Source organism: Centruroides sculpturatus, unplaced genomic scaffold, assembly GCF_000671375.1.
Source record: "Centruroides sculpturatus isolate CEXI.00-Female unplaced genomic scaffold, Cexi_2.0 scaffold1036, whole genome shotgun sequence".
In the NCBI taxonomy this organism is placed as follows: domain Eukaryota; kingdom Metazoa; phylum Arthropoda; class Arachnida; order Scorpiones; family Buthidae; genus Centruroides; species Centruroides sculpturatus.
This window is the reverse complement of record NW_019385233.1, coordinates 156,744-219,928: the sequence shown is the minus strand read 5'-3', so window position 1 is coordinate 219,928 and position 63,185 is coordinate 156,744. Positions and strand designations below refer to the sequence as shown.

The 63,185-nt window shown below is 39.6% G+C and overlaps 4 protein-coding genes across 11 annotated transcripts in view; 2 read left to right on the top strand and 2 right to left on the bottom strand.

Moving 5' to 3' along the window:
• The first annotated feature begins 3,863 nt into the window (after nt 1–3,863).
• Nucleotides 3,864–4,632, top strand: LOC111636511. The gene is made up of 3 exons (XM_023381788.1): nt 3,864–4,009; nt 4,077–4,209; nt 4,367–4,632. Exons 1-3 carry the CDS (start codon nt 3,967–3,969, stop codon nt 4,506–4,508), a joined length of 318 nt encoding a protein of 105 aa, XP_023237556.1. The 5' UTR covers nt 3,864–3,966; the 3' UTR covers nt 4,509–4,632.
• Nucleotides 4,633–9,417: 4,785 nt separating this feature from the next.
• On the top strand, nt 9,418–49,921 carry LOC111636504 (mitogen-activated protein kinase kinase kinase 12-like). Of its 6 annotated transcripts, none has more exons than XM_023381774.1 (14): nt 9,422–10,052; nt 22,275–22,428; nt 22,666–22,928; nt 27,655–27,838; nt 31,925–32,116; nt 32,207–32,365; nt 34,338–34,496; nt 39,377–39,485; nt 43,152–43,378; nt 45,652–45,777; nt 47,851–48,163; nt 48,282–48,334; nt 49,048–49,213; nt 49,286–49,921. In XM_023381774.1, exons 1-14 carry the CDS (start codon nt 10,004–10,006, stop codon nt 49,307–49,309), a joined length of 2,178 nt encoding a protein of 725 aa, XP_023237542.1. In that variant the 5' UTR covers nt 9,422–10,003; the 3' UTR covers nt 49,310–49,921. The 6 variants fall into 6 exon arrangements, with proteins under 6 accessions (XP_023237543.1, XP_023237540.1, XP_023237542.1 ...); XM_023381773.1 differs by adding an exon at nt 13,177–13,233 and having other exon boundaries at nt 9,426–10,052; nt 49,048–49,921; XM_023381772.1 differs by having other exon boundaries at nt 9,421–10,052; nt 49,048–49,921.
• A 3,279-nt stretch (nt 49,922–53,200) lies between these two features.
• Nucleotides 53,201–57,789, bottom strand: LOC111636505 (solute carrier family 43 member 3-like). 2 transcript variants are annotated; one of them, XM_023381778.1, is made up of 12 exons: nt 57,379–57,789; nt 56,580–56,725; nt 56,463–56,509; nt 56,225–56,301; nt 56,023–56,115; nt 55,756–55,954; nt 54,728–54,772; nt 54,470–54,661; nt 54,295–54,399; nt 54,010–54,205; nt 53,828–53,948; nt 53,201–53,443 (listed from the first exon to the last, which is right to left on the bottom strand). In XM_023381778.1, exons 1-12 carry the CDS (start codon nt 57,622–57,624, stop codon nt 53,297–53,299), a joined length of 1,614 nt encoding a protein of 537 aa, XP_023237546.1. In that variant the 5' UTR covers nt 57,625–57,789; the 3' UTR covers nt 53,201–53,296. The 2 variants fall into 2 exon arrangements, with proteins under 2 accessions (XP_023237546.1, XP_023237547.1); XM_023381779.1 differs by having other exon boundaries at nt 56,580–56,716.
• Nucleotides 57,790–57,881: 92 nt separating this feature from the next.
• LOC111636506 (prostaglandin E synthase 2-like) overlaps nt 57,882–63,185 on the bottom strand; it is a 25,797-nt gene continuing 20,493 nt past the window's right edge. The window contains exons 3-6 of one of the 2 annotated variants that reach the window (XM_023381780.1): nt 61,487–61,686; nt 59,121–59,333; nt 58,227–58,341; nt 57,882–58,163 (exon numbers count right to left, since the gene is read on the bottom strand). In XM_023381780.1, coding sequence (XP_023237548.1) covers nt 58,032–58,163; nt 58,227–58,341; nt 59,121–59,333; nt 61,487–61,686 — 660 coding nt within the window. In that variant the 3' untranslated portion in view covers nt 57,882–58,031. The remainder of the gene's footprint in view (nt 58,164–58,226; nt 58,342–59,120; nt 59,334–61,486; nt 61,687–63,185) is intronic. The other variant, XM_023381782.1, reaches the window with a different exon arrangement.

The window sequence follows — 63,185 nt, the reverse complement described above, 5'->3', positions numbered from 1 at the left end:
GTCAAAATTTCAAAGGAATCGGTAGGAACAAACGAACATTACATTTTTATTTATATAAATAGATAGAAGATGATCCGCTTTAGTTTATTTTCACAGAAAAGCGTAATGCCTCGCAGAAAAGCAAACTTAGGGCGTCGTACTCGTAGCGCCATCTGTTGGACATAAAAGCCTTAACCTAGATTATATATTTTAATTTATATGAATGTTTAACGGAATAATATACAGCCTATGTCCACCCTGAGGTTCCATTCTAAATACTGGTGAAAGAATTTTTGAAATCGGATGAGTAGTTTCGGAGATTACCTGCTGCAAAGAAACTTACATACATAAATACAAACATTACCTCTTTATAATATTAGTATAGATATAAATGTCCCCATATTTCATTTTTTAGCCAAAACTACACATCGCACATGAATGGTGTTTGTATGTGGTAGTAGCCCCGAGTCTCCATTCGTGCACTATGGTGGTTGCGTCTCGATAGCTATAAGGGTGCGGAAGATATGGGGGCTTAAAATGGTTGACTTCGAAGATTTTCTATTTCGATTTTAAAAATTTTCAAACCGTTTTAAATTCGAATTCGAATTGGTTCGGTTATAGAACGATTGTAAACGTTCCAGAAAATTAATCAAATTGAAAATAGTTCGTTTGACTGACGTAAAAATTCTGTAATTAGTCTGGAAACGGGGGACCTAATTCTTGCATTCTGTGAAAACGGGTAAGATTGGCTATAATGTAATTATGTTAATCTTCACTATCGTTACTTTTTGCCCAGCAAAGCGGGTCCTTGCAGCTAGTTATATATATTCTTCTGTATTTAGATCATGTGAATGTTCGATATTTCACTATTTCTTCTCTTGGTTTCGTTCTTGTCACTTATTTACTTCTTGGGCGGCACTTCAATAAACATTTTCTTTAATTTTGAAAGTTAAAAATAAACTTTGAATTTCGGGAGTTAGCTATGGGCTTGGCCGTGGGGAGCGGATATGGAATACGTCCTTCTCCTATGGAATTTCGTGGCGTACTCCCCGAATAATACTCAAGAATCCCCTTTTTTTTTGATGTTTTTCTCCAGTCAGAAAATTGTATTATTCCCACGTGTTTAGGAAGAGTGGGGGTTTATAGAGGGGTAACTGGACTGTATGTGACTCAAAATTTGTGAAGATAAGGGAAAACGAAAAAGATGTAGAACTTCAGTTGAGAAGGATGTGAATTTTACCAGTTCTCTTCGTTTTTAACTTAAAATTCTTTCTATTAAAATCAGAAATATTATTTCTAACATTTATGGATTTGACATCAATTTCCAATTAATAAAAGGGGGGTGTTCAGAATCTCACGTATGTAAATAAAGAACAGGTGTAGTAGGCCGTTAATAAATCTTCATTCATATTCTACTTTTGATATTAGGTCTATATAAATTACCAAACTATGTAGAGTCAATGCGAGTGTCGTAAGAAATGTAATTTCTCGTGTCAAAAATACAAAACTACTTCGTTCCAATTACTATTTTTCGTTATACTAAATCGAATAAAATTGTATATCACACTTTACGTAGTGTTAAAGTTGATAAATTATTTAAAAAAACAGTTTGTCTTTATCTCAATTAAATTTCTACGACTATTTAAATGTATCGGAGGATAAGCTATGGTTTTCCTAATTATATTGTCATACATACGTAATAAAACAAAACAGTAAAATGCAAATTTATTTACTTATTTTACCCTTACCTATTTATTAAACAGATGTATAAGAACATTATGTACAAAACTTTCATTGGCAATATGTAGCAATATAAGTTTTTAACATTATAAAAGAGCTTCTCGTCTCGAAAATTGTCGAAACTAATATCTCAAATGCTATAGTAAAGATAACAGAGACTTATCACCATGCTACTGGAAACATTAAAATGATAGAAGATTGCATTCCGACGATAGAAAGGTCATTTTACGTTACCGGTAGCGGATGATAAGTCTCTGTTATTTCTACTAAAGTATTTGAGATATTAGTTTTAACAGTTTTAAACACACCTCTACTTAAAACCCGGATAAATTAAATCGAAAATATAACTATTTTCGATTTATCCACATCCTCATCTGTAATTTAAAATTATTATTATTTTTTATAATAAACCAAATATGCTTTTTCTTTTCTTTATACGTGATGTAAANAATTTCTCTCCTGTCATTACCTGTGTGTGTAACAATGATTTGTGTTATATAAACTTTTGTATTTGTATTGTGTAGCAACGCTTCATGTCATATAACCATTGTATTATTTTTTATAATAAACCAAATATGCTTTTTCTTTTCTTTATACGTGATGTAAAATTTAAAAATGTAATTACGAATAAGATTTTTTTGACAGAACAATAGGGAAAAGTTACAAAAATGCCTGAAAACGGGAAAATTATTTACTAGCCAAATAGATAGCCAAACCTCTTCTCCCCTAACAGCGATCCTAACGGCGACCCGAGACATTAACTCTACTGCAGAGGGCACGCGAGGACCAGTATACTTATCGACTCTGATTGGACTAAACGTATTTTATCATGACAATTACAGTTATTCTCTCATTCTAAAATGACTTGGAAATGTAAAATTATCAAACGTCGGTATAACGGATTCCGAATACGTTTTAACGGAAGATAGCGATCCATTTCGTTGATTACAGTAATTGCTTCGTTAATTTTATCAGGATCCGACGCAGCTTCCATTTCAATAATTTATTGGTTACTTCGTTCTTTTCGACCGGTTCGTTTGCCACAATTGTTGCCATCGTAATTTTAACTTCGCCCACCATTTTTCCCGGTTGTCCGAGGCCGAGACAACGCTAGCGTAAAAACGGGCGTAAAACCCCTCGCCGTAAAAGCTTGTAATCACGTGACCACCATATTTTACGCCCGAGCGGGTGGTAAAATCGGCGTAAAAGCCAGTTGAGCAGTGTTGAACTTTCCACGCGAATACGGCCGTGAAACGGTACCGTCCACCAATCGCCACGCGGTGCGAAAATGGCGGAAAACGAGCTTTTGTGTACGTTTCCTCGTGGCTACTCTAGAATAGATCCGGAAAGATTTATCGAAAACAACCGAAAGTATTCGTGTATCTACGACAAGAAGTATCCCGATTATAATAATGGATGCCTAAACACGCGATATAGACGGCCGAAGGAAAATCAATCAGTTTAGAGAAGTACAGTAGACCCCTATAACACGGGTTCGTATAATACGGATTCGTATAACACGGCGAAAAAATTGCGATTTTATTCGTATAAACACACTAAAAGAGACTCGCGTAATAGGGTAAAACGTCATCGCCGACTGTTTTTTTTTATTATTTCTTTTTTAACTCTTTCCGCCCTGTGAGCACTAAGAGGGTCTCTTTTTGCGAGCCCATTATGGGTTCGGCCAGCCCCACAATGCGGCTGCCGGGTGGTGAGGGACGGGGCCCGACATATCCGAACGGACCACCCCCGAAAAATTCCTGGGGATTTTTCGACCCGTCGGATTCGAGCCCGGGTCCCCAGAGCGGTGGGCTGCCACCTTGACCGCTCGGCCATCCGGCCTATCGCCGACTGGTTAGGACGAAATGAAAATATTCTGTTTCTGTCGTATGTGACGAGATAAGGGTGCCGTAGGTGACGATATCGATAAAGATAAGATAGTCGACCGCCACTTCCGAAACGCCCACCGTGGTGGATTTCCCGACGGCGAAAGCCATGACCCGACGCTATATTTTCCGACTAGCGTGGAATGGAAAAAGGACCGAATTGGGCGGCGGACAAACACAAAAAGGTCGGTCGTCGGATGGAGCGCCAACGGTTTACCGTTGGCGCTCCATCCGACGACCGACGAAGACGAAGACTAAAAGAGATAGGGGGCGTTATCTGGTGCCTTTATCGGATCCGGAGCGATAAGCTTATATAAAGTGGAGATTTCGCAGGTTTCTTCCTCTGCCCTTTCTCGTCGAGATGAAATATATCGCTTCGCTAGCCGTCTTCTTCGTCCTCTGCGGTGAGTCGAACGGAAGACGGAGGGTGGCTTTCCGAAGGCGCACTAACAAACTCTCTTTTCTTTGCAGGCCTGGTTTCTTCCGCCTGCAAGAAAGACCAGTACGACGTCTTCTCGCGGGAGTGTCAAGCTTTAGTCGTGGAAAAAGTCGGATCTCTGGCCCACATCTCCGACCCCCAGGAGTTGAGGGAGCCCATCTGCCAGTGAGTATGCCCAACTCTAGTCACCTTCCGTAGCCAGGGGTTGAAATTTCGCTCTCCGAAACTATCGGAAAGACGGACAAGCGACCCGCTTAGAAATAGAATTTCTTCGGAGGCGGATCGGCGTTTGCGTAGACTAATCGATTTTTCTACGGTTTAGGGCCGTGAATATGCTGGAGCTGTGTCATCTAGTCAGCGCTCGAGTCACGTCGTGTCACGAAGGTCCGGTGATACGAGAACTGGAAGAGTCCGTTCGTGTGACCAAGGAATGGCTGAGAGAAAACAGATACGTCGAATGCTGATCGCTCCGCATTTTCTTCTCCGACCCCGATTTCCGTCGGCTGGAAAATGCTCGTAATTAAGCCCCCTCTGAAGTTTATCCGTCGATTTGTAAATCAGTAAATAAATGTATGTTTTCTATCGAAAGCTCTTTTCTCGTCTGTAGATTAGTTAATAGGCGGCAGTCGATTTATTCCGCTTTCGTCTACGGAAAACGCTTCGGACAGACTTCAATTCCGTTTCCCCGTATTTACCGCCAACGCTTGACGCAGAAATACGATAGCGGATGATTTCTCGTTTGGGGTTGTAAACCGCAATTTGATTGTCGGATGGCGCCGGCAGCTCGAGTTCGCGATATCGTACGAAAATGCAACTGTAGAATACCGTCAAACTTTTTAAATGTCATTCTACCGTTTTATAGAACCACGCTCTTCCGGAAGTCGGGTACGACACACAAAATCGCTTCCAGTCAAACGCTGGAGTTCGAGTTCGAAAGATTAAAGAGCGTCCGTTATCGAGACGAAAATATTTTTGCTTAACAGCTAGGCCAATTACTGCATATTGACAATCAACGACGATAAGCGAAATGCGATTCGTTTATCTTCGTCCCGTCGACAAGTTTACTTCTCCATTCGATAAACTCGTGACAAAAATGGCGGAAAGACGATTACCAGCGGAGAAAAGTGGGGAACGGTCTTCCGCTATAGGCCTGTACGGGAATGTAAAGAGGGTTTCTGTACGTGTCGGAGAATCTTATCGACGAAAAGATTGCCATTAAGGTGAGATGAAACCCAGTTTGGCCGTTTAATTAAGGAATTACGGAGAGAAGAGGAGGCCAGCGAGGAGAAAAGGCTGGACGAAAAACGAAAATTCGAGAAGTCTTATATGTCAGACGAAGATGACCGTGCACGAGATTTAGAGAAAATGGGAAAAATGACGGAATTAGCGGAGGAAAGCGCGGTAAGATGGGCGAAAGCCCGTACCAGTGACGTAACTAGGCAGGTGCAACAGGTGCACCCGCTGGGGATCCACTTGGAAGGGGAGCGCAAAATGCATGTATTGTTTTATTATTTTCCCAAAACTAATTAAGTAAGGGTCTAATTGTAAATTCTTGCGCAGGGCACAGGAATGGCTAGTAACGGCACTGGCCCGTACAGTACTGTACATTGCAAGAAATTGCACACCCGATGCGGAGAGCGTGGCTTAACGGCCCAGATCGGGTCCCGAATATTGTCTTCTGCGGAACGGTATAAATGTGAGGATTTTTCAGCTTCGCAGTAGTTTCTTTTTTCCTGCGTGTACTGTACAGTACGTATAGAATACTCTTCGGGATACGTAAACAAGTTTAAGTGTTACAATTATATTATTATTATCGACTCTGCCGAGTGAACCTGGTTTCCCTAATACATTCGCGCCTCTATGTTCTTGTATTCGCCCCGTTGAGTGAAAATCGGGATAAAGCTATTTGTCACGTGACTTATGCAGCGCGGCTATTGAATCGCGCGACTTCCGGTTTACCGAATTTCGGAAATGGTCACCCGATCTGTAGACGTGTTCGGCTACTTAATTCACAGATATCTCGGAAGTGATTCAGAACATTTGTTTAAACTATAAACCTTAACAGCCGATTGCAGAGACAGAGTTTACGTTAAACGACGTTTATCAACAGAACGGCCTATAGACGTTGGCTGGCCGAACCGTGGTTTAAAATGCGTTGCAAAGACGACGATCGTCTATTTCTGACCCTTCTCTAAACGAACTTTGGCAAAACATTGGCTCTTACTTACTTCGCTATTACTCCCCCGTTTTAGGAGTCGTTCGGCCAATCGGGTTATCCGTTTGTGACGTTAGAAATGGTGGCCAGCTATATTCCGAAAGCTTCCAGAAATAAAATCTTAAGGCCGTCAAAACCATTCTTCGGCAATTAATGACAATCCTTTTCCGTTTCGATATTTAATTTCGTCGCCGATACGGTTTAAAATAGGAACAAATCCATATTTAGAAAATTTATACCGAAATTCGTCTTATTACTGTCGCCCTTCGTAACTATCGAAATGAATAACTTTAAATATTTTATTATCTATATTACATTTTTTAATATCTATAAACAGATTTCTGTAATTATTAAAATTGTCTCGTTTGTTTAACAGTACGATGACTCCGAAATGCATTAACGTTTTATAACCGACACGATACTCGAATTGTAAATAAATGCATCTGATTTAAATTAATTGAAGTCTTCACCCATTTGAATATCGAAATTGGAACATTTAAAACAAATTTAAAGTATTTAATTTTGTTGTTTTTGCTCCGAGCAATTAATTAATGAATAATTTTGTCGATTCGTACCGTTTACAACATTTATTAAAGGAACGATACCTGTTTTTATCCAAACTTTTCCACGAACAAAGCTACCGCTCGAATCGAAAAGCCCTCTAAACGCGCTGTCGAAGGAGTCTAGAAAACAGGTCGAATAACTTGTTTCTAATCGCTGTTTACATTGTGGCGGGCGAGAAACGTTGTTTCTGCAATGAAATTTTTCTGAACAGCGGTCTACCCGATCCGTAAACCGCCGTCGATCTCTAAACGTTGTCTCTGCAATCGGCTGTAAGAGTTCTTAACTGTTGACGGTTTTCGAATTACCGGAATTTCACGGATGCGTACGAATTTAGTTTCTGGTGTCTCCGGACGGGTCGACAAACTTCGGAAATTTTTCGGAAGACGGACACGCCCGAGACCTTAGTCTCGAGTTTTTCGCGTTGTACTCGAACTGACGTCATTGAACTCACTCGTGTTACTATAACGGGCCGAACGGACTCGGCCTCTCCGTTGCTGGCCTGGCCGAACCCGTAACCCGTTAACTAAGAAGGGCCCTCCGGATGTCTATAAACAGTAGCGTAGCGTAGTGGGGGCAGCAGGGGCGGCCCGCCCCGGGCGGCACTTTTTAGGAGCGGAAAAATTACGTTTTAGGGGGCGGCAAAATTTGACAATAAATAATAATAATATCTTGTAAGAATTTGAACCATTTTATTTCATATTTTCATGCACCTATGATTCGGACCGATTGAAATGAGCACGGAATATCCAATAGAGCTAGGTCACTCGCGTTACTCTTATCCGAGTCTCCCTAGTCGCTAACTGTAACTGATTTAGAACCAGCATGCACTACAAATTATTCTTCGCAGTGCAAAATGACATACTCGTGCGTCAGGAACTTCTGTTCGAACAAACCTCACCCGCTGTTCCGGTCGGCGATTTTAAAAAAGTGGCAACACTAGCAAGGAATTTTTCATTACTTATTCTGTGACGAAACTGAATTTTAGTCTTTTAAATTGAGATACCTAAATAAGGGGGACGAAATTTTTCTCCGCCCCGGGCGGTTGACACCCATGTTACGCCACCGCTCCTCTTGTCCGATTTGTCGTAACCTCTGTCTCGCTTCCAGTGTAGACGTCATTTATGGGCAGTCGCTTACCGCCCACAGGAAAGAAAGAGTTTTAAAAAGTATTAAGGTAATTTTGAATTTTCTGCACTCCCGAAGAAAGCGCATTACGGAATTATTCCTTTAACAATATTTACACTTTCGATAGTAAAAATATTTTACCTAATTGTTCACAACTTAATCGAATGTACTTACGACGAAGAGTACGACTAATAGAGAGGTTGCGGCCGGCGTTTTCAACGCGAAAACGTGTACGTCGGACGTTCGGCGCCGCTTTCCTAAAGGCCTAGAAGTTTGGCAATGGTACTTGGAATGTCGAGCGCGATTCCACCGAGTATCTAAACACCATTGTCAAACTTCTAGGCTTATAGGAAAGCGGCGCCGAACGTCCGACGTACACGTTTTCGCGTTGAAAACGCCGGCCGCAACCTCTGTATTATCTTCGCCCGTCTTCCTTATAAGAAGACGAGCGACGATACGGAAATCATCAAAAGCCTCCGAGGGAACTCGTCACCACCTCTTCTCCGAAAAATTGTGTCGAGATGACACTCGAAACTAGTGTTTTCATACAAAGCCGTGGGTCGAGAGCGGCGGCAAAAGTTAACCAATGAGCATTTACTTATTGCCTTAACTGGAATAAAATTATCGCTAATTGGTTGACTTTTAGTTCGAGCGCGATCCAGGTTGAAGAAGGCAAATTTTTCCCCTACTCGGAAAACAGGCGATTCGAACTGGCTGGAAAAGAATTATTTTAATTATTTAATTACACGAAAAGACGTACGATTTCAAAAAATCTTTCTTCCGACTGTTCCGTAAAAAAAAAGTTGCACAAAAATTCTTCAAATCTTCATTGTCAATATTAATACAAAACTGGCCTTTTCCCCCAGACTGAAAATATATCCCCTGTCTAAATTCCTCTAAAAATTCTGGAAACAAATTAAAATATCGATTGTAGAGCTTCCGGAGTTTACGAGATACTTTTGTCTTTCTTCCGGCTAAACAATTTAGACAGGAAAATTTACAGACCGTATCGAATCTTTGTATAAAGAAATAAAGACGAGAAAAAAGTGAAGTTTTCTTTTTCGTCCAAGAACCGTCGCATCGCATCATTCTTATTACGGCGTAATTTGACGTAAATTTTGCACCACGACGGTAAAATAATAATAATAAAGTCGGCGATAGATCCCGCCTTCCGTCTTTCTACACCACACACTCGACACGGCCGTGGCGTGTCGGAATATTCCCCAATTTATACTTACATAGATTCGTATCGACATGTACTAGAGAATAGCCGGTAATCGATTTTTCACTTTCGCCTCACCAGGTGGTGCCGGAACGGGCGTTCCGATAATCGAACCGGTCGCGTCATTTGTTTTTATATCATTTCGAATCCGACAGATGGCGATATTAGTCGTGCGACGGAAGTAATTCTGACGCAAGGATAAGGCGGCGTTGGCGGAGACGTAGAATAACATAATACGCGTGGAAACGTAAAAGTCGCCGTCGGTCATTATTTATAACTAAACGATTGTGCGTTTCTTCCTTAATTACTAAACTTCGGCCAAAATATCCACCATTCCGTTTGTTATCAATTTCGAATACGAATAATTGCAGCGACTGCGGTTCCCTCTGGTTTCCCTCGAAATCGCGTAAATTCCAGATTAGACTAGTGGTTACTGTAAACCCCAGTTAGGCTTTGTTGTCGCTTTAAATTACAGACTGTCTTCCGTCCACGTTAATCGGAAAATGAAAAAATATATAAAATTTCGTAAGACAAATCGGTTTTTAATCCGTCGGTCGTCCAATAAAAGAGCTTCTTCGTAAGACGGTTAGCCATTGGTCGACGGTTCCCGGTATCTTTACCGCGGAAAGATTCGGCGCGCCTGCGCCGGGGTGGAACGGCGGGGAGGACGCCCGCCGTCGCCTCGGCTCGAAGGGCGCCGCCATCGATCCGGGCGGATCTCCCGGGCTTTTCCCCTCCGCGACTACGGGCTGCGCCGGCGCCGAAGGTGACGTCACGAGAAAGCCGCGCGCGGAAGAAGATCGGTAGGCGCCGACTAGTCGGTGTCGCTCCGGATGCTCTCGGTGGCGTCGTCTACGGATGCGACTTTCGTCTCCCGCGCAGGTGAGTCTTTCGCTTCTCCTTGTGCTCGGAAACTTTACGGGAAAGCTCTTTCCGTTCCGGATGCGCCGCTATATCGCGTTTTCCGTTTCCCGCCAACGTCCTCGCGTCGTTCCCAACTTCCGTCGCCGAAACGTAGCTCGGAGACTTCGATCGCTTCGAGTCCGATCCTCTTCTCTTCCGGTACGCTTCCCGCCGGTCCGAGTCGGACGACCGCACGTGGAGAAGCGTGACGTCATGCTGCCGGGATTTTCCCCCTCTCCGGATGACGTCGACGGACGTCCGAGGGGCGCCGGTCCTCCGGATCGGTGGGTGTTGTACTATTACTCGTACTCCTTATCGAACCTCGATCGTTGACGTTCGGCGTCGCGCCGTCCCGAAGTGTCGACCCGACGTAACTGTTGGAAAACAACAATAACAAGTAGCGAACGAGGGAGGATCGACCCGATTTCCCGGCAGTGAAATCTGGATTGGACCGTCGACGGTCGTGGAATGTTTTTTGGGATCTGCTCGAAGACTTTCGGACGGAGATCGGTGCCGCCGGACGCGCTTCTTGCGGCTTTTCGACCCGCGGCGCTTGCTCACGCTTTGAGATCCTTTTGCTCTTCCGGAACCTCCGCGGTCGGATGCCCGGGACTTTGCCGACGAAAATGCGACCGCTTCGACGTCCTTCCTTTTGTGGAATCGGTGTTGGGACGATCTCTTCGTGCCGTCGCCGGGGGATCTCTGGAAGGAACGATCTATTTCCGCTCTTGGAGATTCTTCCAAACGGTTACCTTTTTTGCCGGCGTCGCCCCGTCATTTCTCGAATCAAACTGTTTGATGCCGAGGAAATCTGGAACGGGAAGACGCTCTTGTTAGAATGTTGTAAACCCGTCAAAATTGAAGTGATTCCGGATCTGGCGTGTCGTTTTTTAGTTTTTGTGCTGAAGAGCAAACGCCGATTTGCAGATTTAGGATAAAATTCCACGAGATTTTACTAGATTTTGAGGCTGAATCTGTGTCTATATATATTATTTTGAATTCTCAACTTTTAGCATTTGTTAAAAGAAAAAATCTTTCATATACAATAAAGAAGGTATGCAAATTCTACCCTTAACATCTCACAAGAGTGCATAAAATTTTATGAAATTCGATTGCTTTTCGTTGCATATTCTACATAGATATTTGTCCAATACCTAAAGCATATAATTACACTTCTGAAGAAGGGCTTTACCAAAGATGATCTTGGAACCCTGGATAAAATCTTAGATGTCCAGCCTAATCTTGGATTAATGGCAAACCTACAGATAAGTCACCGCTTTTCATACAATCAAAAACTGAACCAAATCCAAAGAAAATTGTTTCGTATCTGATGAATTAGTGGGCAGTGATCGGCCATGTCTACCTATTGGTCAGCAATCGAATCGTAATAATGAGGAGCAACCTCGTCGTTGTGGAGAAGTATCGTTTCTAGTTGGATGATCCGAAGGCAGTCATCGAAGAAAAGCGGTCGGTATTGACAACGAGAAAGAATGTCCATCGTGATAATATGAGATCGTAGATATCTAGTCACTAAACAGACGATTGAACTTGGCTGAGATGTGCTACCCCACTCTTTATATTCACCAGACCTTTTATTTGTTCCAGTTGGTTCACAATAGTTTGAAATAAAATTTGAGAATTTAGAGGCTATGAAAAATTCATAAGGACCTTTTGTGGAAAAATCAAATAAATTTATGTAAGGAATTATGAAGTTACCTGAAAGATGGTTACACAATTATACAAGATGATAGCATTTATATTATTGATAAAACTTGTTTTCATACGTAAATTTGTGTCATTTTTTGCTTTACGAAAACAATGAACATATTGACCAGTTTAATATTTAGTAAATAGATTTAGAAGTGCATTTAGTTTTCTGTGATTCTGTACATTTTGATGCATGTGTCACTTTTTTATTTTTTATTTGTTGAAATTGCATAAATCTATATAAATTTCTACAAATAAACAAATTCTTTATGTAAATAAGGATCTGTCATTAAATAATGTTAGTAATGATGATAATCATAGCCAGAAAGATTTTTAACAAAATGTGACAACCATATGAACTGATAATCTTGTAAAGAGTGAAAATGTTATCATTAAAGCTTAACATTACAATTGATTATTATAACATTACAGTAATGTTATAATAAATCACTTAATGCTAGTGTGAGAATTAAATTTAGATTTCACAAACTCCAAGTAAATTTCTTCCGAAGGTCTTGTTCCACAGCCTCAATACTTACTACTTTGTCTATTCTTTCACATCCTGGAACATTTTCGGCAAATTGTCACTTGACTCGTTGATATCTTTGTCGACATTTGAAATTCTATCAAACAATTTATTTTGTAGTTGTTAGAGGATCTGTGTGTTTGCTTTCTCCTACACCCGAGCTGCCCAGTAAATGTGTTTCGTATTTATGGATTTTAAGCAGAATGCCAAACTTTATAAATCATAGCTTTCATGCAAAATAAATTGCATTACAAAGTAGCAAAAATTTTATTACATATATTCCAGAACATTTTTGGTCCATTGGCTGTACTAAGCTAGTAACAGGGAGAAAAAACACTGCACTGATGTCATCATTTTTCAAAAACCTAGGATGTAATAGGGTATTGTCTATTAATAAAATAGCCTTTCTAGATGGCATTTAGAGAGTCTCTTCTTATGTTATATTACATCATATCTGGATAATCAGAAAAATAACTATTTAAGACATTACAAATAATTTCTTTGATTGGCCAGATTTAACGTAACGTAAGAAAAACTTTCTGAGCACAGCCTTAGTAAATTGAAATTATATTAACAAGTTTCTTACTAACAAACTTACTTGCTAAATATTTAACATTCACATTATTGAACAAAGATGATGTGTTGATCCAAAGATAATACCATCATTGATGTTTGTTTTTTTAAAAAATATTTATTATTTTTATATTAATTTCCTTTATTTCCTAATTTTAAAATTTAACAATGATCTTCTAAACAGTTTATTTTTAAACAAAATCTGTATAAAACTCCTGACTTTAATGTAATTTCTTGTTACAGAAACTACAAAATATATAATACAACAATAATTTCTTTGATTCTTTTACATTATAGATACAAGTGACAAGTTCTTTTAGTACTGGAATGGATAACAAGAACAAGTTCTTTTGGGTAAGGCCAAGAAAAAACAAATTTTGTTCTGCATCTTTCTTGTTATGTAATGATAAAAAGAATTGAACTTGACTAAACACCAAAGTTTTAATACTAAATCAGTATGGTTTTCAAATTTATGTATGAATTTAATTTAAAGATTAAAATCACAATTGCTGATTTTAGGTAATATCTTGAAGAATCCAATTCCATGTAAAGGAAACAACATGAGAATTTTCAGATATTCAAACATAAAGCTTTGAAAGTAACTAACATTTATATGATCTTTACAATATCCTTAGATTCAAAATATATTATATTAATGGCAAATTATTATTCAAGATATATTATATATTAGGTAAAAAATGGCAAACTGCCAAGAGGTGACCTTTTGTATGAAAATTTGTTTCAAACAAACCTTTGTATTGTATTATATTAAGAATTCTCTGAAAACAGAAGATGAAAGAAATATCTTGCAAAGTTTGAAAATAATTTTGAAAAAAGGAATTCGTTCAAAGATTTTAAATAATTAAACAGAATTTGTTAATCAATATAACCAATTAATAAAATACACAGAGAGAATGAAATATCTGTACAATTACTGCAAAACTTGGCATTTAGCTATGTCTCAGAAAGATATATAAATGATTACAGCTGTGGTCTGATAGCATACCAGGTAATGTCACCAGTGCCTTAAAATCACTACACTAGTATCCTATAAAAAAGTTTCCATAATAAAGGTTCACTGTGTTCAGTATTTTCAGTATACTTGCTGTTTGGAAGTTTTTGAATGCTAGGTGTGACTGTATGCCATAATGTCTGCTTTTGTCTTTCTGACAATTTTCCCTGTTCTTTGTTCTTTCTACCTTCTAGAACTGTCTAATCTTTGTAATTCTTTCTTGGAGGTGAGGGCCACTTCTTAGAATTTATCAACATCATATGTGAGGTTACTTGGGGCGAAGGAAGAGAAGGAAGGTTACCTTTTGAGCTGGTGCTCGAAGAGAGAGGACTACGAAAGGAGAGACATTACAGTGTCCAGTGCCTAAGTAGATGGGTGACGTCAGAACTCCAAGCGAAAACTTTAAAATCTCTGGTCCGAAGTTAGTATGTTAGAGTTGGTGTTTCGGCTTGACTAGTTAGAATGTGCAATCGGCTATTGGGATCAAATATACAAAACCCTTGGGACCGAGAAAAAGGAAGACAGAAGGGAGAAGCGAGAATTTTGTGTTTAAGAGGCTTCCACATGGCACCTTACCGTAACTGAACAATGTTTGCACTACTCGAGTAATTCTTTCCTATCCTATCTGTCATCTTTACTACGTCCCGCCCCTGCTTTTTATTTTCTTCTAGGTATAAATTAGTATTAAGAATGTGTTAAGGAAAATATTGTTGTAATTATTATTGTTGGTTTCTTTTATACTAATCATAATAATTTTGTAAATTGTTCTACCAACAATCAGATTTTGGGTGACTGTCATTTGACAATCTCTAGAGCTGGAATTCCTTTGCACCTGTACTTTATTATCTTAAGAAATAAATTCATTTTTCTATCTTCTACTTTGCACGTATATTTTTTTCTGGATGTTTGCCCTCATCGGTCAACAAAACCCTTTCCTAATTATCACGAGGCCTGCCTGACATTTGATACAATGTATTCGAAAACATTATGCACCGAGTTTGAAAAAGGTGCACGTCAGGGTGATTGTAGCAGGATAATCAAATTGTCCACCATATAGGCTCTTCTGACTTGACTGTGAGGTATTGGGTAAGTGGATATAACAGGCCACATAAACCTGATGTGATCAAAAAGTTTAAAGACTGAGCCTGTAGCAACATAAGGGGGCACTGCACAGTTATCAGCATGCAGCAAGAGAGGGACATGGTGTTCATGAGTCAGCATGCAAAGTGGCAACAAACTACATTGGTTGGAGATTGTGTTATGCAAGTTTTTGACATTATTCTAGTATTAATTATTATTACACTTAAGATGAAAATACAAAAATATTTTAAACTAAAACTTTCACAATTAAGTTACTGATGAATTTCCTTTCATAAGGCTAACAGTCTTACTACAGAAGTTGTTACAGTTAACCTTGAACAGAGGGCCACATGCACCACTGATATCCCCTAATTAAGAAGATCAACTCTGTTCTCTCTCAAAATTCAGTTCACTACAAGAGATTCACCCATAACTAGAATTAATCAGGTGTAAAGAAGTTTTAACCTTTTTTATTTTTGTTTCATTCTCCAGGACTCCATTATCTTTTCCTTTTCTCTAATACTTTCCTGGATCTCGCTACGAGAGACAGACCAAAACAGTCCTTCTGTCCAGTCTGTGTTCCCTTCTGTAGAAGATAACTGTGAGTCTCCACTTTTTTCCTCCAGCCATATTCAGCCACCAGTTAAACCATTTCTTTTAGGAAGGGGACCCAACCCAGGAGGAAATAGGCATAGAAGTCCAAAGGAGGAGTTAAAACAAAATAAGGCATACAGCCACAAGTCTTCACAGTGGAAGAACCTGCAGTCACCAAGACCAAAGAAGGCAAGACAAGTCCAAAACACAACAAGAGCATGCTCATTATTTTCTTCAACATTTGAGGGATTGTACATTGAGAATTTTTCTCTGTAGGCCAGACAATGAATGCAATGTTCTAAGGCAGAGGTTTTCAACCTTTTTTTATCTCATGGCTCATTTGAACCTATAATTAAATTTCTGCAGAATAAATCAAATGATTTAAAGTTGTGTTTGTAAACATTCTGTCATCCTTTTTACTTGCCACTTAACCTAATTTGTTTTGTCTCTTATTTTTGTGAATTAAATAAAACAGCAGCAGATTTCAACAATAGTTAATAATTTTCAATAATAGTTAATAGTTACATAAGAAAAGCAATTAACATTAAGTCTTAATTTGCATTTAAAAGTGGAACGATAATTGCCTTTATAAACCTGCCCGATTCTCACTATTTCTTAAGTTAAAATAATTTGAGCTAAATATGCACAATAATAGATACATTTTTGATTTAAAGAAAATTTCATTTTAAATGAAATAAACCAGTGTTAAGCACATATAATTTTGCTTATGAATATATATTTTTTACTACATTATGTATACATTTATTTATAATAAAAAACTTGTATAATCAATTTAAAGAGGTTTTAATTTTGATGTGCACACTTATTGTTCTTTGGGCTTCTTTCAAAACTAATTTATTTAGCAATCTTTTTCTGTATCTTTATTTACATCGTATTATTCACTGTTTATGGTGTTGATATAGTTCTATTGCCATGGTAACATGCATGGATAAAAGGTTTATACACGTGCTTAGATTATTCCATAGATTTTAAAATAATTTTTGAACATGTTCTTCCATATGTTCCATAGATTTTTTAAAAATAATTTGTAAATATTGTTCTTTGCATTCCAAGTTTGAATATTACTGGTTTTAAAAACCTGAGGAAGACCGAGGTACGGTCGAAAACGTTAGTTTTCCATTAAAGTGTTATTACTGGACTTTTAAGGTTCTCGAGTGTAAAGTATATGCATTTCATAATTATCTAAGAAGTTGTTTAATTTATTTAATAACCTACAAAAGTTTTTACAGCATACCTATGATCCTCTTGTGGCACACTGGTTGATAATCACTGTTCTAAGGTGTCTGAGAGAGGACATTTGATGCCAAAGACCTCAACTGTGGCACAACAACAATTGTGTGCTCTACCACAACAATGGTTTCACTCACATTGAACTGAAAACTTGCAAATGACAAAACATTTGCATGTTTTCAGTGTACACCAAGACCATTTTTGCTCCGCATCCTCCATACTGACTGGATCTGACTCTGGCTCTACTATGATTTCTTCTTGTTCCAAAAGATGAAATTCAAGTTGAAGGACTTCCATTTTGACATGGTAGAGGAAATCTAGCTCAAACTGCAGATGGCATTTGACACCCTCTAAGAATGGGACTTCCTGGGAGCTTGGCAGATATGGTGGAATCAGTGCATTGATGCAGAAGGGGGTATTTTAAAGGTGATGACTGTCAAAGTTAAATAAAGTATATTGTTTTCTTTTAATACATCTATCTAGTCTCAGAACTTTTTGATTATATCTCATACATGGCAGATATGCTATGGATGTCCTAGATAGACCAGCAAGTATGAACAACTGCAGTGATGTTTTTGTGTGACATTGAGAATCAAATGGAAGCCTAGTTATGGGTCCATGTCTCATCTTGCATCATTAGCAGCGGCAATTTTGCAATTGCACTGTAATCAGTAACCATTATGCATTCTGCTATTAGCACTCCAACATTATTGGCTTCATTTATAGTGATGCCATATTAGAGAAGCATGGACTGCTACAGCTGGCAGAATATTGTTTTTAGTCACAAATCTTGATTCTGTTTGAAAACAGACAACCACTGTGTTAGAGTGTGGAGGACTACTAGTGAATACTCCTTCCAGTCTGCTGAGCAACACTGTCCTCATTGCTGGTGTGCTAGTCTGGGGAAGCAATCAGCCATTATAATCAGTCATCCCTAGAAATAGAGTGAGGAACATCCATGGCATAGCAGTACATTTGAGAAACCCTGTGCAAACAATCATTTTCAGCAAGATAATGGTAGGCCCACACAGCTAGGATTTTCCAGGAATGTCTTTGTCATACTGCCACACTTTGCTGGTTTGTCCAATGTTCAGATTTGTTGCTCATTGAGCATTGTAAGATCTGATGGAATGCTAGCTTCACTCATCTATGTGTAAGGAATCTGGAATCTTACAAGATTGCATATGGTGTCTTTATTCCTCCGTACCCGACTATATTACACTTGCACAGCATCATCATTTGGAAATGTTATCCTTTCAGATTCCTTTTCATTGCTGGAAAAAGATGGAAGTCAAATAGTGTCAAATATGGGGAATATGACAGATGTTCTAATGTTTCAAAGGTACATTTGTCAATTGTCTGGAGGGTATAGTATACCTTATGGCTAGATGCATTTTTTATGAAAGATGACTCCTCTCTTCCATATTGTTACATGTTTCTGTTTGATTACATTGTATGATTGTTGCAACAATGCTGCATAGTAGTTGTGGTCAGTTGCCAAAAAAATCAAGGAGTAGCACTCTTGTGTCTCAAAAATCAAGCCAACTTTGTCAACTGATAGCTAGGTTAGGGATTTCTTTTATGATAGGGAATCATAGTGCTTCCACTGCTTTAAATGGACTTTTGTTTTGGGTCAAAATGATGCAACCAGGTTTTATCCTGGGTGAAAAAAATTTCAGAAAGTCTTTCTTGTTGACTTTCAGATGCTGAAAATGAGATTGTGCCAGCACTTATTAAGTGTTGGTATAATCTCATTTTCAGTCTGTAAAGGACCCAGCATGCTACACTTTTGTCATAGAAAGCAGACTTCACACATTTATGCAGTATCTCCACTTGGTCTGTGATAAACCATAATGTTACACAATGATCTTGTAGGATGATAACATGGATTTTCATGACATTCACATCAACACTTTCCATTCTTGATAGTCCAGAATGTGACTTTGTTTACATGGTTGATGACCTGTTTTTAATTTTCTACCCAAGATTTCATCTGTGTGTACAGTGGGGTAGACTCTTGCAATGTCACCTGCATGTCAGCATTAATGCCTTTCACTGACATTTTTTTTGCAGATGATTGCACATTATACCAGATATTCCTCATTATACAAAATCTTTATCTTACTTGCTAGTATCCTCTGCTAACAGTGTCCATTAATAAGCTGGTGAAAATTTGAGAGATGCACTATAAGAAGTCCATTTATAGATTACATAAGTTTTATTTCTCTCATATCACTCCTTTCTATTTTAGTTATCATTTCACTCATATCTCTAGGTCAGAAACTTTTCATCCACTTCTCATATATACTGAAAATAACAGATGACCTTGATAAGTTACAACATTTCTATGAATAATGCATGATTATTATTGCACATAAGATAAAATATTTTGTCTTAATTATTTTTTCTTTAAACTTATTTTTTTTATTTTTTTGCACAGATTCTTCATTTTCTGTCTATGATGTTTGTTATTAACCTTGATTTCCCTACTAAAAATGTCATTTTGTCATTTTAAAATGAAATCATTCTGAAGTGGTCTTTGGACAGTTTCAAATGACAAGATATGTAAAGACATTGTTATCAACTGTTAATATGATTTCAAACAATCAAGTGATACAAAAAATTATGATAACAAAATTCTGATGAACAATTGGTATTATTGGTACTTGATTCCAGTTGGCATCAAGTATTATCAATTGTTTATCAGAATTTTGTATTTAGAATTTAAAAATATGAAAAGGGTTTAAGACCATTTTTTATGTATATGTCTTTCATCATTTAACAGTTATCTATATATATATTGTTTCTTGAATATATATATATATATATATATATATTCAAGAAACAATATCTATATTTTGTGATGAATGTGGTTCTTTGGATTCCAACTCTTTTTTTGGTCACAGATTTAAGGAATTCGTACATATTTTTTGTAACAACAAAACTTGATTAAACAAAATGGGGAACCAAAACCAATATTAGGTTCACGACCATTAATATCAATTGATGTCTTCAGGACAGTGACAAAAATAGATGATTAATTCTAAGGACTTGTTTGTATTTAGTGTTTAATTAGATTGAGAAAGATATATGTAGAAATAAATAAGAAAGTTCGTAGGAATCGGCGTACCCGTTCTTCGGCGTAGTCCCAGGTGTGATGACACTGTTGATCCCAGTTTCCTGCACAAAAGAAACGATCTATATCTTGTCCTTTCCTCAAGGATCTCTTTGATATTCTCTGTTAGTCTCAATTTTCTCTCTTTCTCTGGAGGCTAGGAGAAGCTCTCAGGAGTCTGAGAGCTTCTCCTAGTCTCCAGTCATTGCCAATAGATGACCTGGAGAGCTACCTGTTTACTTCCTCTTGCTTGGACGTCCAGCCAAAAAGTATCGTGTTCTCTTAAGCTTATCCATCAGGGCTTCTTCTTCTCTTTTGTTTTATATATGAGTCACCAACACCCAAGGGGAAAGAGTTAAAAAGGAACATTCTAGAAAGATGAAAGACAAAAGAAGAAAGAAAGGAATTTTTACTAAATTAAAATTAAAATATATACAAAATATGGTGTATGGTCACATGGCTTACAATTTTTGATATTTAATATCAAATTTTTGCAAATTGATATCATTTATCATTGGCAAATGATTTAAAATAATATTTTTAGTAGGATTTTGTACAGCTTTTAATTACTTGTTATTAATTACTTTTATATATTTTTTTTTTTTTGGAAAAATGGCACAAAATTGTCTGTGTATTAGTATCTTGATTTGTGACATAAGTTTTGTTTGAGATTATCAAAATTAGTTTATAGTAAACTTGATGTTCTTTCATCAATGATAGATTATATATTTGAAAATTATACTTTTAAGTATGATGATAAACAGTTTTTGTGGCCATAGAAAGAACCAGGTTATAAAAAGTGTATTGAATGAATTTTGATAAATACAAAGAATAACTTCAAAGTAACAATTATTATTGTAAAAGTAAGATTATTTGTACTGTATGATTTCAGCAGTTTTGTGGTAGTTTGTTATGTGATATGATGTTGCCCACGAAGGAAACATACAAACAAAAGAAAAGGCACACGACAACTTCTTAGGTTACACAATCCTTTCTTTATTAAGAACAGTTGGAATTCTAAAGAATTCCAACTTGTAAAACTTTACAAGATTCGAGGTGCGTCACATTGAGATTGTTTTTTTGTTGGGTTTTTATACAATTCAGGAATATAACTTTCCTGCAGAATAGTTGCGTAACAATTTTCTTAGCCTAACCGCATACATAAATCTTACTTAACTAACTCTTAAACTACCTTAAAATTAACTTAACCTAAAGAGGCTTTCATATCCCTATAGGGATATGAAAGCGAGGAATGAGGAAGAATGGAACTCTACAGTCACCCAGGATTTGTTCTTTTGTCTGCGCTGGTATGCTCTTAGGATAGGAGTTCTCTTTGAGGTTGTTATACTTGTCATCTCGTTGATTCCTTTGCTGATTGCAGGGTTCTCAATTTTTGAATTCTCTTCACAATTCAAAGCCTAAGTATGATCCTTCTTCCTGTACCAAACTATGCAATCCTCTCTGAGGTTCAAAAAACGTTTTTGAGCCTTCCACTAGTACGAATATCCTTTCGTACCTCATTTCTTAACAGTCTTTGTCCTCACGATCCTCTCTTCTAGATCTCCCTTCGACCTTCTTAAATATGTGTCTAACCTATGTACAATAAGTCTTATGAACTAAGGTCCTAACTGTCACTTCAATATACTAGGAACCTTTTTCCTCAACTGTCAAGACTTTCTCCAATCTTCGATCCACAAATTGAATAACTTCAAAATGCCTTGGAACAACTTTATTGCTATCGGACACCTCTCTCGTTTGCTACTATGAAGCTCACCTTCTTCATGTTCGCTTGAGATATGAGCTTTATTCTATGAGGTGACATCACAATTCTGATTGAGACCACTCCCCTCATTTACATACTTATCTGTAACATTGAACTTTTCCTTTTTGCCTGGCAGCCTATTTCCCGACAATACTTGCTAACCTTTTACATTATTTTTTCTGACAATATTTCGGGATGTTTTACATTTTTAAGGTTTAGCAAGTTCCTGAGTTGTGCTTGTGGGGTCTCCCCCTCTTCTCGGTGCGGACTTACTTTTTTCCACTTGGGAGTGCAAGTGTGCGCGAGTTTTTTTTCTATGGCGCTTCTCGTTGGTGAGTTGGTTTTTCTTTCTTCTGTTTTAAGTTTCTAAGGTGAGTGGTGAGGAAACCTTTGTCCCAACAAAGCATAAACCCCAAACAAAATAGAATAAATTGCAAAATTAAAAGTAACTAAAAATAATACTTGGACTTGGTTCCTTACAATACAAATATATATGTATATGGCTGACGGCCACAGTTTCATTAAATTATTTTAATATAAATTGAATATATCATTAAACTTATCTTGTTCTTGTAAAACAGGGATGACTGAATTGCCCGACATGCACAATCCTCCAAACAACATGGAAAGTTCTACGGAACTTGAAAGTGGACAGTCCGTCAGTGAAAGTCTCAGTTCTCCGGCATCTCTGGCAATTATGTGTGGTAGTAGCGATAGAGATGACTTTGGAGAAAGGTAAAAGTTAATTAATATTAAGTATTGTGTGAATGTCTAGTCATCTACTCTGTATGTATCCATAATTCCTGGTAATAAAATGTTTTATTGTATTTTGTATTTACTATGGTGTTTGAGTTTTTTAGTTGTATTTCAGTTTTTATATCTCATTTCCTGAGAGTATGCCCACACTTAATATGTATCTGTTAATGTATTTTCTGAAACTGTTTGATTTTAATAAATTTCTGTTTGTTGCAGTATGCTCTGCATGAAAGAACCCAGTCGGGACCAGAGTCCAAAGACTCCGAGTCTGCCCACCTCCAGTCGACTCTCGGCCAGTAGTGTGGCCCAGTGTTCGGTTTTGAGTCCGAATCTCTCCTATTCGCTACCCGACCTTCCCCACCACACCGACGGTGACTCCTCTTCTCATTCGGGCCGCTGGTTTGATGGGCTTTGGATCTGTCTTCGGCCTTTCTGGGACATTATTGGGAAAAATTCTGTCAACAGATCTAGACAGTCAGGTAAATTTCTTTGTTTAGTATACAAATTTAGCTTAAATTCCATGCATAATCAAATTATGAAAACTTATCAAAATTAATGTTTAAAAAGTTTTATTTATACAAAATTCATTAAATGTAAAAGAATACTTCAGGTCAGTTCATATTTTATTTATTTATTTATGTTTATTTATCACACAAAAGGAAATGTCACAAGACAATTGATATCCTCCCCTAATAAATAATGCCTATAATAAAGGAATAAAATACAAATAACAAAAAATTAATAGAATAATACTTCATTGCTTTTTGTTTTTTCTTTTGTTCTTTGGGAGTAAGCACAAAATTGCTAAGTAGAACTTATAATACAGGAACACTATTAGATGAATAAAATAGTCTTTATTTTGTACAATGAAATGGATATGCATTTTGGACATCTCTCCCCTCTTTCATCCATATTGTACAGTAGTTAAAATTGAAATGATATTTACATGTGACTGCTGTAAAATTTAAAACTGCCAGAAAAAAAAAAATAGAAACATGTAAAACCTTAAAATGAATAAAACAACAAAAAGATGTAAAATTCTTCACTATATGTACTGTACATCAGGTAAACTGATTGTCATACAGTACAGTAAATAACTAAAATGGGAGGAGACACACTCCTCCCCCCTCCCATTTTAGTTATCACTGTATCATCATCAAGAAGGCATTAAGTAGGTTTGTTCAGTATTATCTTCAACAACAGCTAACACATAACTTAAATAAGAAATAACAGCAATTTAAACCACTGTAGTATAAACAATTAATCGTTATGGGGATTAATATTTAATGTCTAAGACACTGCTTAAGACAGATTACAATAACTGTGTTTAAGTAATCGTTGGTAGTCATGATTAATAATGCCATGAATATACAACATTTTTTTACAATAATTAATGTTCGAAAGTAGCTGAGTAATGATTTAAGTAACTCCTGAAACATTATTTAGATTTAATCTCATTTAAACTTTTAATGCAAGACTCCTTGTTTATATTTTATTATTTTCCTAATTTCAGAGAAGAAACTTCTGATAAACATAATTCCCAATGCTTCTCTACAGGACCTGATTATTCTAAAAAAGCAAAAAAAAAAAACACATTTTATTTTATTTTTAATTGAATATAGTAAATAAGGTTTTTCCAGTATAACTTCTGGTCAATTTCTTTGATTTTAAATCTAGTGGCATTGTTGGATTCAGCATTAAAATTCTTTTAAAATGATGTGCCACTAGATTTGAATTACTACTGCTACTAGAAATTTTAGAGCAACAACTATTTTGTTTTTAAAGGTTAAAGGTGAACACATCAAAATATCGCAAAAAAGTGGTTTTTTGAACTTTTACTATATTCAAAGTTTCAAATTTTTATATCTATTAGGACCATAAATATAATCTGGAATAGCATTTCTGGACACACTGATAGTAAGATATACCATTAATTTTAGGCAGGTACTGTTAGCTGCCTGCTTGCTATAGATATTTGGCCACCCTTATTAATGCTGATCGTGAGTAAATTCAAAACTCAAGCCAACCCATGAGAGCTTACTGGTATGTTTTATGACAGTTTAATATAGTTGATAATCCATAAAAATATTTGATATAAATTTATTTTAATTTTATTCAAATCAAGCTATTCTGTACTAATGGGTGCCTTTGTTCAAAGTTATATTTTAGCACTGCCATAGAATAAAATTTGAAAATTAAAATGAAATTAATTTAAAAAATTTTTCTTGTCTATATATATAATCGAGATGTGTTGATAATAATAATAAGCGCAAAGTCCGAACAGTTAGGAGTTGAAAATTGAAATTTGGTACATGGTTAGGGTACATCACAAGAATGCACACTAAGAAGGGATTTTTCGAAATTCCTCCCCACGGGGAGAGGGACAGGATTAAGGCCTAACACTTCTATCAACAATGGNAAGTAGGCATTTATAATATCATATATATTTATAGATGACAATATCTCATGATTAACAAATATAATAGTATTAATTACAATAAACACAGTAGTTATTTATGATTGCTATAGGTAAAACTATTTTGGCATATGAAAAAGTGTACACAGTTTAAAACTCCTGTGTCTATATATATAATCGAGATGTGTTGATAATAATAATAAGCGCAAAGTCCGAACAGTTAGGAGTTGAAAATTGAAATTTGGTACATGGTTAGGGTACATCACAAGAATGCACACTAAGAAGGGATTTTTCGAAATTCCTCCCCACGGGGAGAGGGACAGGATTAAGGCCTAACACTTCTATCAACAATGGAAATGTTAGTATCAATGGAAGCGTCAACAATGGATGTGTCAACAAAGGAAGTGTTACGTAACAATGGAATTGTTAAGAGAAAGCGACGTGCGAGACTCAGATGCAGTTTTTTTCGTTTGCGGGAAATCAAACATATTTTTAGACACATCTAAAAATTCTCTAATTAGTCTGGAAACAGGGGGACCCAATTCTTGCATTCGGTGAAAACGGGTAAGGTTGACTATAATGTAATAATCTTAATCTTCACTATTGTTACTTTTGCCCGAGCAACGCTGGGCCTACCTGCTAGATTAGTATATAAATACAATATATACATATGTGTATATAAACATTCATTTAAATATGAATATTTAAATTAATAATGTTTGTGCACATCTCTTTCGTTATTTAAATTTCGTTTTGATTTTGTCAACAATTAAAACAATAGTGTAAGTATCGCTTTAAAATTAAATGTATGGGAATAAAGGCCCATTCACAATGAAAATTAAGCACAAATATAAAACCTTATACCCATGTTATTTAATGCAACCATTCACAATGAGTTATGTCATGTAACCTTAAACTTATATAGAGTTGACCCCCCATATAAAGCGGTAGATACGTTCTGCTTTATAAGAATTTCACATTGTAGGAATTTTTAAATACATGAGCCAATCACAGCCCGGCACGTGTGCAGTTTACGGACTACAGCTGTATGAAAGATTTTCTTCCATAAAATTAATAGATTCTACACTAATTTGACTCAACATTTCCAAAACACGTATAATTTTTTGGGAATAATCCGTATAAACTATGCTATAAACAAAAAATTGTAGGATTACTTACTGAGTGTGCACCGTTCGACGACGCCATTGCTTAAGCTTGTTTTCGTCGCGGAGCAGCACACCAAATGGCAGGTGCGTTTTCTGATAAATTATTTTTCTGCGAAAAATTCGTTGAACTTTGGAGACATCATTAATAGAAATAATTTTTATGGCTGTTGAATAAGAAATGTTTTTTTCACAAGAAATGTATAAAATTACAGTACTGTATTAGACTTACAGTTTCTGATTTATATACTGTACAGACGATAGTAAACTCGACTTACCTGCCTAAACTCTCTGTAGCATGTAAGTAGTTTGGCTGCTATTGGTCCAGATTTGATCAATCCTGTTGCAACACGAGTCGGCGATGACGTTTTACTGCATTTTACGGGTCTCTGTTAGTGTCTTTATATGAATACGGTCGCAATTTTTTCCCGTGATATATGAATCCACATTATATGAACCCGCGTTATAGGGGAGTCTACTGTATATAAATTATGTAATATCATATAAATTATACAGTTTAAAATAATAACGAAGTTACATGGCTTATTTATATTTTTTTCGATCTTGGTTAGGCCTAAATCTTTATGATTTAGGCCTAACTCATAAAGATTTAGGCCTAACTCGCAACATTTTTGTCAGATAAGTCAATATAATCGGCACTATATTTGTTGATTTTGTATTAATCAATTCAAACGTTAGTACATTAGTTAGTACGTTAATGCTCCATATTTAACTTAACTCATATAAAAAATAAAATGATTCGAAATTAGCTTGCAAAATATGGCAACGAAACTTTGAATCAGACGATAATCGCAGTTGTAAAAAATCGCGTATACAGTAGAGCATCGATTATCCGACTCAGTTGGGGACGGGTTGGTCGGATAACTGAAAAAAACGGATAATCGAAAAATATGAAAAAATACATTATTAGTATAGTATATTAGTATATCCTGTGTAATTAGTATATCATGTGTAATTAGTATATTAGTATATCGCTATTAACCTACTTCAAGTTGAATTTTCATCAATGCTAAGCCTAACAAAAATTTTTTTTAAATAATAATCGTTGCTATTGTATCATTAAAAATTAGAAAATTAAGCCTCGTTTAAATACTGGCTAAAACAAGTAAAAATAATATTAAAGTAGCCAAGATAGCTAAATATTGTAGCGCCACATCACTAGCGGACATTTGAATTTGCCTACTAGAACACGGTCGGTTGATCGGGGGTTGGATAATCAATGCTGTACTGTATTTCAAATTTCTAAATAAATAGTGCTCACTATTTGTTAACAGACACACTACAATACACAAATAAATTGTATTTTTATTGCTGAAAACATAATGTTACATTTTAAAGCTAAAAATAACTTGATATATAGAAGAATGTAATATTATGTTTTTCACATTTTACCAAAGACTTCCTGAAACGTAATATTACATTCAGCAGGGTAAGTGTTAATTATCTTGAGATGTTAGACAATCAAACTTTTATTTTATTCATGTTGGACATGTTTTACTACACTGAGCGTTATGAGTAATTGTTTTTAGTATATTATTCAGCTTCAGAAATTTGTATTTTTATAAATACATTTAAAGCTTTAAGTAATTTGCTTATTGTTTGCAGATGACTGGGAGATCCCATTTGAAACAATTCACAATCTTCAGTGGGTGGGAAGTGGGGCACAGGGTGCCGTGTTTTTGGGCAGTCTGAATAACGAGTTGGTGGCGGTGAAGAAGGTTCGAGAAAAGTCGGAGACCGACATCAGGCATCTTCGTCAACTGAAACATCCAAACATAGTGACTTTCAAGTTAGTGAAGTTCTTATTTTATTATTTTATAGTATTCCTTGGAAACTTTTAATTTAACTTAAAATGTTTATTTTCAAATTATAATTCAAAAGATTGCAATTGCAGAAATTTAAAATTATATCTGAAAGGTCATAACACATTTTAATTAGATATGTTTACAAAAACTTTAACTTCTTTAATCGTATAATTTTCACAAACAAAAAATAATTTATTAGACAGCTGTTAATGTTATTTAAACATTAAGTGTCTGTTAGTTGAAAAAGCTAAAGTTAGATTTTGTAAGATCTTAAAATCTAACTTTTTCAAATTTCCTTTAACTTTAAGGAATTTTGCAAAGATTTCTAATGTTTCTAGTGTTCTTAGTTTGCCATTGTTGTATATTGGTGTTATAATCTTAGTTTCTTCCCATTTGGCTGTTGTACCCAGCTCACTTGCATATTGGGCTAGAGTGGTATTGTGAGAATCTGAATATGAGATTCATTTGCAGGCTCCCCACACTTCCTGTGATAGAAAGCCTGTTCCTGGTGCTCCATTCACCAATTTTCTCTAGAATCTTGTTCACATTGAATTAGAGTTTATCAGAGTTTTGATGGGCTAGCAGAATGAGCATATTGTCTGTGAAACCCTGCACCCTGGTGTCTTGATTGTTTGTTATGGTTTCCAATAGGTCGTTGTACACCAAGTTCCAAATATCTGGATTGCTACATGACTCTTGAGGACATCTAAGGTTAATAACTTTTTCCGCTGTAACAGTATTCGAGTAATAACCAACTTTCCTATTACTCAGGTAGCTTTTGGTGAGGCCACAGATGTTATCCAGGCAGTTTAATTAATTTGTGAAGACAGATGACAGATGGCCACCAAAGGTGTTCAAAGACCTTTTTGAAGTCTATGCTTATTAAGAGTGTGTGCTTCTTGTTGTCCCATGCTTTTTCAACAAAGTTTTTGGCACTGTGGAGGGCCAGCGAGGATCACCATAGTAGCCATCAACTCAGACTCCATCAAATACCTGGTTAGTCTCTATTTTTTGCCATTTGACACGATGAAGAGTGCATCAGCAAACTCCGCACAGTTCTCAGTTCTTTAAATGGTGAAGGCTACATCATGGGTGGCAATGTCAATGCTAAATCGCCCACATGGTTCCATGAGGATGAGGACAATCAAGGAAGGCTTCTTACTGATCTGATGAATGAAATGGATTGTTTTTTGTTAAACACCAGACTACTCTACCTTCTTTACTAGCAGAACAAAAGGATAAATGGACATCTGCCTTGCTCCCACCTCTATTGGACAGTACAGTACATCGACAATTGTGAAAACCTAACTATCACATCAGCGAGTGACCACTGCTACATTCTAACATTTATCAACAATGTCAACCATATGGGTGCTACCACTTATAAAAGCTTAAGGCATATCACAAATTGGGATCTCTTTAGGCAACTCTTCATTGAGTACTGGAGAAGTTACAACTTTAATTCACTGGAAAACACCATTGAGATTGACCAATACATGCAACACATGACTGACTCAATTATTAAAGTGGGCATTAACTCCTCCACCAACAAAGTTAAAAATAATAAGGGCACCTAGTGGTGGAACAGTGATCTGGAGAGTAAAAAGAGGGAAGTCAGAAAATCCCATAGACAGTGGCTAAGGGAGGATGACCACACACTAAAGGAAAAGAAAAGGATCTTTTACAAGCAAAATCTAAAAGTATATAAAAAGCATATTAACCAAGCAAGGTCCAATGCATGGAAAGCCTTCTGCAGCAAGGCCTGTAGAGACCCCAGGCACATCCCTACCAGGTAGCTTTTAAAAAGATCAAGTGGGTGATAATCCCAAATATTGTAGCTAGTAATGGTTCATGACATTGCAGTGAACATAGATAAATTACTCCAACATCACTTCCCAGATGACAACCCTGATGAGGATCAGGAAATTTACAAGGAAATTAGAGCTGCCATCACGGAAAATACTGCCTTTGGGAATGGCAGGTGGTCCATTTTTATAGGAGGTTAACAAAACAGTACAGTCAAACATGTGGCCAACAAAACATCACCAGGCACAGATAACATTACTACTAGGGTTTCTCATTTCCCGGGAAATTTGCCTCCAGCGGGATTACGGGAAAAATAATTTTTTTTCCCGGGATCCCGGGAAATTCCGGGATGACATAGTAAAATAGAATTTTATGTGAATAAAAAAGATTATACAGGAATATCATAAATTCGAATAATTTAATTTATTTTCTAGTAAGTAACTAAAAGTGTAGGGCCAATCTCACCCATACGGACACGTTAGGCTAAATTAATTTATGTTCTCCTACATTATAAAATGAAAGTAAAATAAAGCGTTTCATTGGGAGTTTTAATGATTACGAAAAAAATACTATTTTATTTCTAAAGATGAAATAAACTAAAGGTCGATGAGTGATATTTACTTTCAGCAAGTCTCCGCTGTTCAATGATACGCAAACACAATACATAGATATTACATGAACTAACAAGTAGAGACTTGTAAAACATAGGTAATAATATGCAGCAAGAAACCTCAAAATTTCACTCTTAGGTGAGTCTTCAAGATGCAACTTTTCGTATAATAAATAATAGAAAGAAAACCTGACATAGTAAAGTATTATTGAAATGCGAGATTTCCCGGGAAAATAAAATTTCCCGGGATTTTTCTCGTGGGGAATAAACGGCGAGAATCCTGGGAAAACGGGATCCCAGGAAAGAAACCCTAATTACTACTGAAATGGTAAAGGCTGCCTTTTAAGAGGTACCCATAGCTTTTGTCATTGTGTATAATGCATGTTTAACAAATGGCTACTTTCTGCAATGCTGGAAAGTGGCCAGTGTCAAATTCATCCCAAAGACTGATAATCCAACAAAGGCAGACAACTACAGACCTATTAGCTTATTGTCAGCTATGGGAAAAGTCCTGGACAGCCTACTTATCGGAAGGATTAACTGGCACCTGGCCAAAAATAACCACATGCACAAAAATCAGTATAGCTTCCCTTCAGGTAAATCTATGGTCCTGGGCTCAGCCCAGGGATTAGAGAGACGTCAATGCTATGGTTCCTTATAATAATGCCATTTTTCAGCCTTTGGTTTGTGCCCTACTTGCTGAGCACTTGCCAATTGCCAAAGCAGACAATCCTATTGTTAATTGTATATGGTTCCTGAATAAATATAATATCAACATCCAGGTCATTAGCTGTTTTAAGGGCCATAGAAGATACCGCCTTACCTTTTTGGACATTTATTTGAAGTATTTTGACATTAGGATTAGTATTAGTCATTTAGATGCTGGAATAGTAACTAGGATGACCAGGGCAGTTATTCATAAAGTGTTTGCTTTACTATCAGTTTCTTGTAACTTTAGAGGATTGGGCATGAAGTTTATGAACAAAGGCATTATGGTCTGTGTTGTGTCTTCTTCCTTCTTGTATATTCTGAGCAGTTGGTGCACTTTGGCATTTCCTTCTTGTGTGGGCAGTCATTGTATTTATGCCTTTTAAAACATTGACTGCAGTGCTCCCGGGAGTCACATTCAACAGCCTTATGCCCAAATCTGGTGCATCTATATCACTGGGATGTAGTTATCCACCAGTAGTGTGCCTCGTTTGTAACATATCCACTTTATGTTTATTACTGTGTTTCTGATCGCTGGTGAAATATTCATAAGTACATGTCTATAATCCTCACTCCTTTTTGCATTTATGGCATGTGTGATCATTACCTCCTTCTTAAAGCTATCCATGGAAAATTTCTTGTTAATTCCGTGTTTTGGTCATAAATTTTTTCATAATATTATTTTAAACATCCTCTTCTTTGGGGGCATGTAAAATAATTATGTGAGGATTCCTTTTTCGCAATGGAGAAAAATTTCAACATAAGAGAGGTTAATATTTTTCTACATAATCAGTTATCTGAAAAATAAGTTATCCGAACAACCCCAGTCCCCAATTGATTTGGATAAACGATGCTCTACTGTAATAAAGATTCTATATTAATTTTTCAATTTGTTATCATATGTTAAAATCATTTTCAATAATTACATACATTTTAATTTTTGTAGAGGTGTTTGTACACAGCCACCTTGTTATTGCATTGTTATGGAATATTGCCCTTATGGACAACTGTACGATATTTTAAAAAGTGACAGAGAAATCCCTCCTCTGACGGTTGTAGACTGGAGCAAACAGATTGCAAGAGGGATGGAATATTTGCATTCCGAAAAAATCATTCACAGAGATCTTAAATCTCCTAAGTATAATATAAACTTTATAGCTTTTAATTTCTGCCTATTTATCATGTTTTGCAGTCTAAAAACTTAATGTGTGTGAATATTTTGTTTCAGTGTTTTGATAGGAGAAAAAGATGTTCTTAAGATATCCGATTTTGGAACCTGTCGACAGTGGAACGACATTAGTACTCGAATGAGTTTTGCCGGAACCGTTTCTTGGATGGCACCGGAAATCATTCGTAACGAACCCTGTTCGGAAAAAGTGGATGTTTGGTGAGTTGAGATCATTTCGTTTAACATAATTCTCTTACAAATGTCAAAAGTACTTCAAAGAAACTTTTTCTCCACTGTTATGATCAGTGTGCAAAAAGTACATAAAATGTTTTGATATAAACTGTTCTTTTGTCTTCAAAATGCCAATGTTTTTGGATCATATTAGATATGTGTGTGCAAATTAAAAGTTTAAAGTACAAATTAATAAACTATGTGTAACAAATCAAATTCATAATTGTACAGATGATCAACTGAAAGTAGAACTCATGTAAAGTAACGTGAAAAGTTTGACGATGCCATGCTTTTTGTATTGCTGGCTCATGACATTGTTAAACTCCTCGCATTACTATTTACAAGTTCCACTTTCATTTTGACAATGCTGTATAGAGTAACCAATCAAATTATGATGCAAGAATGCACAAATTATATAATATGAGGCATGTCTGAAAAGAAAAGATACATCACATATAAACAGAAATCTAATATTTTAGTGCATATGTTGACAACAATTGATTTGACCTTGAAACTTTTGCACTCTTTCTGCAGTTGTTCGTCATTGTCATGCCGAGTCTGGTTCGAGTAGCATATGTTTACAATAGCTGTGCCATTTCAGAATCCTGCCAAATACGAAGTGTGCTCTATCATATGTTTTCTCAATGAGAAAGATGAGCACCCAGCAGATATTCACAAGCAAATTGTTTCCATTTATGGGAACATTATGAATTGACAAAGTGTAAGAAAGCAATGCTATGCATTCTATGGAGGCAGGAATGATGTTCGTGACGAACATAGGAGTGGTAGGTCGTCAGCGATCTCTGATGAACTTCTTCAAAGAACTGAAGAAGCAGTTTGTACAAATCAGTATGTCATGTTAAGAGAATTGCATGAAATCATTCCAGATATGTCTTAAGTCCACACTTCACAAAGCAGTGACTGTAACATAAAGGTACAGGAAACTATCTGCGTTCTGGATATCCAAAATGTTAACGGACAAACACAAAATGAAATGGATGGGCTTTGCACTCAACTTCCTCACACCACTATGTACATGCAGATGAGTTTCTCAACCACATTGTGATAGGTGAAGAATAGGGTGGAGCTTATTTTCACAATTTGTAAATGTGAACCTCCTACCCTCTATTTCCATTCCAATATATATAGAAAACATTTGTGCCAAAAATCTACTCCATTGCTGAATATTTACTGGTATCTCGATGCCTCTGAAGTTTTATAGGTTCCGAATAGTATGGATGAGCATATGCCAATCACAAGCTTCAACCACAATGTATCCATTTAGTACAACAGTTTGTAAAACTGTAGATGGTCATCTCAATAAATAAACCATTAAATTAATCACACATTAGTTACATGACATTCCCACAGAATCAATTTCTCTCATGACTCATGATCTTTATTTTGTTGACATCATTAAGTCTTGCTGCAAATGTTTTTCCTTGTTTATGGTTGAGTGACTCAGTGACTCATACTGCTTACATCAGCACCTATTGGCTATTTGGCTTGCATGGACAAGTTCAGGCACATCGTTGAAGGACTGCTGATATCATCAGATGCATAGACTATATAATCCAGAAACTGCTCAAACAAATCACATAATACATTTTTGTTCATTTTGGCAAAGTTATTAAATAAAAAATTGGTGGCAGCAGCCACTAGATCTAAAACTGAAGTGTTCCTTTGGTTCAACAGTAACTGAATTAACTGGCAATAAGTTGCCATCTTTATGTCAGGCTCTTGGTTTTTTTTTTACGTTACCATCTTCAACTGAAACAAACTAATGCACATACCAGTAAATAAGATTTAGTGGACATTTGGTCAAATAAAAACCTTTTGAGTGTATACTAGCTGTTGTATTTTCACTTTTTGGACATCTTAACAATTTCTCTAACTAAAAGGTTTGTTTGAAAGAGTCATAAATAAAAATGTTCTAAAAATTTAACTTTTGAAATTTCAGGTCCTACGGAGTTTTGTTATGGGAACTCCTGACTTGTGAGACTCCTTACAAAAATGTAGATTCTTCAGCCATTATATGGGGAGTGGGAAATAACAGCCTGCATCTTCCCGTTCCATCATCATTTCCCGAAGGTTTTCAACTACTACTAAAGCAATGCTGGTCAGTTTTATTTAATATTAATCATAAATAATTATGTTAAAATACATTGAATAAAATTATATAATATTGCAATGTTTCCATTAATGTATGTATGATTATCAACAAAACCAGACAGTAATAGACATGAGGATATTGTAATTCCATTGTATTTGTAGATTATAAATGAAAAATTTGTATTTATAATTATTGGAAAAATTTTTAAATTTTATTTATTTTCTTTTGTTTTCTTACATAAAATGTAAAATTACGAAAAAATTATATTTTTCTTTCCTTTCTGACTTTTGGATAATATAAAACTTCAATTTTTCAAAAAAACAAGCCAATAATGACTATAAAATCTTTAAAAAACAGAGTTTAAAAAGGTATAAAAAAGAAAATAATCTGCAGAGAGAAAAAAATTTTTATTTACATCATTACTAACAAGCTTCCCAAATGCATTTCGCCTATGGCCTCTTCAGTGGGGCTTACAGCACAAAATCTACGTTCAAACAGTCAACTCATTGAAGAGCCACTTATACAGTTAACAAAAAACTCCCAGCATGCCGCTGTTAACATTCCGGTATTTAAATTAACATTATTGTTTTGCATAATTATAGCGAAGTGTTCTTTTACCTTTCGCTTTACAATATTTTTTTCCTTAAAAATTATTTTTAATTTATTAATATTAATCTGNTTCTTTTTTATACCTTTTTAAACTCTGTTTTTTAAAGATTTTATAGTCATTATTGGCTTGTTTTTTTGAAAAATTGAAGTTTTATATTATCCAAAAGTCAGAAAGGAAAGAAAAATATAATTTTTTCGTAATTTTACATTTTATGTAAGAAAACAAAAGAAGAAATTTTCTGACTCCATTGAATTTTTATAACTTTTTTGGAATTTATTTATTTTCTAGAAAAGAAAATGTTTAAATGAACAAATTACAGACAATACGAATACAAATTCTTGTCTTTTCCTTCGTTTGTAATACTTTGTACTTTTTACAATATATTTCTTTTGAAAATAATTATATTACGTCCTGGATTTTTAGATTTTTTCTTTATAATGTAAACAATTTTTACAATGGAATCCAAAGTCAAGGAACTTTTTACCTGATTTACATAAATGTAGGCGGAGAAAGTAGCCTAAAAAGAAAGGTCAACTCCACTGTGTGGATCACGTTCCTGTGATGTTGAAAGAGGACGAAGGAAAAGACAAGAATTCATATTCGTATTGTCTGTAATACTTTGTATTTTTACAATGTATTTTTTTTAAGTAACTAATTAGTTTGGTTTGCTTCTTTAATGCTTGCTTTTTATCTTTGAACTTTGGTAGTTTTCACATAGAAATTAAACAATAATTCTTTTTACTGTCATTGCACTACAATTAATGTAACCATTTAATGCCAAAATTATTTGTTAGTATAATATCAAAGATGCTTTAAAATGAATTATACAACAAAAAGTAAAGCTATCGTCATAGTTAACATATTTTTGTCAACTCGCACGTTGAGCAATCGAGGGATGTGACATCAATATTTGTGAAAGTATGTTAATTTGATAGATTACCGATTTCTATAACGTGGACTGATATTTTTGACCCCAGTATTGGCATTATATCTCATCTGAAGTATATTTGTTTTTTCTTAATAATATGGTGCAAGATGTTGGGCCAATATCTTGCATCACGTTAATAAAACAAAAGCAGTCAAAGGTGGAGTACTTACTATATTACATGATCATAATTTTTAATTTACTGAATAATAATTGATTAATATTTTTAACATTATGTAGACCATTTTTAAATATTTAAGCTTTACATTTAAATACTGAAGAAAGAAGACTTTTTAATATTCATAAACAAGAAGTAGATAACATTTTTTTAACAATCAGAATTCTTTTATTTTAAATTAACTAGAAAATGTTTGTCAATAATTAATTTAAATTCAATAGTCTGAAGTAATTCAATTTTAACTATTCAAAATATTATTTCTCTGTATTTAGTAATTTCATTTGAACAAAATAAATTTTGTCACCTTTAGATTTTTAATTATTTCATTGATTAAATGTAACATAATTTTCTTTTATTAGATTTTAAATAAATAAAGAACAAATAATATTGATCATGATACTGAATCAGATGTTCTTTAATGAAAGAAAGGTTAATAATAGGGCCACAAGAACTTAAAGGCAAAAAACTTTTTTTTAATAGAATGACAATTTTACATATTGAAAAATCCAGAGATATATTTTATATTAATGAACAAAAATTATTTGTCATTGTCACAATGCCCGATTACAATTTTTAGTCATATTTTTTATTTACTTAATTTAAAATATATGCTCTCATATCAAATTAGTAGTCTTGCCCCTGTACATCGTGTTTTTCCTTATAACAACAGGAGTCATGTCAGCCATCTGTGTAACTCTGTTTTGGGTAAAATATTTGACTTTTGTTCTAGACCAGAAGTTCGTATATAGTTAATTGGGGCTCCTGCCCCTGATCTTTCCATATCTGATCTCGACATTCATCTGTATAATACTGTTCTAGAGATTAAGGAAGGAAAGACACACAGACAGATGGAAAACAGTGGGAATTTATAAATCTACAATTTTTTCAAATTGCAGCCTTATAACAAATACTTAAAGAAAACAATGTTATTCCAAAATTTTTAGGCTAAGCTAATCAAAGTAGAAGTTTCATATTTGTGTATTCTTTATTTGTGGTTTGATATTTGCAACCATTTTTCACATTCACAAAGCTAAAATTCATGTATCTGTGAAAGAATTAACATAAATAATAAAACACTGGCTAAAGAGAGAAATGATTTTCAATGTTTTCATTGTTATTCTATTGTGAATCGTGTTGCCAACCATTATATTTTGCTAGTGGATATTATCTTACAGTTAGCTGTGTTATTTATGTACATGCACTTGCATGAATAATAAAGACCGTGTTAACAACAGCGTTCGAAACCAAAATCCAGCAAACAAAATAATGGGAGCTAGCGTTATTGCTTGTGTTAAACGAGCATCGTCAGGCTAAATGATCCCGCAGCTGTTAAAACAACGTGGGATTGTCATACATGTGTTAAGAGGGAAGATGACATTACAAAGAGGGAGGGAGGGAGGGTGAGAGAATAGAAAGTTCACAGTTTGTAGAATGTCTTCCACACTGTGGGGTAGGAATTCACATCGCAAAAGTTAACTGCTTTATTTTTTCTGGCCGCCTTGTATTTCTACCTGCTTTAAATATCTGAGATGATGTTTCAGGATGGAGCTATATATGAGGCGTGCACAGTCAAAATGAACATCTATGTCGGGGTCGGAGGCAAAGGTGTCTAGGCGGTGTCGACCGAACTTTTCGGGATGGAATTCCGATGTTCTCCGAGGTGGGTGTTTAAAGGGTGCATTATAGCATCTACATATTTCAAGTGGCTGTTGGTCCTGTGTTTTGTAACCAGGATAGTGTATATGCCCGGTTGGAGGTACAGTACATGTCTGGCCAGTCTTTGGCATTGCAGGGGAGGGTGAAAACAGAGGGACTTCTCCAGAAAGCTAAACAAAAGTTATTGTTCTTGGAAATATCTCAACAGGCAGATGGTCTTCTGTCGTACGTGACTGTCTTGTATACGGTGTCCCGCGTGCAAAGGGTCAGCGTGATGAAAGCGGCAGAGGAAAGTGACTTATTAGGCCTTTGATGGTGTATGGAGAGTAGTCACATAGAGTCGCATATCAAGCAACAGTTTGTAGCTCTTTGTCCTTGTCCCGTGTGTCAGACAAATGCGCGAAGGCTCAACGAATTAGAGTGCTGAAACCGAAGCTCCGTTATTCAGTTAGCTCAGTTAGAGCGCCGAAGCCAGCCATCTTCAGTTGCTACGTTATTTTGTATGCTGGATTTTGGTTTCAGATGCTGCTGTTATCAAATTTACCCAGTTTTTGAGTGGTTGTTTTATAAAGATTGTGTTTTGAGTGTTAGTGTTGTATTTTGCAAGAGGAATTTAGGTAATTCTTTTTATTCTTACTAATTGATGATGATATCTACAGAAAAAGATACTAATTGCAAAATATCAAAGAAGGACAAAGAAAGTTATGTTTTTCAGAGACAAAATTCTTTGCAAGGACATGAATCAGCAGATGTAGTTGCTCATAATTTTAACAGAAATAAATTAGAAATGTTGCTCTTTGCAAGAATGTGCGTTTATTTTCTAATCATACATATTTATTCATCTCCCTAACTTTATTTTTTCAATGTATTTTTTTTAAGTATAAATGTATGTAATCTTTATTATTGAATAGAAAATGCTGCCCGCCACCTTATTCTAAGGCTTAAGAGTCTAAGCCTTTTATTTTGGGCAGCTCCAAATAAATTGGCTGATATTTGGCCAAAATCCCTATTTGGTCCATCCCTAAATCCATAATTAATTTTGGATATTTGCTTTCTACTTTCTCTCACACACAACGAAGTGGTATAGTAAGGCAATAGACTGTCAATACATCCACTTTATTAAATATTATATTTTATATTTATTGCAAGATGTCTTTTGGGTGTAAACCCCAAAATGGGACTTGTAAGGAATGGTTCGGAATACTGTATTTGTTTAGTACTTATTTGTTTCTCAACCAGATGTTTTAAATACTTAAAATATTATAATGCTAAACATTCAATAAATGATGATTATTATTTTTGATATTGTCTCCTTTCTAAGTCTTCCTTTCCTTCTTATCAAATAATAATTTGTTAAATGTTGGTCGAAGATTAATACCGATATTAAAACTATACAACACTTTAAAAGTACAGTTATTTAAAAGATTAGTACTGTATTTGTTTATATTTTTTAAAAATAACAATAGTTTGTACTGTGTTTCTTTAATAATATATTTAAATATCTATATTATTTCCAGGAGTCAAAAACCAAGAAATAGACCTTCATTTCATCACATACTGTTTCATTTAGATATGGCAGGAGAAGAAATTATAAATCTTTCAGAAGACAGCTATTTTAAGACTCAGGTAAAAATAAACTTTTGGAATTATATGTTTCATTACTTATTAACTGCACTGAAGAGAATTTTATTTTAATATTGTTATTGGAAAGCAAAACGTTTTGTATGATTGGTAGTTCATTAAACAAAGAAACAAATGCATTTAACTTTTACAATAACTGTCTTTGGATTACAAACATTTAGAACAGGGGTTGCCAAAGTGGTTGATATAACATTATTGGGGGTCAGTTATCAAGCTTAAGCTAAGGATAAGGGAGAGCTAAGGATCAGGCTTATCTGTTTCACTGAAATGTATTAAAATAGTAAGTACTTTGTTTTGCTGATAACAAACTTTTTGGTGGGTTGATGTGTGGTTTCGAAAATTTGTAGGGTCGACGATCAAAAATGTTTGGAGACCCTTGATCTAGAACAATATTTTACAATAATAAAGAAAAGATTATAAAATTTTATGATATAAAAATTAAAAAGGCAATGTCACTAATGTAATACATCTAATTCTTGTTCTACTCATTCTCCATTTATGTTTCTTCAGAGATATAATTTTATGGCATTCTGCAAGTTATATCAATAATTTTTTATGGTATAGTAGTTTCATGTAAACTTGATTATCTCTTATTCTTATCTTTCTACACTCTTTCTGACCAAGTGTTGAAACTAAATTTCTGTCTTTTTTCACTTCTACTTTTGACCGTTTCTTCCTCATTTGTGGGATTCACAATCCATAATAGGTTGATTGCAGGTACGTAGAAGTGTGATTATCGCAAACAATGGGAGACAACGAAATATCACATAAAACTAAGTTTATATACAAAATATATATACAGAATATATTTACAAGTTGCGCAATTAGGCTACACGTGATAGTCCTTTCAACAATTTAACAAGTGGATCTCCACAATACTTGTCGGACAATGTTATTCACCAACAATTCATTAATTTGAACACTAAATCTAACCTATCTGGCAGGTAATTTCCTCGACGCAAACGGATTTAGCTCCGATACTACCTTAGCAATTCGACACAATGCACGGTTCCCGAGAACATGTCACAGTCGTAAAAAGAAATGCAAATTCCCGAGCAACACCGAGGCAACCGGTGCCAACCGTAAGGTCCCGACGAGAGAGCGAGAGTTGCCCTCCAGTCCGTACCCTCCTTAAATACCACTTTGTAGCGGCGCTGCTAATCAAAAATATCAAAAAAAAAAATAATAAATCAACAATGTATAGCCCAAAAAACCGACAATTACCGCCGAAACGGCGCAGTACAACGGGTAGGGTAACTATCGTAGCGTGCATTCCGATCTTCGAGGCACTCTGCCAGAGATGTTGCCGGGAGGAAAGGATGCCGGTCGGTCCCCGATTCGAAGAAAGAAGAAAGGAACCGAGCGACAAAGGCAAACAAGAAGGGAAGGAAATTGTGTTGTGGAGGGCAAAAAAGGTGAGAAAGAAGCCCTAAATGAGAATGGTTTTGAGACACCTAGGATGGAAGAAACGGGGTGATCAAATTCTGCCAATGAAATACCGCCAGGCAAGACCTCCCTCACATTCTAAAATTACCAACTTTTGTTATCCAGCACTCCAGTCCGGTGGTATCCTTCACTAAATTTTTTCCTTTTTATTACAAACTCCTCCTACATAATACGAGGCTTCATTCCGATTGTCGGTTATCGGTGTTGCTGGAAATCGCATCTTGCCATTATCGACTCTATTAGTGAAATATATATACTGTATATATATTTATTTGTGTATCTCTCTCTCTTTTCTAGTTACAACTCTATGTCGAACTATTACTGTATCTCGGTTGGTGTTGAATAGGTAAGAATAGTTTATCTGGTTTCTTTGTCTAGTGGTTCTCAAGCTTTTTCTGGCAATCGTTACAAGGAAGATCTTCACGATCCGGAACCCATTTTCCTAAAAAAAAAATCAACTTTTCACGCTCGACAAACCTTTCCTTCTCGGTACATCCCACTTGGGGTTAATTTTAAGCACTTTCGGTGGAAAAGAGAAAAAACATTCACATATAGAATCTAGGATCTCTCAACAATTACAATTTGAAGAAAACGTTAAAGTTTATCTTAATACGCTATACAATACACGCTCATATATTTCACTCAGTTTTTTAGAAGTTTTTAGTACCCAAATGAAATGCAGACATTTTTTGGAATTAAACGGCTTTCTTTTTTGTAACAGGTCTTACACGTTTCGATGTAAGGCACGTTGGAAAAAAGAAAGCCGTTTAATGTTCTTGATTTATGAGATTCTTGAAATAAATATTGTATAACGACCATGTTTATACAAATAAATTAATTTCCACAGCCAGGAAATAATTTTTTAACGGGGAGAATAAATTTTAATTTACACTTAAGCCTTTTTTTTCTATTGTTTTCTCAAATCTTCTACGCAATAACAGTAGTAAAACTAATAATACAATATTCATTTTTTATCTTTTAATAAAATTTAATCGGATAGTTATCAAAATTTTTTCCTTTCTTTTAACTTTTTGTTCTTTTAAAATTTCTGAGCCATTGTTTTATACTCCCGCCATCCGAAGAGACGACCACCCAATAACTGAAAATATGTTTATTTGTTTAATAAATTACTGGATGTTTAGTTTCCAAAATTCATCGAATAATTATTTTTTTAATAACGGCATTTTGCCAATTACGTATTACGTAACCTACTTTACGGGAGTTAAACTAGATAAAAGCCGGGAAACCAGTTTAAATTCTGTACTTTATTGTCGAAAACGGCGTTAAAATCAATAAAATTCACAAAAGAACAATTAAAATTAAAAGAAAGAATTCGAACAATGCCAACTAGACGTTACGCTGCCTTTAAACACGTTTTCTTGTCTTACTTTATATCGCGCCACCCAAAAACGGGTCGTATAATATGCGAATAATAACGGGTGGTAGGCGTGTAATACTAAGGCAACCAGAATTATGCAAATTCGAAGCCGGTATTAAGCATTAATACGTACGAAATACGCGTTTTTTGCTAAATCTACTTAATTTTTCAATAATTTGCCAACTTTGTAATACAATAATACAGAAATAACTTTTATTTACTTCCTTTCAATTTATTTACATAACTTGACCAAAGGTTTTTGTTTTTATTTTTATAAAGAACAGTTTGTATTAAAAACTTAGTTGTTCCGGTCACTTTACTCTCCCATCTTTGGGTAGAATAACTTCGTATCGAGCAATTTCCATAGGACTATCGGACTTTCTGGCTGCGCAAAATGGCTCCATTCCTCCGATGATTCCGAACATTTCGGAGGATCCGCAGTTAGTGGATTATATTATAATTACGCGCGCGGAGACTTTGATACAGAACCCGGATAAATCGATACGAAAATTTAAATTTTTCTCTCCAAAACAGTGCCGGCTGCCACAGAAATGTTTAGGCGTTCGTTTATATTCAATTTTATTAAATCTAATTAATGCGAATGCATACGTTAAATTTCTAAAAATATGTCTTTATAAATTTTACGCAAAATATGCGATTAATGAAAAATTAGTTAGCTATTATTAATTGTGTTCTTTCCACCGCGCGGTGTGCGGGGGAGGGTACTCGGATCAATATGCAAAATGTGCATTTTGGTGGCATCGGCGACGATACTTCTATTTCCAAGAATTGTTTCGCCTCTTTAATGCAAAATTTATTTTTGACAGATTTCGTGGAGAAAAGAAATCGGAGATTACATGAAAGATTTCTGTCACACCGGCAGTCACATGACCCTTCTGGAAGAGGACATAACCGCGCGAAGACGAGAAGAACTGAGGCACGCGCAAGACATCAGAGAACACTACGAAAAAAAATTGGAGAAAGCGAATAACTTATATATGGAATTAGCGGCGTGTTTGCTTCAGTTGGAAGAAAGAGAGAGAGATCTCATCAGGTAAAACGTTAATGTTAAGCGGATTAATTACCCGCCGATTCCGCGTTAAGAGCGAAAAACCACCCAAACGCTACGTCTTTCGGTGGTTTTCGTTTTTAACGTTTTGCGTCCTTCCGGCATTAATTAAGGGGGCCTTTTTTCGCATCCGTCGCGGGTCGGATGGAGCCGGCAATGGGGACGGCCGCGCAATAAGGGAGTGACCCCGCTACCCGGCAGGAGCCAAAACTGGGGCCGATACTTCCGGCCCGGTCAATTTGGTGCGGGGAAGCCTGCCCATACTGGGAGCAGACTGGCGGGTTAGTCGCGCGGAACTTTCCTTCGGCCGTTACGAAAGAACGCGCCATCGGGCGCGGATACGTTGCGCCGGTTTTAACTCGAGAGATTTTGCGGTTCTTTCGTTAAATCGTCCAGAGAAGGACAATTACAAAACCAAAAATGTCGAGTGGCCGGACCACACCGTCTTTAGGCAGTCGCTTCCTCCTAACGATAACGTAATGTACGGACGACCCCGTACTGTACATATTACAAAACTTAAAATTTGACGGATAGAGGCTTTAAAAAACATTTTAAAAACGATAAAATAAATGCCCGACGTCGATCCTTACGCCAGCGAAAATACAGTCTGTCTTATTCCCGCGTGGCGCGGTGGTTGGCTTTCGGGCCACGGTCCACTTCCGTTACGAGTCGGGCCTTCCCGGTATTCACAAAAATTAATATATAAAAAAGACGAAGGTCGTCAAAATTTCGATTGGGTCGGAGAAGTTTAACGACGGTTAAAATAATGTTACAACTGGCAATAGAGCGATTCCCGTTTTGCACGGACAGACGCCCGTTTAAAATTTGGCCAACGAATTTAAAGGGAAGGCCAATAAATAAACGACTAAATCGATACACCGGTCGGACATTCTGTCGAATTTAAATAGTCCGACCGGCTTAAAATTCATCCGGTACCGGTAAAGTTGGCTTAAATTAAAATGTCCGAAGAACGAATTAGTATTTGTAGGGAACGGTGGCAAAAGTTATTGCGCGTACCTTAATAAACTAGACTAGCCGGCCGGGCCCTAACGGAAGGAAAGCGACAATACCCGTGCTAAAGAATGATGAAATAATAAACGTCGGCTTTAATCGGCTGGCAAAGTATGGCGGAGAATGTTGGGAAACGCTAAAATTCACCGATGTCGGCGCATCGGAAACCCACGCCGACCAATTAAATAAGCGGTCGTTATATTATAAAAGCCTCTTCCGTTTGCCATTCCGGAACGCAACATCGGGTGACGGGATACTCGTCCCGGGCAAATTTGCCACGGGGACCGGACGGTGGCGCGGACGTTTACGACAGTCTCCGTCCGATAAAGATGGCAAAGTGGAGTAACGGACGTTTGCCCGTTGTTTCCCACGCGTAAGGGTTGTTTCATACTATGACCGACTGGTCCGACCCGATCGATCCTATAATTAGTATTTAGTATTAAATACTAATTATAGTATTTAATACTAAATACCGACTAGTATTAAAAGCATTCACACTGAGTACGACTATATGTCGGTGGCCGACTCGTAAGAACCAATCGGAACGCGTGTTACAGATCAAAACACTAGCCAATCATGGTAAGTTTTTCAATTTAAACAGAAAACATGACCGTCATGGAAACCGATCGTGCATTTCGAGTTGTTTTAAAACATATTTCATTTGTATCCAGAAATTGTAGTTCTGAATATGCTATAATTTATCGTCAGGCCATATCTTTGGCAACAATATCTATTGGAATATTTTATAAACAGCACAGAGGTTATAGACAGTTAACGAACCGCTTTGATAAACGTTCTGATATCAAATTTTTTAAATTTGCAAGAAAAAAGTACATAAAGTTTATAATAAGTTTAAACATGTGTATCATTAATAACGATGTCGAAGGTGTCAAACACTTTATGACAGAAATAAAGAAGAGTGCAACAATTTTGCTGACAGATAAGAAGTTCAGCATGAAAAGAAAGCATTGGGTTCGTTCCTAGCTTCGAAGCTCTTATTAGCTGTAGCTCACCGACTGCTCAGACCCGACTACAAATATTTAACTTTTCTAATCTGTCCGACTGGAACAATTAGTCGGTCGGCAGACTGCTGTTGCCATGGCAACACGACTTGGAGTTGGTCCAGTCGGTCATAGTGTGAAGCAGCCCTAATTCGATTTAAGGATTAGATTCGGTGGTACGCATCGGTTTGAAATTTTACATTATTTGCCAGGCCTCGTCGTACTAAACTTTGTTTTTCGTTTTAGACGAGAACAAAATTTACAACTGGGAATTAACAGGCCCCACGTGGCCAGGATAGTTCAGCCTTTCCTGAGAGCCCACGAGAGGTTTAATCGCAAGTCGGTACAAAAAGTTCCCGCCGAGCAAACGAGGTAATTCAATTTACGTCTAATTATAATGGTAGCTAAGATAACGAAGGAGGTGGCGCGCTTTCCGCACCCATCGCCGTCCAAAAATCCTCAGACGATAGTAAATTGGAATTCGTTTTTTTTCGTTTCGGTAGGTGTAAAAATAAATGCGCGCGGAATGCCCGTGCCGACCCGCCTACGCGTCGAAATTCCGGAATTGCGGGTCAGCACGGGGAATTTGTTCGAATTTCAATTCGAACATAAAATTCGAATATTGGTTCGATTATAGAACGATTGTAAACGTTCCAGAAACGTTGAAAATAGTTCGTTTGACTAAACGTAAAAATTCTCTAATTAGTCTGGAAACGGGGGACCTAATTCTTGCATTTTGTGAAAACGGGTAAGATTAGCTATAATGTAATTATCTTAATCTTCACTATCGTTACTTTTTGCCCACAGATAAAAACCCAGCGAAGCGGGTCCTTGCAGCAGGGGCGCCGCCAGCTGTTTGAACGCCCGTGTGCAATACCGATTATGCCGCCCCCTGTTTAACTACGACTACCTACGCTGAGCTTGCCAGAAAGGCTCTTTGCCGCCCCCTAGACGTGCCGCCCGCTTACGGCGGGCCTGCCTTGCAGCTAGTTAATATAAAGTACAGTAAAGCCTCGATTAACCGACCTTCCTAGTCGGCAAATTTCAAATGTCCGCTAGTGATGTGGCGCTACAATATTTGGCTATGTCTTGGCTTCTTTAATATTATTTTTACGTGTTTTAGCTGGCAACACTCATTCGACCATGAAAGGGAGCCAGTATTTAAACGAGGCTTAATTTTCTAATTTTTAACGATACAATAGCGATGATTATTATTTTAAAAAAAAATTGTTATGGTTAACATCGATGAAAATTCGACGCGAAGTTGGTTAATAGCGATATACTAATATACTAATTACACGGGATATAATAATATACTACACTAATAATAGATTTTTTCATACTTTTCAATTATCCGACCAACCCCAGTCCCCAATTGAGTCGGATAATCGCGGCTCTACTGTATATAATATTAATCGCTGGTTCCCGGCGTAGTGAAATATTGACCAGGCGGGGTCGGAAGACAGATAAAAACAATAGTCTTAATAACTAAAACGTACGTCGATCGTAACGAAACTGCGAAACAAACGTATTGCCGGGGCTGAAGTCGGTGGACGTTTGGGAGTGAGAGTCGCGGTGTTTTCCTGGGGTGGCGAAGAACATCCGTGCCAAATTCGGCGCTAATTTTAACACCCTTTTCCGGCCCGACTTACCGACGGCCCAGCAAACGGCAGCCAGTTTCATTTTACGCGGGTTTATCCGTGTTAAAAGATAACGCAAAATAATAATAGTAATAATAAAATGGTCGTACGGCGCGTTTGCCTCTTAGAACTAATGTCGCACTTTTGACATAAAATTTCCCACGGGCGGCGGTGCGTAAAGGGCGAGAGCTTAAAAATACGTTTTGTATCGTCAATAATGGGATTTAACGACATGGTGGCAACGTTCTCGTATTGTAATGGACGGATGTGCGCGGGCAGAGACGGGGATCGGAATATAAATAAATTGTCTATAATGGGAAGATAAAAGGGAGAATTGCTTATTTCGGTCTCTACTTTCCGGTCTTTACTTACACGTAACGAGGGAAAGTATCGAAAATTCGACGTTTCCAGACCTCCGCACCCAAAATGTTAGAAAATTTCGTTTAATGTCTCGGGACGGGAGAACATTAAGAAACGAAATTCGCCCGATTCGGATGCTGTTAAATTTTGGTGGCCGAGGGGACGGACGGGCGTTATATTTCGCGCGCAATGTGACCCACCCAAGATTTTACCGGTACGATTACTGTCGTTTAACAAAATTCACCCGTAAATAAGGCCTTTTGTCGTTTTGTAATAAGGAAAAAATGTACAGTTTTTACAACGAAATTTCGTAACCCACGGCACCGCACAAATTTATTTACGCGTGGCCAATAATAATATAAAAGTTATTTTTTAAACAGCGATAAAAAGGAACCGGAAGCCAAAAGGACGTAACCACCGATTTTTTTTTCTTTTTGGAAATTAGTTCAGAAAACGCGCGGAAGACTCGGTGGTTCCGACCGGAAGAGAAGACGGCCGACGACCCGGAAGCGGAAGCGGAGTCGGAACGCTACGTGGAAAGCCAGACCCAGACCGAGACTCGGCCCCTCTTTTCGGAGGGCGAAAACCGCAACCGGCGCAACGGCAACGCCCCGGACACCGACAGCAACCGGAACCGGCGGTCGGAGGAGGGGGAGGCGCCCGAGAAGACTTCCGGTCTGGAGGGAAGAAACTCGGCCGCCGACCACCAGGAAAACGTGGTAATCGGCGGCGGCGGGGTCTTGCCCACCCACCCTCAGGTACGGTAACCTTTTTGTTTTCGTCCGCGTTTAATTTAGGAATTGCCCGACGAACGGAAGAGGTTTTACGCGCCGATGACGGAAAGAATATTGAAAGAAACGAAATTTTCCCTTTCAGAATTTCCTGCAAGATTGCGGCAAACAGCGAGAAACGTATTACAGAAACAAGAGGTGAGTCTTTGTTTCCCTTCCCCGGCTAAACGAACCGCTTTATTTATCGCCCGTCGGTAACTCATTTCCTTATTACTGCCAAAGCGCCCCTCCCCAACCCAAAAAGCCCAAAAGGGGACGGGGTAAAGACGGAATATAGGCGGAGGGACATCCGCCTATTAAATTTTGGTGGCAGATAGGACCGCGATTTTGATCCTTATCGGCAGTTACGACTTTTTATAAAACCGGTCGCTACTCCGGAAAAGAATTCTTTTGCCATTTTGTAATAATGAATAATACGAAACATCATTTATTTGTTATTACGATTAATAAGGTAAAAGTTATTTTTGAAATAAAATCCGGATATTTTTATTCTTTACTTTAAATGTAATTAATCGGTCAAACAAAATGGCAAGTTAACGGCGAGGAAAACGGAGAGACGAATTACGGGGCGGAAAAACTTTCCAATTACTTTTATATTTTTGGTAGACCGCGCCTTAGGGTGCGACTATGCAGACGCGATAAATATCAAAACCTGTCAGATACGTGCGAGAACCAGAAATTCGCTCTCGCTAGCGTTATTTCTCGCTTGTGCATGGTTTTCCTTCGCGAAAAGTAAATCGCTGGCTGTAAATTCGCGTCTGCATAGTCGCACCCTTACGCGGTGTAAGGACGTTATCGCGCGCGAGTAGCGAGCGGAGAGCCGAAGGTTAAAGTTTGGTTTCTTTGCGCAGGAAACTGGTCCAGATCCAGAACAACAACGACGGCGACTGCGGCACCCACGCACCCATCGAGGCCTCTTTCCGGCTGTCCTTCGACGCCGGCGCCCATCGCCGATCGCCCACCAAGTACCTGTGTCAGATGGAGACCGGAAGCGAGGCGGGCGGCGAGGAGAGGAGGGTGAGTGGCCTTCCGGCGGCGGCGGCCGAAGGTAGACCGGCCTCTGACGTCCGTTCTTCTGCCCTTTTCCAGGTGGACATCGAGACCCGAGTGTAGAGGCGGGCGGAAAGCCACTTTCTAGTCGTACAAACCACTAAATTCGGTGCCTTGGAAAACATTCGAAGGTTCCGGACGAGAAATTCTCACCGCAACCCCACCGGTTTATTTCCTTTCGTCTCCTCCCGTCGGTCGCGGTGGCCACGCGCCTAGTAACCGTACGTCTCAGGAATTACTCTAGCATCTTCTAGTCCGGCGTCGGGAAACTCGCCCTTTATTTATTTTATTTACCTTTTACGTCGCCAGAGGAGATTTTTTTCTCTTTTGTCGTTAATAAAGTATTTTTCTTTTTGGTCGTTTATTTTATTTTTTCTTGGCCCCGAAGGACGGAAGTATCCCCTTTCGTCCTTCGTTTCCCGACGCTACTAGCCAAACGTATTTCGTAGAAGAAATAGAAGCGTAATTTGGGATCGTAAGTATTTTTATACGGATTTCCACCCGAGTGGCCGGCGTTACCCCTTCTCCCGCCGTTTTTAAGAATATGCAAAGAGAAAATGTGGCGGAGACGGGAGAAACCGACGACGGAGTGCCACGGTAGAATCCGCACTCGAAAAGTACAGTACATATAATTATTTATGGTTTCTTCGAAAATAAAGATTGTGTACCAGCAGATTTCTAGTCCGGTCGTTTCTGTTTTCTCCGCGGGGGTCCAACTCCCGCTTTTCCGGGAAAATCCGTGTCCGAGACGCATATTTTAACCCGGGCCGCGCGGATTCGTAAGACGGCTCGGACCTAGTTAGACGAATAGTTTAGAGCAGTGATTCTCAACCGGTGGTACACGTACCCCTAGGGGTACAAGCATAAATCAAAGGGGTACATCTAACTTTCATTATAAAATGGCATACGTTAATCAATTTGCCGTAAATTATTAACACAAGAAACAATAAACGACAAAAACTTGCTTTAAAATATCCCAGTACGAACACCAATTTCCCTTTTAACAGTCCAAACAACTTCTTTATCCACTCGATTTGCCTGTTTATTTGTGCCATTAGTGCCGAGTGAACCCGTAGTCTAGTAAAATTACGGTTTAACCGAGCATTAATTTTAGAATAGANTTTAACAGTCCAAACAACTTCTTTATCCACTCGATTTGCCTGTTTATTTGTGCCATTAGTGCCGAGTGAACCCGTAGTCTAGTAAAATTACGGTTTAACCGAGCATTAATTTTAGAATAGAAAATTTTTTTTTCTATTTTATAATTATTGCTCTATGATATTGGCCCTTTTTGTGTTTTTACTGGACTACTGGTATTAGGAATAACGAGACCTGGATCGTACCCTCACCATGCAATGTGTGTCACTGCATGCGCCCATTACTTGATATTTAGCAAATTTAGATGTTACGTTTGTTACAAAAATTGAAAGATTCGTGTATTGTTCTGCACGTTATAAATTTGCAGCTATTACATTGTAAGTACACAATTATAATCTCTATTTAAAAACATGAGAACCAAATTTTGAAAAAATTGCTGAAGATTTATCGCGACAAATATCCCATTAAATTTTGTTAGAAATTATTGTAGAATAATTTAAATTTTCTTTATCGTTAATTATAATTATTTATTTTTAGGAAATGTTATTTATATACTGTGATTTTATATAGCCTAATATACTTATCAAATAATAATAAATAAATGTATGTACCTGATTAAATTTATTATTATTTATGTAAAATAAGTAATTCACTTTTAGTTATATAGTTAGTTAGTTTTTTTATGGCGCTCAGTTATAAGGTTATACATGTAATGCAGTAATTATAAAATTTACATGCAAAAATATAAGGGGTACTTGAGAAACAACTAATGGGGTACATCAACAAAAAAGGTTGAGAACCACTGGTTTAGAGGAAATCGACGATTTTCACCCTCCGAGAAAAAGGAAAAACGGTGGCCGTTTCAAAAAGTTCATTTCTGTCTTCGCTGGCGGAGCGGGAAACTTTCCCTTCTCTAATTATAAGTATTCCGTCTAGGCGGAAAACAAAGCGGTCGTCGACTGGCGGTTAAATCCAGGTAGAGGGACGAGTCGTTCGGAGGTCGACGGGGAAAAGTCGGTGCCCGATTTTCCCATCCGGGGCCGTAAGCCGACGGTGTAGACAATTTCCGGAAACGTTTTTTCCGAAAAGCCCCGGTTACCGTCAAACTTCGGACTATTAATTAAAATAATTTACGCCAACCGACGGTCGGCGGAAGAGGGCGAAAACTCCGGCAGTTCGGTTTATCCGGGGAAAGATCCCGGCCGGAAGTTAGGTAAAACGAGTTCCTCCGGCCCCGGTTACTCCTCTTACGATCCTTAGGGCCCGATACGCGACTCGGCCGTCTTCCTTCCGATTGTTATTTACCGGAAGAAATCGCAATTCCCTTCTTTCGATTTCTAACGTTTAGAACTCGATGGAATTATTCCCTAAATGCGTATTGACTATAAAATACTCTGGTATTGTTTTTTTCTTATTCGACGACTGTAAATTCCCACCGGCTTAGAGTTAACGCCGCGGTGAGAATAATGGCGGCGCGTTATTCGCCACGAAAACCGAGAATTTCGGTCCGGTAGTTGTTTGGCGAAAGGGCGTCGGACCGGAGATTCTACTTAAACGCCGGATTTCGCGGAAGAAAAACCGTCGTTTCGACGAAAAGACGTAAATCGGCCTTCCCGGAAAGATTTCTTAACGGCCTAAATATAGAACGGGGGCCGGAAACGGAAATTTCTCGGATAAGGCGAGTTTCGCGCAACTATTTCCTATTATACGCTAATAATTAGACGCGTTTGCATTTCGTATTTCTTAACCGGGCCACGGCGTAACTTTTCCGTCTTTCCCTTTAATTAAACCGGCGGTGCCGACCGGAAAAGCCCTTTTCTGTTTTAAATAAGTTTGTCGCCGTTAAACTCGGCACGTAAACGCTTGGCGCGGCGGCTATTATCCGATTCGAACGCGTGCAAAAAATTAATCGTTGCCCGAGAGGAAGAAAGGATTGCGAAACCAGATATAAAATTTGCATAATTATCCAATTAATTGCCACGTAAACTTCGAATTGTCCGACGCGCGTGACGTCGCCGACTGTATTTTCCTTACCGGGCGAGAAGGTAAAAATGGCCGCGGAATCGGGAAGGGCCGATCCCCGGAGGTCGTACCCACGAAACCTAAACGTCTCGGTTTTTATTTTAAGTCTTCTATTCGGAATGCGAAAAGTTTCGTCCGTCCGTATTTAGCGGGTTGACTCGGCCCCACCGTAGGATAAAGGGAGAGGTAACGGGTGAATTCGTTTCCTTTCCCGCGGAAACTGGCCGAGTTACCCTCCGTAAGCGCGGGAGGCCGGCGGAGAGGGACTTCGAAACGGACGGTCGGAAACCCCTCGGCCGGAAAGTAGGGAACCGACTCTCCCGGTCGTCCGGGGAGAATCCCGACCATCCTCCGTTTTTCGGCAGCGGAGGGGAGGGAAGATCGGGATATTCGGCTGGCGGGACTTCCCCAAACGCCGGAAACGGCCGAAAGACGAGAAAACATCGAGTTTCTCGAAAAGAAATTCCCGCCCGAATCCCGAGGTCGGAGGAGGGAACCTCTAATTTAAAGGGAGCGCGACTAACCGGGCCGGGTCGGAAAGAACAATGGCTAATAAAGGTTAGCGGCCGAAGAAACCCTTGCCGTCCTCTTATCGCCCCGTCGATCTTTTTTAGCTCTTTCGGAAATTTTGCTTATTTTCGCTCCGTCCTCGCCCGCTCCCTCCCGTTTTCTACGCGCCCGGGCCCGGCCCAGGGACGCTCCCGAAGGGAAAAGGGCCCCCTCCGGTCCCGGTCTTCTCGGCCCCTCTGGCGGCGGGGAGGGGAGCGGACGTCTCCGCCCCGGAGGGTGACGAAATCGCCCGAGAGAAAAAAGCGGTCGACCTCGCGGCCGGCGTGGATGAGGTCGCCCTTGGCGGGCGAAAACGACCTTTATTATAAAAGTTTATCTCTGTACAGAATTAATGGCTACAATAATTTACAGGGACGCGCCCTACACTCTTCCCCCCTCGGATCCCGCCTCTCCTTCCCCTTGTCGGGCGCTCTCTTTCTCCATCAGGCGTCGCTGCAAGGGGGTGACCGTCATCAGCAGGGGATGAACCAGGGCCACGGCCAACAGGACGCAGTACACTCCGTTCACCTGCGCAGAAAGAAAAAATACGTCAGACAAAGGAAAAGGGAAATTCGTCCTACGGTTTATTTTCTAATCATTCCCACCACCGAGAGTGGGGGCCGTACCTAATCCATCCGGGTGGGGCGCCGGACCGGAGACGGCGCCACCTTTCGGCGTTCGCGAAATTTCGTCTCCGACCGAAAAGGATGGGAAATGCGCCGGCGTCCACCCGGAGACGGAAGTGGGTCGACCCAATTTGTCGTCGGCTTCCCGGAAAAGAAAACTGCGGATTAGTTACGGCCCGCTGCGCCCGGGAGAAAGTCCGGGGTACTTTTCCCAAAAAAAGCCGAAAAAAGAAGGCGGAGGCGGCGGAGCGCGAAGGTCGCGCCGCTCGCCGGAGCGGAGACTTACGTAGAGACTGTCCGTCCGACTCTCGGCCTCCCACACGAAAAAGGGGAACTGCAGAAGGGTGTAGAAGGCGGCCGCCGTGCTCATGATGCCCAGAAGACGGTTGAAGTGGTCGGCGGGAAACCTGCGGACGAAAAGTGTCAGTTCGACAGCCCCCGGGCGAAGACCCCCCACCCCCCTCTCACCTGGTCCTGAGGTAGGCGGTGCCCACTCCCACGAACGACGATCTGAGAAGGGTGATCAGCGCTATGGAAGCGTAGATGGCCGCCTCCACGAAGAAAAACCTGCAGACGTGGATGGCCGCTTCGGTCAGAGTGGTGATCAGCATGGGGAAGAAGGCGGCTCGGGCGGTCTTCAGCCTCCTCTCCAGGGGGTCCTCCTCTGCAAAGACGGCACGGTTACCAGTCCTCCTCTGCAAAGACGCCGCGGTCCACCACTCGGCCCGCGGCTTCCTCTCCCGCTTCGCTTACCCTTTGCGGCTCTGCCCACGAAGAAGTCCATGACGGCGCCGCCCAGCGGCGCCAGAACCAGTCCGGTTATCTGCACCAGTCCGTAGATTTCCGTGTATCCGGAAGCTGCGGAGGAGAAAAATATCGGTTAATCCGGCGCCGATCCCACCCCGGACGGGGGCGGGGAGAGACTCACCCGATCGGGAGTCGGTGGTCACCCTCTCGATCCACAGGTGCAGGGTCCCTATGTAGATGACGGTGTAGAGCAGCACCCAGGAGAACCAATACTGGTGGGCCAGGAAGGAAAAGGACAGCAGCGACTTTCTCAGCGGAACTCTTCCTTTACCGGGAGGAGGCCGGGGAGGATAGGGATCGGCGGGGGAGGCATCTGTGGAGGAAGAATTGTTATCCCGGAATTCCCGGTCGTTTCCGTCGCCCGCCGAATTTTACTTACCGTAACGGTCGACTTCCGGGTTTTTCCTGGGGTAGACGGGAGATTCTAAAAATATAACGAAAAGGTGGATTATAACGGTGGGCGCCGTTTAACCGACCCTTTACTTCGGGCAAAGTCCGGCGGTTTCGGGTTTTCGACTACTTTCCCCCTACCTTCCCATAATTTGCCGCACCCGAAATAGTGGCCCGGAAACGGAAACGGTTGGCGGGAAAAGAAAACTCGGACCTTCCGGCCGGAAAATACCGGAATCGTCCTCGACCGGCCGAAACGATAGAAGAGGCGGACTTCGTCACCTAATTTCGCGCCCCGTTACGCGCGCAAATCGACTATTCTTCTTTTTCGCCGGCCGAGGCGAGAATTGCGTCCGTCCAGGCAATCCGGACGAAAAAACGCGCAAACTTCCCGCCGGTGGCGCGGCCAAATGAAGTCCGTTTGGTATTTATATACCAATTATTTATTATTACCAAATTATTTATAACCCACAACCGGCGGCGGCAACTTAATAACGAAAGCCGCCGGTCCAATATATACGAAACGACATTTATTTGCTGCGGTTTGGCCAAATATAATAAAGCGCTCCAATTTATCCGCCAATTAAACTACAACGGGCAAATTTGGCGCCGTAAGGATCCGTGTACCAACTGCAATTTTAAATACGGGCAACGAAAACTTTAACGCGCTAAAATCGGCCGACGGAGAAAGAACCTTTTAAATAGGAAAACGGGACCCGACCTATACCCGCATCCCCGGTGTTTGGCGTTATTTAGCCATGCGGCGGCATCCCAACGCTTTATTTTCGTGCGTTCGTATCTTCGATATCCGTCGAGCAATTATTCCCCACGCTTTTTAAAAAATCATTTATCGTAATACGTCAAACCTGGGTAAATAAACGTTCTTTTGTATATATCGGACTTTAACTGCGCGCCGCTTTGGCGGTGACAAATACGAAACGGGCCTCAATGTCCCTCCCATGGCTTTATTTCCCCCGGGAAGTTTATTTTAACTAAATTAAGTTATCGGCCACTCACTGGGAAGGGTGCTGAACTTTCCGAAGGTGACGGGAGAAACCACGGCCACTTCCGCCACCCCCGAAAACATCTTGCTTTTGTTGTCGTCGCCGATCCGGTCCGGAGGAAGCAGAAAGAGGGTGACGGGCAACATGACGGCGCTACAGGCCACCAGCACGAACCAGGTCCACTCCCAGGACACTCCGGCGTCCAACAGGTACTGCGGGAGGAGAGAAACGGTGAGAGGAGAAGGCGGAGAAGAGGAGGAGGAGGAGGAGCGCGTCTGACCTTTAGGAAAGCGAAAACGGAAGCCGAGGCGCTGAATCCTCCGCTGTAGAAAGAGATGACGGTGGACCTCTGCTTGGGAAACAAGTTGGCGATCTAAAAATAAAACGAGCGGTCGAGGATCGCCTTCCTTTCGGGTTCCGGTTCCGGAACGGAAACGGAAGGACGGTCCGACGTCCGGGTCTTGCGCGCGGGGAGACCTCACCTGCATGTTGGCAATCCTCAGCGGGACTCCGGCCAGGCACATCAGGGTCAGCCCGGGAAAGATCAGGTAGGAAGTCTCTATAAATAGACAAACAATCGCCATTATGGCTAATTTCCCCTATAATTAACGGCCGTTCCGGCTTTTAGTCTCGGTGTCTGGCACTTTCGTCGCCCTAAACACTACGGTCTAAATAGCCGGCCGCTCCTCTCCGACGGCGGGGCGGCCGACCCCCACTCACCTGGGTTGGTGACGGACAGCATGATGGTGCCGCTGGCGATCAGTCCGCTGCCGAAAAAAAAGTCCGAGGTGAGAAGAAGAGAGAAAGAGCCGAGAGGGCGGGCTCGAGTCTACTTACTTGATGAGCAGACGAACGGTCCTCAGACCCCAACTGTCCAGCAGAAATCCCCAGACGAAGGCGGTGAAACCCGTGCAGAAACTTCCCACGGTGAAGGCCAGATTCAGCATCTGGTCCTGCTCGTGGCAACCCGACTCCTGAGACACCTGAGACGGAGGGAGACGTTCAAAACAAAGAAACGCGCGCCCGGCCCCCCAGGGAACCGATAAAGCCAACAATTTTAAGCGTCGATCGACGACGCCGAGGGCGTAAATCGCCTCGACCGGTACCCTAACAATTATTAACTATTCCTCGGGACTCGGACGGGTCCGAAATCCGCTTAATCCGTCGGCGCCTGTGAAACCCGCGGTAACAGCCCACCCGAAGCATTTCCGTTCCGCGGGAAGCGGGGTTCCGGTTCCGCCGAGAGAGGAATCAACGTTTCTTTCCGCGGGGAAGTAGCCAAAGGGGGCGCTTCCTGGAAGGGCCTTCCGCCCGGCCTCCGACGGAGGGATCGGGCGTCCTTCCCCGAGAAATCGAAGATAAATCACCCGAGGTAAGTAGATCGAGGTCGTTTTTCGTCCGACGCCCGAGTTCGGAGGTCGCTTCGACCGCGTCGGGAGGTCGACCGTCCGTCCGACCCCCCCGGGAAACTCGGATAAATAGAAAATCTCCGTATTTTCCGCCGCGTTAACCCCGCTCCCGCGTCTACCGCCGGAGGGAGGAAATTTCCCCGCCGGCGGGAATTATTCGGTGGGACGGAGGGAATATTCCCCGGGAGGGGAGAACGGCGGGAGCGCGAAGAAGCGGAGGCACTCACCGTGGCGTTGGCGTCGAGGGTGAAGTTGGAGGGAGGACAGAGGTGGCGGTAGACGCCCTGTCGCTTGAGCATGTAGTTGAGGGCGGCCCAGCCGAAGATGTTGCCGGTGAAGACCACCGTCTCCAGGGCGCCGGTTAGCAGGATCAACCAGCGTACTCCGCGTCTCATGTCGTCGGCGGTCGATCGGACACTGGCACCGCCCGCCTCTCCGCCGTCGATCGGGTCGATCCGCCGACCGTCCTTCATTGGCTGACGGCGATGACGTCGACTCTCTTACCTGGAAGGGCGCGCGCTCTAGCCGCGGGAAAAGCCTGGGGCGCCGTCGTCCGGTGTCTGTTTTCGTCCCGACTTCCGGCCGGGAGGGACGATCCCTTCCGAAAACCGGGACGGAAGGGAAGTCTCTCCCCGGATGCGGGAATCGGTAACCGTTAATCCCCAGGGCCCGTCTACCGTCCGCCTTTACCTTCTTCGGGTTCCGGCGGACGGCCGATACGTATGTACGGTAGGTGCGGAAAAAGAAACGGGGCACGGCGTTATTAGGCTGTATTTTATTTACCAACTCTTCTATAAATAACAAAAGGCAGCGGGCGCGCGAAGGGAGGACGGTGGCTTCTCTTCTAGGAGCCGGTGTTCGAACCCGTTTCTCTTCTCTTCTAGGAACGGCAGCCGGCGTGACCCCGGACGGCCTCCGCCGTGTCGGAGTACCACCGTCGCAGGTCGGCGCGCCTCATCAGGTCGTCGAAGGCTCGGCATCCTTCGATGGAGTTGAGCACCCCGAACACCGCCTGCAACGAGAGAGAGCGGTCAGCGGAGGGCGGGGTGGAAGGCGCGGGGCGAAAGACACTCACCAGGTCGGACAGATCGGGTCTTCGTCCTCCCCGGAACCGGTTGGCACCCACCGCCCGAGTCCAGGTGTGGATCTGCTCGTACAGGGACTGGCGGACGTCGTCCTTCAGTCCGTACCTACGACACAAAGGAGACTCTTACGGACGGAACGTAAATTAAGAAACGGGAATATCCGTCACTTTATAAATAAACTCTTCTTCTAAAATAGATTCCGGTCTTTCTCGTCGGCGCTACCGGGAAGAACAGAGTTCCCTCTCCTCCTCGATTTCGGGAATTTCCCGCCGGCTTTCGGCACGTGTCGACGATTACCGACGGCGCTGGGCTGGCTTTTCTTCCCGGTCGGACGCGACATTTTCCAACTTTTCCCGCGTTTATGTCGGCTCCCGCTACAAACCGGACAATTCCCGCGGCCCGCGGGAACGGCGACCGTCGGGACGTAACGCGTACGAAAACCTTTTCGTCGGCGGGATTGGAATTTTAACGGAGGCCGTCACCGGGGAGAGTCCGAAACGCAATCTACGCCACCGGCTAACGACCTCTTCGGCGGTTTAAATTTCTTACGGCAATTCCGGAGAGGGGAAACGAAGCGGCGCGAACGGATTTCGAAAAACGTTAACGGCGGAGCGTAACGAGGGCGCGGATTTAAATACAATACCCGGGATAAAAACAAAGAAGGGGACGACGATCCCGTTTCCTAGCGTCGCCCGTCTATCCGCCCCCGGCTATTTTTACTTTCCGCGCCCGTAATTATTAACCTCGGACCGCGACTTTCGCCCGCCGTAAACATTTGGCGGCCCGGCCGGCGTCCGACGTTTAAGTAAATATCGGCGGAACGTATAGACGGAACCGCGGCCCCCGCCGGAAATTCGGAAACGGCGTTTTAGGAACTGACTCACTTGGACTTGAGTCTCTTGCCCACCAGGTACATGGCGGCGCTGCCCACCAGGACGATGAGGCGCCTCTCCACGGGATTGAAGTAACGCTCCCAGTCTCCCACTCGGGAAAAGTGGAGGAAAGTCTGGTACGATTCTCCCGGCGTCCGATATATATTGGGGGAGAGGGAATGCACCAACACCTCGTCCACCCACTTCCTCCATTTCACCTCCTCCCTGCAATAAAGAAAGAAGACTTTCCACTTTCGTCTTAAAAGCCACCGACGAGTAACAGAATGGGGAGAGTTGGGAGAGCGGCGGGCCTTAATTAACCGGAATAAGAGGACGATTAATACGAAGACCGGCAATTACGGGCGCGGACGACGGTACCGAACTATTAAGAACCGGATTAATTCCGCGGGCGGCTAATTATTAAAACTTTTTATCGGGGGAGGATAAGAACTTTTAAGAGGCCGGCGCCGTAACGATTACGGAAACGAACGGCGGAAGATTCTTTAATTATAGGGAATTTTACGAAAACGGACACCGGTTAGGAAACGGAGAGGCCGTTGCCGAAATATTTTCCTTCCTGGCGTTACGCAGTTTTATATTATCGCAAATATTTAAATTATCCAAACTTTTTACGCAAACGTCCCCGTTTATTTCGTAGATTCGTCCGCGGTCGGAAGGTCGAATTCGCCCCCCCCCCACGCGGAAAGGAACCGAAAAGTCCGGAGTCGTTTCGACCGACTAATTTTCGCCTGGCTGGAAATTGCGTTTATTTAAATATACCGTCGTTTTTTGTTACGCGTAAATAACTTCGACCTAGTATAAATTCGCGCCGTTTAAAAAAACATTATTATTTTAATTTTAAATATCGGGATAAGCGGTGTCGAATGGTAATTTATTTCCCAACGTTGGTTATTATTTAAATGAAAAATATGACGGAACGAGGCAAAAGTAAAATAGTCGACCGCCGTGGTCGTTTACCCCGCGCCCGCCAAAACTAATTTATGCGCTTCCTACGGTTTTATCCTTCCCACTAAAATCGTCTCGTCACGGCTTTTAATCGTTTCTATTCGGTATCGATTTGTCTTCTTTCTTAATCGCGCGCGCGTCTCTAAACGTTCCGTCGCCAGATTTCCCCGGAAAAATCCCCCAGACGTTTATTACGCACGAATCGTTTCGTTAATTATCGGACCGGCGTAATCCTCGTTATTCCTCGGCCTCCCTCTAAACGCGTTTTACCCGGCCCGCCAAAATCGCTATATTTTCGGAAATTCCGGCCTACCTCTCGACTTTCCCTAAAACGGAGTACCGACCCGGCGAAATTCGCTCGGGTCCTTCGAATTACCGCCGACCGTCCGCCCGGGAGAGGAGGGGAATTACCAATTCCCCGAGCCCGCCCGGATTGGCGGGTAGAAAGATGTAACGCGTAATTTAAGAATGCGCGGCTAAGGGGACGACGTTCGTTAGGAGACGCCTTTTCTTTTATTCTTTCTATATTTAGCGGTAAATGTAAAACGGAACGATGGGGCGAATAAACGTTTCGGTGGTCGGGTGGCGGGCGCCTTTCTCGGAATATTCTTAAAAGAGAAAGAATAGGATACGACCCGACGCGGCGCGTCATCGATATTCGACGAAATTTCGAAAGACGTTGTATTTTCCAGCGCCGAAAAGAAAATTCGTAATTTGCCCAGCCTCTTCTAAACTTTTTGGACGGGCAACGCCGATGGCCTGGGCGAGTTTCGCTATTTAACAATTCGACCGGAATGGACTCCGGCATCCCGTCCATTCCGACTTCTTCCGCTGCCTTTCGGCCGTTTTCCAAATAAACCGCGCGGGTTTTTTATTTTAAACGAAAATTACCGGGAGAAGTTGTCGTACGGGGCGTAATTTTCCATTACTCTTGAAACATATTCGGGACGGTAGTAGATACCCGGCGGGTAATCGCGAATTTCTCCATTAATTTTATATCGCCAACGGAGTCTTCACTAAAACTTCCGAGTCGGTTCCGGTTTTATATTATTTATTAACGCCGCGCCGTTTCAGTTAAATTTTTCCTCGGCCGAAGGAGGAACTTGGCTAATAACGTAATTACGGGACTACGGAAATTTCCTCTTTTATTTCCGTAATTCGGACAAAATTGCCGCCCCGGATAACTTCCGACGTATTACTAAAACGCCGAGGACTTTAAAAAACGTAAAAGTTACCGTAGCCAATTTCTCGCTATTCCAACGCTAACGTTAGTTTGTACTTTCGTTCCGCGGGATATTTTGCGCGCGGTGCGAAAATTTACTAATGCGAGTTATAATTAAATAAGGGAAACGGTTAAACGGTTGATAAGAAAAGCTGGAGGCGGCGAAAGAATAATAAAAAGAACGGTCCACCTGATGCGGTCGAAAGAGCCGTCGGGCGGCAGCCGCTCTCCGAACATGACGTGGTAGCGATTCATTATTTCTTTCTTCTCTTTCCGGGAATCGGCGGAAGCCACGGAAGGATACTTCTCCGCCACCCGGTCGAACTTCTGCTGGGGATCCATCAAGTACGTCTCTAACATGCTGATGATGGCCGACGAATCGTTCAGTTGCTGAAATTACAAACCAATCTTTTACCTTATCGTCCGATTTCCCTACTTCGCATTCCTTCCCGGCTGTCGGTTTATAACGGGGGGAACGTACGGCCCCGGATCGCGTTTGCATTTTTGGACTCGGAGATCCTCCGAACGTCCGCCAATGCGAAATAAGTGGGGGGACTTTTCTACCCGCGCGGACGCTCGTTTATTTGTTCGCGTTTGCGCGCGCGCGCGTTTCTTCGCCCGCTTCCGGACTTTAACTCCCGCGTCTTTCGTCGAAAATTTCTGGAATTTTACGGGAAGTTGGCGTATCCGCGGTTAAAGGTGGAGGAAGTCGCGTGTATTATTTCGAGCGGAGTCGGACTTAACCGACATTTACACGTTACCGGTAATTGCATTTTTTTTAAAGTAAAAGTCGTCTCTATCCTCAAAATGAAACTTAGTAATAATACGAAAAGTTTCGAAATAAAATCTGATAACGGATGGCGCCACGGGCAATTTTAACTTTTTTATCGGGAAAGTTAGGCGACTTTTTGCCGGAATGGTTTAAAAGGACGTTATATTTGACGTCGGAGAAGGTGGAAACCTCCGACCTTTGTAAAATTACGAATAAATGCGTACTTCCGCGGCTGGCTAGGGATTTATATTTTATTTAAATTAAAAGTTAATATAAATACGGATTTCGTTCTTTTTTTTTTTTCGGTATTCCCGAAAAGCCACCGTCGGGTTCTAAATGTTTAATTTATAATACAGCCGGGCAAACCGGTAGTCGGGTAAAAATTANATTTCAAAAAATTATAATGTTTTAATGAAATTATTTAAATTAAAAATGATAAATAACACCATTTAAATTAAAATTATTTATCATTTTTTGTACTTTGTTATCATATTTCTTTTAATCAGTTCATTAACATCTGCCCTCAAACTGAGTGTGTAAATGGTAATTGTGAGAGATTCACAGAGTTAAAATATTTTTAAAACATTTTAATCAATGTTAGGTTATTAAGAGTATTAGAGATTTTTCTCTAAAATTCATAATACTGCATAATTAATACAGCTGTGTTAAAATTTACAAATGATAATTGATATTGCCTTATATTATATTTGAGACAGTTTAATCCCCTGGCCTTTTTGCTATGCTCTCATCCCTGTTGCATTTTATAACTCTTCACATAAACAATCAATACTAGTTTTTAACATTAATCTGTACTATCGGTAAAAGAAGTAAATGTCTGTAATAATTGTACAAACATTAAACAAAATTTAAAAAATATACAAAGCAATTACAATTTATTAGGTCTGATTTTGAGTGATTTTAAAATACAATCATATAATACAACAGAATAATAAGTCTTATGTGTAATAATGCTTATTAAATCTAAAATTGTAATAAAAATATAAAAATTAAAATTAAATTTTGGCTGACAATATTTGCATCAGAATGTACATAAATAAAATAAATCAAAGCTACAAAATTGTCTTTGTCTTCCGTTTAACGATGAAACAAAGATAAT

Bases quoted from the DNA above. Each gene is read 5' to 3' on its own strand.
- LOC111636504 (XM_023381772.1), top strand. From the start codon at position 10,004: ATGCTCTCGGTGGCGTCGTCTACGGATGCGACTTTCGTCTCCCGCGCA. The intron at 22,429-22,665 runs GTAAAAGTTAAT...TGTTTGTTGCAG, and splicing joins AGAGATGACTTTGGAGAAAG to TATGCTCTGCATGAAAGAAC. The intron at 48,164-48,281 runs GTACGGTAACCT...TTTCCCTTTCAG, and splicing joins TCTTGCCCACCCACCCTCAG to AATTTCCTGCAAGATTGCGG.
- LOC111636505 (XM_023381778.1), bottom strand. From the start codon at position 57,624: ATGAAGGACGGTCGGCGGATCGACCCGATCGACGGCGGAGAGGCGGGC. The intron at 56,726-57,378 runs GTGAGTGCCTCC...CCTCCGTCTCAG, and splicing joins CCCTCGACGCCAACGCCACG to GTGTCTCAGGAGTCGGGTTG. The intron at 56,116-56,224 runs GTGAGGTCTCCC...TTTTATTTTTAG, and splicing joins TGAGGATTGCCAACATGCAG to ATCGCCAACTTGTTTCCCAA.
- LOC111636511 (XM_023381788.1), top strand. From the start codon at position 3,967: ATGAAATATATCGCTTCGCTAGCCGTCTTCTTCGTCCTCTGCG. The intron at 4,010-4,076 runs GTGAGTCGAACG...TTTTCTTTGCAG, and splicing joins CGTCTTCTTCGTCCTCTGCG to GCCTGGTTTCTTCCGCCTGC. The intron at 4,210-4,366 runs GTGAGTATGCCC...TCTACGGTTTAG, and splicing joins TTGAGGGAGCCCATCTGCCA to GGCCGTGAATATGCTGGAGC.